Source organism: Bos indicus, chromosome 28 (genome assembly GCF_029378745.1).
Source record: "Bos indicus isolate NIAB-ARS_2022 breed Sahiwal x Tharparkar chromosome 28, NIAB-ARS_B.indTharparkar_mat_pri_1.0, whole genome shotgun sequence".
Classification (NCBI taxonomy): Eukaryota; Metazoa; Chordata; class Mammalia; order Artiodactyla; family Bovidae; genus Bos; species Bos indicus.
The window spans coordinates 11469895-11541983 of record NC_091787.1 but is presented as its reverse complement, the minus strand read 5'-3'; positions in this window follow the sequence as shown (position 1 = coordinate 11541983).

Sequence of the window (72089 nt, the reverse complement as noted above, 5' to 3'; positions counted from 1 at the left end):
ACAAAAATCAAAAAAATGATAAATTTAGCTTCATCAAAATTAAAATCTCTGGTTTTGAAAGATGCTGTTAGGCAAATGAATAGCAAAATGCTTACTGAGGGAATATATTTGCAAAATGTGTATTTTATAACATACTTGTATTGGAAATATTTAAAAACCCTTACTAATCAATATGAGATAAAGAACTCACTTTAAAAAATGAAAGAAAGAGTTGATCAAACATTTCATTAAAGCAGAAGTATAAATAGCCAATAAGCATAGGAAAAGATTCTAAGCATATTAGTCAACAGAAAAATGCAAACTAGAACAATATTATGACAATAGTCATCAGAACAACAAAAATTAAGACTAACAAGACCATGTCCTGGCAAAAATGTGGAGCAATGTGGTACATTATACATGGTTACTGGGAGTGCAAAATTGTACAAACACTTTGTAAAATCTTCAGCAATTTCTTAGAAAGCAAGATATGCACTTACCACTCTGACAATCACATTCCTAGGTATAAAATGTGATACTACTTCAAATAAAAAATTAACTACTGATAAATGCAAAACCATGAATGATTCTCTAATGACTAATGCTAAATGAAAGAAACCAGAAGCAAAACGATACATTATGTATGAGTCCATTTATATGACTTCCTGGAACAGGCAAAATCAAAGCTACAGAAAACAAACTAGTTGTTTTTGGAAGAGACGATTAATTGCCAAATGCCATGAGAGAATTTAAGGAGCTTAAGAAACAGTCTGTAGCTTATTTTGGCAGTAACATGGCTCTATGTATTTACCCAAATTCATAGAACTGTGTGCTTTAAAATAGGGAATTTCACTGTATTTAAATTGAACCTAAGTATAACTCAGTTTTAAAAAATCTACCCTTTTGGGCTTCCCTGGTGGTCCATTGGTTAAGAATCTGCTTGCCAATCCAGGGGATATGGGTTCAATCACTAGTTCGGGAAGATTTCAAATGCTGCAGAGCAACTAAGTCTACAAGCCACAACTACTGAGCCCATGTGCTGCAACTACTGAAGCCCATGTGCCTAGACCCCATGCTCTGCAACAAGAGAAGCCACCACAATCAGAAGCCCGTGCACTGCAACAAAGATTAGCCCGACTGGTAGCAACTAGAGAAAACCTGTGTGCAGCAATGAAGACCCAGTGCAGCCAAAAATAAATAAATAAATCTAAAAAAAAAAAAAAAAAAAAGCCCCCCTTTTATTCTACTGGTCTGTCTACTTGCAACCAACAGTAGCCAAAACCTGGAAGCCACTGTCATTACTGCTACCTTGAATTTATCTGGTGATGGCTTTGGGATACGAGGGTAGGGGATGAGGGTCAGTAGTGCAACTCAAAACAGTGTGATCTATGTTGAATAACTGTCGCTTTGAGAGCTTTAAAATTAAAGGCTTTGAGGGCTTTTAATTAAAATTACAGTCCAAGAATCTCTGTACTTAGATTGTAACTCTCTTTAAGAGAAGAACTCGTTTTTGTTTGCGTGTTTTATCCTTTTTTTTTTTTTTGGTCTTTCTAAAAATATTCCTATGGATTCATAGAGTAGCATGTGCTTAACAAATATTTAATTAAATGAATGGAGGAGCATTGTGAATGAATGCATTTAAGAATTATAATCAAGACTGTTAGAAATGAATGTTTCAACAGACAGGTATGGTCTACAAGAGAAAGTTGATTTGAATACTTTAGTGACTGCGTTTCAGTAGTTTTGCTGGGATAGAGAGAGATGCAATTCCACACTCTACTGCAGATTATTTGCAAATGTCTGAAGATGTTTTAGGTTGTAATAATGATTAAGGAGTACCACTGACATTCAATGACTGTGGGCCAGATATCATGTTTTCCTGCAGTGTTTGTGACAGTTCTGTGTAATTAAATATCACGCTGTGTCTTACTTGACTTCAGAATGTCATGTAGGTGAAGCACCTCTTTATAATTATTTTAGCTTAGAGATGATTTCATTTTATACACAAACAGAAAAGCTTTCTGCATAGTTTTAGCCACCATAAGCTTTCCAAGAATGCAAACACCATGTAAGTAGAGAGAAAGTGTAATTTGTTGCATTGGAATTTTACTGAAAAGTATTCACTACTTCAAAAAATATTTTAATGCCATGAATGTTGAGATGCAGTTAAAGTGTCTATGTAAGAATGCATTCATGGTTATTGTATTTACAGTGATACGTTCTGTAAGTGTGAGCATCTGTGATCTTCATCATAATTTCTTGTGGAGTCTTGTCCAACATGTACGTATCAAAATACAATCCTTTTATAAATTATTTTTTCTATTTTCCTTTATACTGTAATTTGGGCTTAAGATAACATATGTAGACAAGCTTAACTTTATACATTTTCTCTTGACCTAAATCTGATGTTGTAGTTGTTGTCGAAGTTGTGTCCAGCTCTTTGAGAACGCATGGACAATAGCTCATTAGGTTCCTCTGTCCATGGGATTTCCCAGGCAAGAATACTGGAGTGGGTTGCCAGTTCCTTCTCCAAGGGATCTTCCTGAACCATGGATCAAACCTGTGTCGGCTGCCGTAGCAGGTAAATCTGATGTAACTGAGAGCAAGCTGTGGGTAATCATTGAGTTATTTAATATTTCTCTTTCCTGTATACGTATAGCACAAGTCCAGTCATCCCACATTTATTATTTTAGTTTTAATATGCTTTAACATATTTTCCCACTTTTATGGTGATATAATTGACAAATACAACTGTGAGGTATGTAAACTATATACATGATGATTTGATATATGTATACATTGTGAAAAGGACCCCTCCCCATCAAGTTAATTAACAAATCCATGACCTTACATATTTCCTTTTTCTGTGTGAGAATATTTAAGTTCTATTCTCTTAACAAATTTCACTTATACAATATAATATTAGCAGCTATAGTCTCCAATTATACACTAGATTTCTGACCTTATCCATATTGTAACTGAAAGTTTGTGCTTTTATCTCTTATTTTAATTTTTAATTTGAAATAGTCTCCATCCACATCAAGCATGTTATTTGTGGTATTTAACTGTAAAAATGGTAAATAGCTTTTATTTCCAATATTCTGGGAGGTGGGTCATAGAGGATCCTGCTGTGAGGTATGTCAGAGAGTGTTTTGCCTATGTTCTCCTCTAGGAGTTTTATAGTTTCTGGTCTTACGTTGAGATCTTTAATCCATTTTGAGTTTATTTTTGTGTATGGTGTTAGAAAGTGTTCTAGTTTCATTCTTTTACAAGTGGTTAACCAGATTTCCCAGCACCACTTGTTAAAGAGATTGTCTTTAATCCATTGTATATTCTTGCCTCCTTTGTCAAAGATAAGGTGTCCATATGTGTGTGGACTTATCTCTGGGCTTTCTATTTTGTTCCATTGATCTATATTTCTGTCTTTGTGCCAGTACCATACTGTCTTGATAACTGTGGCTTTGTAGTAGAGCCTGAAGTCAGGTAGGTTGATTCCTCCAATTCCATTCTTCTTTCTCAAGATCACTTTGGCTATTCGAGGTTTTTTGTATTTCCATACAAATTGTGAAATTATTTGTTCTAGCTCTGTGAAGAATACTGTTGGTAGCTTGATAGGGATTGCATGAATCTATAAAAGCAAAAATAAACAAATGGGACCTAATTAACCTTAAAAGCTTCTGCACATCAAAGGAAACTATTAGCAAGGTGAAAAGACAGCCTTCAGAATGGGAGAAAATAATAGCAAATGAAGCAACTGACAAACAACTAATCCCAAAATATACAAGCAACTCCTACAGCTCAACTCCAGAAAAATTAACAACCCAATCAAAAAATGGGCCAAAGAACTAAATAGACATTTCTCCAAAGAAGATATACAGATGGCTAACAAACACATGAAAAGATGCTCAACATCACTCATTATCAGAAAAATGCACATCAAAACCACTATGAGGTACCATTTCACACCAGTCAGAATGGCTGCGATCCAAAAGTCTACAAATAATAAATGCTGGAGAGTGTGTGGAGAAAAGGGAACCCTCTTACACTGTTGGTGGGAATGCAAACTAGTACAGCCACTATGGAGAACAGTGTGGAGATTCCTTAAAAAACTGGAACTAGAACTGCCTTATGATCCAGCAATCCCACTGCTGGGCATACACACTGAGGAAACCAGAAGGGAAAGAGACACGTGTACCCCAATGTTCATCACAGCACTGTTTATAATAGCCAGGACATGGAAGCAACCTAGATGTCCATCAGCAGATGAATGGATAAGAAAGCTATGGTACATATACACAATGGAGTATTACTCAGTCATTAAAAAGAATACATTTGAATCAGTTCTAATGAGGTGGATGAAACTGGAGCCTATTATACAGAGTGAAGTAAGCCAGAAAGAAAAACACCAATACAGTATACTAATGCATATATATGGAATTTAGAAAGATGGTAACAATAACCCTGTGTACAAGACAGCAAAAGAGACACTGATGTATAGAACAGTCTTATGGACTCTGTGGGAGAGGGAGAGGGTGGGAAGATTTGGGAGAATGGCATTGAAACATGTAAAATATCATGTATGAAACGAGATGCCAGTCCAGGTTCGATGCACGATACTGGATGCTTGGGGCTAGAGCACTGGGACGACCCAGAGGGATGGTATGGGGAGGGAGGAGGGAGGAGGGTTCAGGATGGGGAACACATGTATACCTGTGGTGGATTCATTTTGATATTTGGCAAAACTAATACAATTATGTAAAGTTTAAAAATAAAATAAAAATTTAAAAAAATGGTAAATAGCAAGAAGAGCACTTTTCTAAAGAAATTAAGCCACACTTTTCAAGTAATTATGATTTATAATTCAGATGACATTAAATATATTATAATATTTAATGTCTATAATTCAACAGTAGGAAAGGCTTCTGAGTCAGGTAATATAAGAAAGAAAAATGATGATAAAGGAAAAATATGAAAAAAAGATTTAGCGTAGAAGAAATCAAGCAGATTAGCTATTGATCTAGTATAGTGTTAATAGAACATAATGAATAATAGAGGAATAAAGCAATATGTGAGTGCAAAGTTGCTTCAGTCATGTCTGACTCTTTGTGACCCTGTTTGTATAGCCTGCTAAGGGTCCTCAGTCCATGGGATTCCCGAGGCAAGGGCACTGGAGTGGGTTGCCATGTACTCCTCCAGAGGATCTTCCTCATCCTGGGATTAAACCTGCATCTCGGGAGGCGGTCCTAAGATGGCAGAGGAATAAGACAGGGAGACCACTTTCTCCCCCAGAAATTCATCAAAAGAACATTTTAACGCTGAGTAAATTCCCCCAAAACAACTTCTGAATGCTGGCAGAAGACATCAGGCACCCAGAAAAGCAGCTCATTGTCTTTGAAAGGAGGTAGGAAAAAATATAAAAGACAAAAAAGAAAGACAAAAGAAGTAGGGATGGAGCTCTGTCCTGGGAAGGGAGTCTTAAAAAGAGAGAAGTTTACAAACACCAGGAAACACTCTCACTGCTGAGTCTGTGGCGAGCCTTGGAAGCACAGAGGGCAACATAACAGGGAGGAAAAATAAATAAATAATTAAAACCCACATATTACAAGCCCAACAGTAACTCCCCCAGTGGAGAAGCAGCACAGATGCCTGCAACCGCCATTAGCAAGCGGGGGCTGGGCAGGGAGGCGCGGGCTGCACTGCTTAGAGTAAGGATCTGGCCTGAATGCCCCGAGCGCAATCTGAGAGAACTAACTTGGGCTAGCAAACCAGACTGTGGAATAACTACCACGCGAAAAGCCAGCCCTAACCTAAGACAGAGGAGATGATGGCACCCCACTCCAGTACTCTTGCCTGGAAAATCCCATGGACCGAGGAGCCTGGTGGGCTGCAGTCCATGGGGTCGCTAAGAGTCGGAGACGACTGAGCGACTTCACTTTCACTTTTCATTTCCACGCATTGGAGAAGGAAATGGCAACCCACTCCAGTGTTCTTGCCTGGAGAATCCCAGGGACAGAGGAGCCTGGTGGGCTGCCGTCTACGGGGTTGCACAGAGTCAGACACGACTGAAGCGACTTAGCAGCAGCAACCTAAGACACCACCAGGCCCGCACACAGAACAAAGGACTGAACAGAGATAGCCAGCTGCAGACCATCCCCCTCCGGTGACAGGCAGCCAGAGCCAGAAGGGGGCAATCGCAGCCCCAGAGAGGCATTGTCTACCAAACTGCAAGCAGGCTTCAGGCTTCTTTGCTAACTAAGACTTCTTGGAGTTCTGGATGGTCAACATCCACCTGAGAAGGTGTGCTGGCTTTGCACCCAGAAAACTGAGCAGCAGGGACGGGGAAGGCAATAAGTTGCAGCGACCGCACTCGCCAAACACCCCATCACCTGAGCTGCTCGGACCTGGGAAGGGCACCAAATGCAGGCCCAACCGAGTCTGTGCCTCTGAGGACTATCCGAGTGCCTGAACCTGAGCGTCTTAGACCTGGGAGGTGCATGCAGCCCAGGGCCAGCCTTGGATGGTTCCTGGTGGAGCAACCTAGAGCCTGAGCAGTGTGGGCAGGGAGAGTACATGCGCCGTGAGCGGGGGCAGGCCCAGTGTGGCTGAGGAACTGCGAGCACACGCCAGTGTTATTTGTTTGCAGCGCCCCTCCCTCCCTACAGCATGACTGAACAAGTGAGCCTTAAAAAAGTGTCCACTCCCCCCGCTTTGTGTCAGGGTGGAAATTAGACACTGAAGAGACCAGCAAACAAAAGAAGCTAAAACAGAGGGAACCGCCTTGGAAGTGACAGGTACAACAGATTAAAACTCTGTCGTTAGTACCGACTGCATAGGAAGGGGCCTATAGATCTTGAGAAATATAAGCCGGACCAAGGAACTATCCAAAAATGAACTGACCCCACACTGCCTACAACAACACCAAAGAAAGTCCTAGATATATTTACTATTTTTACGATCATTTTTTTTTTTAATTTTAAGTCCTCTATTACTCCTTTAATTTTCACTTTTATAACCTACTATTACTTTGCAAAAAAAAAAAAAAAAAAAGACCCTATTTTTTTAAAAGCAAACTTCATATATATATATATTTAATAAATTTTGTGACTTTGTGTTTTTTTTTTTTTTCCTCTTTTTTCCTTCTTTTCTTTAACAGTGTATTTTTGAAATTCCAAACTCTACTCTAGATTTTTAATCTTTGCTTTTTGGTATTTGTTATCAATTTTGTGTACATTTAAGAACCCAATCTTCAGTACCCATTTTTACTTGGGAGCGAGATTACTGGCTTGACTGCTCTCTCCCACTTTGGACTCTCCTTTTTCTCCACTAGGTCGCTTGTGTCTCCTCCCTACCCCCTCTCTTCTCTACCCAAATCTGTGAATTTCTGTGTGTCCCAGATGGTGGAGAACACTTAGGGAACTGATTACTGGCTGGATCTGTCTCCCTCCTTTTGATTCCCCCCTTTTATCCTCCTGGCCATCTCTGTCTACTTCCTCCCTCTTCTCTTCTCTGTATAACTCCATAAACATCTCTGAGTGGTCCAGTTGTGGAGTGCACATAAGGAAGTGATTACTGGCTAGCTTGCTCCCTACTCTTTTGATTCCACCTGATCTCATTCGGGTCACCTCTAACTCCCTCCTCCCTCTTCTCTTCTCCATGTAACTCTGTGAACCTCTCTGGGTGTCCCTTACTGTGGAGAAACTTTTCATCTTTAACCTAGATATTTTACCAACAGTGCTGTATAGAAGGAGAAGTCTTGAGACTACTGTAAAAATAAGACTGAAAACCAGAAGCAGGAGGCTTAAGTCCAAACCCTGAGAACACCAGAGAACTCCTGACTCCAGGGAAAGGAGCTCATCAAACGCCTCCATACCTACACTGAAACCAAACACCACCCAAGAGCCAACAAGTTCCAGAGCAAGACATACCACACAAATTCTCTAGCAATACAGGAACACAGCCCTGAGCTCCAATATATAGGCTGCCCAAAGTTACTCCAAACCCATTGACATCTCATAACTCATTACTGGACACTTCATTGCACTCCAGAGAGAAGAAATCCAGCTCCACCCACCAGAACACCAACACAAGCTTCCCTAACCAAGAAACCTTGACAAGCCCACCCACAGTGAGGAAACTCCACAATAAAGAGAACTCCACAACTGCCAGAATACAGAAAGGTCACTCCAAACTCAGCAATATAAACGAGATGAAGAGACAGAGGAATACCCAGCAGGTAAAGAAACAGGATAAATGCCCACCAAACCAAACAAAAGAGGAAGAGATAGGGATTCTACCTGATAAAGAATTCCTAATAATGATAGTGAAAATGATCCAAAATCTTGAAATCAAAATGGAATCACAGATAAATAGCCTGGACACAAAGATTGAGAAGATGCAGGAAAGGTTAACAAGTAACTAGAAAATAAAAAAAAGAGTCAATATATAATGAATAATGCAATAAATGAGATCAAAAACACTCTGGAGGCAACAAATAGTAGGTTAACAGAGGCAGAAGATAGGATTAGTGAATTAGAAGATCAGATCAGATCAGATCAGATGTCTGACTCTTTGCCACCCCATGAATCTCAGCACGCCAGGTCTCCCTGTTCGTCACCAACTCACGGAGTTCACTGAGACTCACGTCCATCGAGTCAGTGATGCCATCCAGCCATCTCATCCTCTGTCATCCCCTTCTCCTCCTGCCCCCAATCGCTCCCAGCATCAGAGTCTTTTCCAATGAGTCAACTCTTCGCATGAGGTGGCCAAAGTACTGGAGTTTCAGCTTTAGCATCATTCCTTCCAAAGAAATCCCAGGGCTGATCTCCTTCAGAATGGACTGGGTGGATCTCCTTGCAGTCCAGGGGACTCTCAAGAGTCTTCTCCAACACCACAGTTCAAAAGCATCAATTCTTCGGCGCTCAGCCTTCTTCACAGTCCAACTCTCACATCCATACATGATCACAGGAAAAACCATAGCCTTGACTAGACTAACTTTTGTTGGCAAAGTAATGTCTCTGCTTTTGAATATGCTATCTAGGTTGGTCATAACTTTCCTTCCAAGGAGTAAGCGTCTTTTAATTTCATGGCTACAGTCACCATCTGTAGTGATTTTGGAGCCCCCCAAAATAAAGTCTGACACTGTATCCACTGTTTCCCCATCTATTTCCCATGAAGTGATGGGAACGGATGCCATGATCTTCATTTTCTGAATGTTGAGCTTTAAGCCAACTTTTTCACTCTCCACTTTCACTTTCATCAAGAGGTTTTTTAATTCCTCTTCACTTTCTGCCATAAGGGTGGTGTCATCTGCATATCTGAGGTTATTGATATTTCTCCCGGCAATCTTGATTTCAGCTTGTGTTTCTTCCAGTCCAGCGTTTCTCATGATGTACTCTGCATAAAAGTTAAATAAACAGGGTGACAATATACAGCCTTGACAAACACCTTTTCCTATTTGGAACCAGTCTGTTGTTCCATGTCCAGTTCTAACTGTTGCTTCCTGACCTGCATACAAATTTCTCAGGAGGCAGGTCAGGAGGTCTGGTATTCCCATCTCTTTCAGAATTTTCCACAGTTTATTGTGATCCACACAGTCAAAGGCTTTGGCATAGTCAATAAAGCAGAAATAGATGTTTTTCTGGAACTCTCTTGCTTTTTCGATTATCCAGCAGATGTTGGCAATTTGATCTCTGGTTCCTCTGCCTTTTCTAAAACGAGCTTGAACACCACGAAGTACACAGTTCACATATTGCTGAAGCTTGGCTTGGAGAATTTTGAGCATTACTTTACTAGCGTATGATATGAGTGCAATTGTGCAGTAGTTTGAGCATTCTTTGGCATTGCCTTTCTTTGGGATTGGAATGAAAACTGACATTTTCCAGTCCTGTGGCCACTGCTGAGTTTTCCAAATTTGCTGGCATATTGAGTGCAGCACTTTCACAGTATCATCTTTCAGGATTTGAAATAGCTCAATTGGAATTCCATCACCTCCACTAGCTTTGTTCGTAGTGATGCTTTCTAAGGCCCACTTGACTTCACATTCCAGGATGTCTGGCTCTAGGTCAGTGATCACACCATCGTGATTTTCTGGGTCATGAAGATCTTTTTTGTACAGTTTCTGTGTATTCTTGCCATCTCTTCTTAATAGCTTCTGCTTCTGTTAGGTCCATACCATTTCTGTCCTTTATTGAGCCCATCTTTGCATGAAATGTTCCTTTGGTATCTCTGATTTTTTGAAGAGATCCCTAGTCTTTCCCATTCTGTCGTTTTCCTCTATTTCTTTGCATTGATCACTGAAGAAGGCTTTCTTATCTCTTCTTGCTATTCTTTGGAACTCTGCATTCAGATGTTTATATCTTTCCTTTTCTCCTTTTCTTTTTGCTTCTCTTCCTTTCACAGCTATTTGTAAGGCCTCCCCAGACACCCATTTTGCTTTTTTGCATTTCTTTTCCATGGGGATGGTCTTGATCCCTGTCTCCTGTACAATGTCACGAACCTCATTCCATAGTTCATCAGGCACTCTATCTGTCAGATCTAGGCCCTTAAATCTATTTCTTACTCCCACTGTATAATCATAAGAGCTTTGATTTAGGTCATACCTGAATGGTCTAGTGGTTTTCCCTACTTTCTTCAATTTAAGTCTGAATTTGGCAATAAGGAGTTCATGGTCTGAGCCACAGTCAGCTCCTGGTCTTGTTTTTGCTGACTGTATAGAGCTTGTCCATCTTTGGTTGCAAAGAATATAATCAATCTGATTTCAGTGTTGACCATCTGATGATTGATGTCCATGTATAGAGTCTTCTCTTGTGTTGTTGGAAGAGGGTGTTTGCTATGACCAGTCCATTTTCTTGGCAAAACTCTATTAGTCTTTGCCCTGCTTCATTTCGTATTCCATGGCCAATATTGCCTGTAACTCCAGGTGTTTCTTGACTTCCTACTTTTGCATTCCAGTCCCCTATAATGAAAAGGACATTTTTTGGGTGTTAGTTCTAAAAGGTCTTGTAGATCTTCATAGAACTGTTCAACTTCAGTTCTTCAGTGTTACTGGTATGGCATAGACTTGGATTACTGTGATGTTCAATGGTTTGCCTTGGAAATGAACAGAGATCATTCTGTCGTTTTTGAGATTGCATCTAAGTACTGCCTTTCGGACTCTTTTGTTGACCATGATGGCCACTCCATTTCTTCTGAGGGATTCCTGCCTGCAGTAGTAGATATAATGGTCATCTGAGTTAAATTCACCCATTCCAGTCCATTTTAGTTCACTGATTCCTAGAATGTCGACATTCATTCTTGCCATCTCTTGTTTGACCACTTCCAATTTGCCTTGAATCATGGACCTGACATTCCAGGTTCCTATGCAATATTGCTCTACAGCATCCGACCTTGCTTCTATCACCAGTCACATCCACAGCTGGATTCTTTTTGCTTTGGCTGCATCCCTTCATTCTTTCTGAAATTATTTCTCCACTGATCTCCAGTAGCATATTGGGCACCTACTGACCTGGGGAGTTTCTCTTTCAGTATCCTATCATTTTGCCTTTTCCTACTGTTCATGGGGTTCTCAAGGCAAGAATACTGACGTGGTTTGCCATTCCCTTCTCCAGTGAACCACATTCTGTCAGGTCTCTCCACCATGACCCCCCTGTCTTGGGTTGCCCCACGGGCATGGCTTAGTTTCATTGTTGCTGCTGCCTGCGCTTTGGCGCTCCCGTCACAGCCGCCTGAGGTCAGGGGCAGTGATGAGAGGAGTTACCTCGGTCCGAGGTCAGGGGCGGTGGCCGGGAGGAGATACCCCATGCCCCAAGCCCGAGGCCGGGACGGCAGTCTTGAGGACCAACCCCAGGTCCAAGGAGCTGTGGCTGCGTGGGCGCAGGAGGGCCTAGAGGAGCTATCCCATGTTGAAGGTCAAGAAGGGCGGCGTTGAGGAGATACCCCTCGTCCAAGGTAAGGAGCAATGGCTGGGCTTTGCTGGAGCAGCCGTGAAGAGATACCCCAATCCCAAGGTAAGAGAAACCCAAGTAAGACAGTAGGTGTTGCAAGTGGGCATCAGAGGGCAAACACACTGCAACCATACTCACAGAAAACTAGTCAATCTAATCACACTAGGACCACAGCCTTGTCTAACTCAATGAATTAGAAGATAGAATGGTAAAAATAATAAATGAATCAGAGAGGAAAAAAGAAAAACGAATTAAAAGAAATGAGGACAATCAGAGACCCCAGGACAATACTGAACACTACAACATTCAAATCATAGGAGTCCCAGAAGAAGAAGAGAAAAAGAAAGACCATGAGAAAATACTTGAGGAGATAATAGTTGAAAACTTCCCCCCAAAATGGGGAAGGAAATAATCACCCAAGTCCAAGAAACCCAGAGAGTCCCAAACAGGATAAACCCAAGGCAAAACACCCCAAAACACATATTAATCAAATTAACAAAGATCAAACACAAAGAACAAATATTAAAAGCAGCAAGGGAAAAATGACAAATATCACACAAGGGAATTCCCATAAGGGTAACAGCTGATCTTTCAATAGAAACTCTTCAAGCCAGGAGGGAATGGCAAAACATACTTAAAGTGATGAAAGAAAATAACCTACAGCCCAGATTATTGCACCCAGCAAGGATCTCATTCAAATATGAAGGAGAAATCAAAAGCTTTACAGACAAGCAAAAGCTGAAAGAATTCAGCACCACCAAACCAGCTCTCCAATAAATGCTAAAGGATCTTCTCTAGGGAAACACAAAAAGAGTGTATAAACTCAAACCCAAAACAATAAAGCAAATGGCAACGGGATCATACTTATCAATAATTACCTTAAACGTAAATGGGTTGAATGCCCCAACCAAAAGACAAAGACAGGCTGAATGGATACAAAACAAGACCCCTATATATGTTGTCTACAAGAGACCCACCTCAAAACAGGGGACACATACAGACTGAAAGTGAAGGGCTGGAAAAAGATTTTCCATGCAAATAGAGACCAAAAGAAAGCAGGAGTAGCAATACTCATATCAGATAAAATAGACTTTAAATCAAAGGCCGTGAAAAGAGACCGAGAAGGACACTACATAATGATCAAAGGATCAATCCAAGAAGAAGATATAACAATTATAAATATATATGCACCCAACATAGGAGCACCGCAATATGTAAGACAAATGCTAACAAGTATGAAAGGGGAAATTAACAACACAATAATAGTGGGAGATTTTAATACCCACTCACACCTATGGATAGATCAACTAAACAGAAAATTAACAAGGAAACACAAACTTTAAACGATACAATAGACCAGTTGGACCTAATTGATATCTATAGGACATTTCACCCCAAAACAATGAATTTCACCTTTTTCTCAAGTGCACACGGAACCTTCTCCAGGATAGATCACATCCTGGGCCATAAATCTAGTCTTGGTAAATTCAAAAAAACTGAAAGCATTCCAAGCATCTTTTCTGACCACAATGCAGTAAGATTAGATCCCAATGACAGGAGAAAAACTATTAAAACTTCCAACATATGGAGGCTGAACAACACGCTGCTGAATAACCAACAAATCACAGAAGAAATAAAAAAAAAAGAAATCAAAATATGCATAGAAACGAGTGAAAATGAAAACACAACAACCCAAAACCTGTGGGACACTGTAAAAGCAGTGCTAAGGGGAAAGTTCATAGCAATACAGGCATACCTCAAGAAACAAGAAAAAAGTCAAATAAATAACCTAACTCTACACCTAAAGCAACTAGAACAGGAAGAAATGAAGAACCCCAGGGTTAGTAGAAGGAAAGAAATCTTAAAAATCATGGCAGAAATAAATGCAAAAGAAACAAAAGAGACCATAGCAAAAATCAACAAAGCCAAAAGCTGGTTCTTTGAAAGGATAAATAAAATTGACAAACCATTAGCCAGACTCATCAAGAAACAAAGGGGGAAAAATCAAATCAATAAAATTAAAAATGAAAATGGAGAGATCACAACAGACAACACAGAAATACAAAGGATCATAAGAGACTACTATCAGGAATTACATGCCAATAAAATGGACAACGTGGAAGAAATGGACAAATACTTAGAAAAGTACAACTTTCCAAAACTGGGCCAGGAAGAAATAGAAAATCTTAACAGACCCATCAGAAGCACGGAAATTGAAACTGTAATCAGAAATCTTCCAGCAAACAAAAGCCCAGGTCCAGACGGCTTTACAGCTGAATTCTACCAAAAATTTAGAGAAGAGCTAACACCTATCCTACTCAAACTCTTCCATAAAATTGCAGAAGAAGGTAAACTTCCAAACTCATTCTATGAGGCCACCATCACCCTTATAACAAAACCTGAAAAAGATGCCACAAAAAAAAAAAAGAAAACTACAGGCCAATATCACTGATGAACATAGATGGAAAAATCCTTAACAAAATTCTAGCAATCAGAATCCAACAACACATTAAAAAGATCATACACCATGATCAAGTGGGCTTTATCCCAGGGATGCAAAGATTCTTCACTATCTGTGAATCAATCAATGTAATATACCACATTAACAAATTGAAAAATAAAAGCCATATGATTATCTCAATAGATGCAGAGAAAGCCTTTGAAAAAATTAACATCCATCTATGATAAAAACTCTCCAGAAAGCAGAAATAGAAGGAACATACCTCGACATAATAAAAGCTATATATGACAAACCACAGCAAACATTATCCTCAATGGTGAAAAATTGAAAGCATTTCCCCTAAAGTCAGGAACAAGACAAGGGTACCCACTCTCACCATTAATATTCAATATAGTTTTGGAAGTTTTGGCCACAGCAATAAGAGCAGAAAAAGAAATAAAAGGAATCCAAATTGGAAAAGAAGTAAAACTCTCACTGTTTGTAGATGACATGATCCTCTACATAGAAAACCCTAAAGACTCAACCAGAAAATTACTAGAGCTAATCAACGAATATAGTAAAGTTGCAGGATATAAAATCAAAACACAGAAATCCCTTGCATTCCTATACACTAATAATGAGAAAATAGAAAGAGAAATTAAGGAAACAATTCCATTCACCATTGCAATGAAAAGAATAAAATACTTAGGAATATATCTACCTAAAGAAACAAAAGACCTATATATAGAAACTATGAAACACTGGTGAAAGAAATCAAAGAGGACACTAATAGATGGAGAAATATACCATGTTCATGGATAAGAAGAATCAATATAGTGTAAATGAGTATACTACCCAAAGCAATTTATAGATTCAATGCAATCCCTATTAAGCTACCAACAGTATTCTTCACAGAGCTAGAACAAATAATTTCACAATTTGTATGGAAATACAAAAAACCTCGAAGCCAAAGCTATCTTGAGAAAGAAGAATGGAACTGGAGGAATCAACATGCCTGACTTCAGGCTCTACTACAAAGCCATAGACATCAGGACAGTATGGTACTGGCACAAAGACAGAAATATAGATCAATGGAACAAAATAGAAAGTCCAGAGATAAATCCACACACCTAGGGACATCTTATTTTTGACAAAGTAGGCAAGAATATACAATAGATTAAAGACAATCTCTTTAACAAGTGGTGCTGGGAAATTTGGTCAACCACTTGTAAAAGACTGAAACTAGAACACTTTCTAACACCATACACAAAAATAAACTCAAAATGGATTAAAGATCTCAACATAAGACCAGAAACTATAAAACTCCTAGAGGAGAACATAAGCAAAACACTCTCCGCCATACATCACAGCAGGATCCTCTATGACCCACCTCCCAGAATATTGGAAATAAAAGCAAAAATAAACAAATGGGACCTAATTAACCTTAAAAGCTTTACACCATAAAGGGAACTATCAGCAAGGTAAAATACAGCATTCAGAATGGGAGAAAATAATAGCAAATGAAGCAACTGACAAACAACTAATCTCAAAAATATACAAGCAACTCCTACAGCTCAACTCCAGAAAAATAAATGACCCAATCAAAAAATGGGCCAAAGAACTAAATAGACATTTCTCCAAAGAAGACATACAGATGGCTAACAAACACATGAAAAGATGCTCAACATCACTCATTATCAGAGAAATGCACATCAAAACCACAATGAGGTATCATTTCACGCCAGTCAGAATGGCTGTGATCCAAAAGTCTACAAGCAATAAATGCTGGAAAGGGTGTGGAGAAAAGGGAACTCTCTTACACTGTTGGTGGGAATGCAAACTAGTACAGCCACTATGGAGAACAGTGTGGAGATTCCTTAAAAAACTGGAAATAGAACTGCCTTATGACCCAGCAATCCCATTGCTGGGCATACACACCGAGGAAACCAGAATTGAAAGAGACACATGTACACCAATGTTCATCGCAGCACTGTTTATAATACCCAGGACATGGAAGCATCCTAGATGTCCATCAGCAGACAAATGGATAAGAAAGCTGTGGTATTTATACACAATGGAGTATTACGCAGCCATTAAAAAGAATACATTTGAATCAGTTCTAATGAGGTGGATGAAACTGGAGCCTATTATACAGAGTGAAGTAAGCCAGAAAGAAAAACACCAATACAGTATGCTGTTGCTGCTGCTAAGTCGCTTCAGTCATGTCCGACTCTGTGCGACCCCATAGACGGCAGCCCACCAGGCTCCCCCGTCCCTGGGATTCTCCAGGCAAGAATACTGGAGTGGGTTGCCATTTCCTTCTCCAATGCATGAAAGTGAAAAGTGAAAGTGAAGTCGCTCAGTCTTGTCTGACTCCTAGCGAGCCCATGGACTGCAGCCTACCAGGCTCCTCCGTCCATGGGATTTTCTAGGCAAGAGTACTGGAGTGGGGTGCCATCGCCTTCTAATGCATATATATGGAATTTAGAAAGATGGTAATGATAACCCTGTATGTGAGACAGCAAAAGAGACACAGATGTATAGAACAGTCTTTTGGACTCTGTGGGAGAGGGAAAAAGTGGGATGATTTGGGAGAATGGCATTGAAACTTGCATAATATCATATATGAAACAAATCGCCAGTCCAGGTTCAATACATGATAGTGGATGCTTGGGGCTCGTCCACTGAGACAACCCAGAGGGATGGTACGGGGAAGGAGGAGGGAGGGGGGTTCAGGATGGGGAACACGTGTATGCCTGTGGTGGATTCATGTTGATGTATGGCAAAACCAATACAATATTGTAAAGTAGTTAACCTCCAATTAAAATAAATAAATGTATATTAAAACAAAAACAAAAACAAAAAAAAACCCTGCATCTCTTATGTCTCCTACATTGGCAGGTGGGTTCCTTACCACTAGCACCACTTGGGAAGCCCTAGTAGAGAACCACCTAAGATAAATTTCAAACTTTCAACTAAATAAAAGTCCTTCTTTAGATAATTTTTTCTTTGTTTTTTAAAATCATTTTGCTATCTGTTGTGGACTAAACTGTTTGTCTTCAGAATTATTTTTTGAAATCCTAACCTCAAATGTGATTGTATTTGAGGATAGGGCTTTTAGGAGATAATTAAGTTTAAATGAGCTTATAAGAATGATGTCCTTATCCCATTGGGCTGGTATCCTTTTAAGAAGACTCAGAGACTCCAAGTCTCTCCCTGTCTGCCCACACAGAGAAAATGCCATGTGAGATAACAGCAGGAAGGCAACTGTCAGTAAGCGATAAAGAGTGTCCTCATTAGGAAACAAACTCTTTAGCATCTTGATCTTGGACTTCAAAAGTGCAGAAGTCTGAGAAAATAAATTTTTGTTGCTTACACCACCCTGTCAATGGTATTTTGCTAAGGCATCCCTAGCAGACCAATATACTACCTATTGTTCCCACTAACCATTTTTAACTTATAGGACAGAGCTTACTGTCCCTTTTACTTAGTCATATATTCCCAGACATATTCTCTATATTAGATATTATTTAAGTTACTAGGGGTATAGCAGTGTACTATACCTATAAAAATTTCAACCTCATAGAACTTACACTCTAGTAGGAAAGAGAAAAGAAAATAGATCAATAATTTCACAATTACAGAATCAATTAATTGCTAAGACAATCATGACAAACAGCAAGATGGAAGTAATGGTAGGGATTGGTACTCTGAAGAGTCAGAGAGTCCTTTCTGAGAAGACAACTGGATAGAAACATGAATGAAGGGAGCAAGATGACCATGTGACTGTGGAGTGGAAGAGGATACATAGCAAGTGCAAAAGCCTCAAGGCAGTAATAGGCTTGGCATAGCAGAAGAATCATCCAAAGGCTGGAGTCTTGACCTCTATGAGCAAGTGAGAGAGTAAGAAGGGAGAGTTTCAGGCTTTGGTAAGAACTTCGAGGAGAGTGTTGGAAGATGCATGAGTATGGTCTGTTAGAATTTTAAAGGGATATTTGGACAACGATTTGAATAATTGAATTTAAGGAGAATGAAGGAAAAAACAGGCTATTATTAATAAGAAACACTCACCTTTAAGTTTTCATTCTTAATTTTTCAACAGTACCCTGTGACAGCTAGCTTGTCAAAGGTTGCAGTTGAAGAATAAGAAGAAATAAGAAGAAAAACAGACAGCATGGATTAATTCTCAAGTTAATATAAACTCTTTTCCAGGAGTTGGATGAAATGAATTGTCCCATAGACAATTTTACTTCAATCCCTCGAAGATTTAGGGAGGCCAGCCTCAAAAGAATGATGAAATTATATCTGTATTCTGCTAAGGTACTGTGATTATAAAATCAGTAGTTGTATGTATCCATTTAAAAAATACAGCTGCATATTTCAATAGACTTTGGTTATTCATGGGAAAAAGTTATATAAGTTTATTAGCAATTTTTACAGTCATATGAAATGCAATCAACTGACTTAGGCTAATATCAAATAAATTTAATCTTGGAAAACAAATGAAATAGCATCCTGTTTTACAAACAACTAGGAAGAAATAGTATCTTTCATATGCCATATAGTAAACATTAAATTTTTATGTGCATGTGTTGTATGTGTGTATATGTGTGTGATTTTAAAGGAATTTCCTTCATATACTGAAAAGAAATATTTGCATTCATGTGATCTGGAATATTGGAGAAGGAAATAGCAAACCACTCCAGTATTCTTGCGAGGAAAATCAGATGAACAGAGGAACCTGGCAGGCTATAGTCCATAGGGTTATACATGACTGAAAGACTAAACAAAAACAACAACCTAGAATATATACTACTGAAGTAACTGTTAGTCAATTAAATGTCATGAATCATAGTCATTTTTATGGCTGTATTGTATTCAACTGCTAGAAAATTGTGTCTAAATGACACAATAATGTCAATATTTCCAAAATCAAGTCCATTGCTATTCCTTAAAAAACTGTTCATTAATTGCCTTGATAGCTCATATTTTGACAGGCCAAAAATTATGAGAAATATAGTATTTTATTAATAATAATAGTCAATATTCTTTCTGGCTTGGCCTGAATCTACCAAATTTTCCTGAATTATATTCAACCTCTAAGCATTGTTCACATGTACTACAATATGTAAGTATGTTTCTTTCCTCTTTTCCTACCATCATTACTCACACGCACCACTCTTGTTTCTGATGTAAAACTCTTCATTATCCAATAGGTTTCAACAGTGTTTGCGTTAGAAACTTCTATCCATCAAAACCTTATGAGACTTTAACTCATGGTCTCTCCATGTTGTCCCAGTTCCCAGTTGGAAACTTAAAAACACTGATGTTTGGACCCTTTTCTTCCAGAGGCTTTCTCTGTTTTGAGAAAACTGGGCTACTGGAGTCTCTAAATATTTAATATCCACTATGTTGTGTGTGGGTATGGGTGTGTGCTCAATAGTGTCCCACTCTTTGAGACCACAAGGACTAGCCTACCAGGCTCCTCTGTCTATGGAATTTTCCAGGCAAGAATACTATAGAGGGTTGCCATTTCCTACTCCAAGAGATTCCTGACCCAAAAGCTGCATCTCTGGTGTCTCCTGCATTGGCAGGTGGATTCCTTACCACTAGTGCTACCTTGGAAGCCCTCTGTTGTATCCAAATGTAAACTATTCTGTCTTTATCTTTAAACATGATGGGCCGAGCTTCTGCACATCAATTCTGCTAGAATGAATTTCTTACTGGGAAAATATTCAGTCTTCATATCTCTGAATGAGTCAAAATGATTCAAATATAACTCAGAATCAGTCAAAATGGTTGAACCTCAAACATGCATATCATCCCAAATTATAAATCGAAGAATCAAGGGTACCTAGACTCTTTGTGATCCTATGAACTACAGCATTCCAGGCTTCCCTGTCCTTCACCAACTCCTGGAATTTGTTCAAACTCATGTCCATGGAGTTGATGATACCATCCAACCATCTCATCCTCTGTCTTCCCCTTCTCCTCCCACCTTCAATCCTTCCCAGTATCAGGATCTTTTCCAGTGAGTCAGTTCTTTGCATCAGGTGGCCAAATTATTGGAGCTTCAGCTTCAGCATCAGTCTACCAGTGAATATTCAGGACTGATTTCCTTTAAGATGGACTGGTTTGATCTCCTTGAAGTCCAAGGGACTCTCAAGAGTCTTCTCCAACACCACAGTTCAAAAGCATCAGTTCTTCAGCAATTAGCCTTCCTTATAGTCAACTGTCATATCTATACATGACTCCTGGAAAAACCATAGCTTTGACTTGAAAGACCTTTGTCAGCAATGTCTTTGTTTTTTAATATGCTGTCTAGATTGGTCCAGGCTTTTCTTCCAAGAAACAAGTGTCTTTTAATTTCATGGCTGCAGTCACCATCTGCAGTGATTTTGGAGCCCCCCAAAATAAAGTCTGACACTGTTTCCATTGTTTTCCCATCTATTTGCCATGAAGTGATGGGACCGGATCCATGATCTTCATTTTCTAAATGTTGAGCTTTAAGCCAGCTTTTTTCCACTCTCCTCTTAAACTTTCATCAAAAGATTCTTTAGCTCTTCTTTGCTTTCTGCCATAAGGGTGCAAGGTGCCAGTATACTGCCTTGATGTACTCCTTTCCTGATTTGGAACCAGTCTGTTGTTCCATGTCCAGTTCTAACTGTTGTTTCTTGACCTGCATACAGATTTATCATGAGGCTGGTAAGATGGTCTGGTATTCCCATCTCTTTAAGAATTTTCCACAGTTTTTTGTGATCCACACAGTCAAAGGCTTTGGCATAGTCAATAAAGCAGAAGTAGATGTTTTTCTGGAACTCCCTTGCTTTTTCAATGATCCAACGGATGTTGACAATTTGATCTCTGGTTCCTTTGTCTTTTCTAAATCCAACTTGAATATCTGGAATTTCACAGTTCATGTACTGTTGAAGCCTGGCTTGGAGAATTTTGAGCATTACTTTGCTAGTGTGTGAGATAAGTGCAACTGTGCAGTAGTCTGAACATTCTTTGGTATTGCCTTTCTTTGGGATTGGAATGAAAACTGACCTTTTCCAGTCCTGTGGCCACTGCTGAGTTTTCCAAATTTTCTGGCATACTGAGTGCAGCACTCTCACAGGATCATCTTTTAGGATTTGAAATAACTCAACTGGAATTCCATGACCTCCACTAGCTTTGCTTCTAGTGATGCTTCCTAAGGCCCACGTGCCTTTACAAGGTAAAATGGTTTACCTAGGTAAACCCCATAAATGAGAGGATTATGGAGGCTGCTATGACAAAGTCCTGACGAATAAGACATGAAAGTCAGCCTAAGGAGGAGATTCTGGAAACATGTACTTTTTCTAAAGTGAAACAATATAACAATAGCTAACATTCTCTGGGTTTATCACATATGAGTATAATTTGTGGAACTGTTACAGCCATCTATTACCACAAGGGCACCCTCCCTCTCTTCCCCGAAAATGGCAGTGAAGAGAAATGGAAAGTACCTGTGACAGTAATGAGCAAGCTGGGTATTGAAGCTCAGAGCTATTATTGCTTTTAGTTCTCCCAATGCTACCATGAAATGGGAATATATATTATTAATAAGAGAAGCAGGTAACATACTAAAAAAGCTATTTTTATTCATTAATATTTGTTTAAAAAGTCATTAATTGAGCATAAGCTCTATGGTACAACAGCTAGTCTCAAAGAGCTTTGGGTATGGTGAAAGCAAAAAAGTGAAAATTAGTCACACAGTTGTGTCTGACTCTGCGATTCCATGGACTTCAGCCTGTCCCACTCCTTTGTCTATGGAATTCTTCAGGTGAGAGTACTGGAATAGGTTGCCATTTCCTTCTCCAGGGTATATTCCCAACCCGGGGATTGAATCCAGATCTCTGGCATTGCAGGCAGATTCTTTACCAACTGAGCCACCAGGAAAGCCTAAGTGAAAGACATTCAGTAGTATCCCACTCTTAACCCCAAGGACTATACAGTTCATGGAATTCTCCAAGCCAGAATACTGGAGTGGGTAGCCTTTCCCTTCTCCAGGAGATCTTCCCAACCCAGGGATCAAACCCAGGTCTCTGGCTTGCAGGCAGATTCTTTACCAGCTGATCCACAAGGGAAGCCCAAGAATACTGGAGTGAGTAGCCTGTCCCTTCTCCAGTGGATCTTTCTAACCCAGGAATCAAACTGGATTCTCCTGCATTGTAGGTGGATTCTTTACCAACAGAGCTATCAGGGAAGCCTTGGGTATGGTAGAATGTGTTAATATGTATCTTAAAGAAACTGAGTGGCTAAGAAATCAAGGATTTAAACAATTATAGTTGCAATTGCCTGCTTACAGACAAATCTAATCAGAATTGAAGAAAATTTTAATATAAATATATTTTCTATCCCAGATGGAAAGAATCTAATATTTGCATGTAATTTATTTAGCTCTCTGTCTTCCATATTGGTTTCTACAAATTCCAATTTTTTGAATCTATTTTGTTATTTTTTACATTTCCAGTAGTTCCCCAATGAACTTATCAATAGTAGACATTAATAAACATTTGATGAATGAGGAGTGTATAAAATTCTGGAATGTGAATTAGTAAAAAGAAAATAAAACATAACTACTAAAACTTAATTCAATACTTGAATTGGAGAAAAATAGATTATTTCTATTTACTTATTAACAAGGAGTTTATGTGATCAGGATGAAATATACATTATACTCTTTTGAGCTTCTTTTTTAAAGCCATATTTTAATTTCATTACCAAAACTTTTTAAAGATAATTTATCTATAAACGAAGTAGGAGCTTTCCTATTTGCAACAAAACCAATATTTCATATCTATTCTTACATTGTCCTAATGATATGCTTTTTAAAACCCACATTTGACTGGTAAAATTTGTCATCCTATGATTTTATTTCATAAAATGAGCTTACTAAAAATTTAATGGTACATAATTTATATCAAAATTCTTTTGCAAATATATATATAGTTGAAATATTTTTTAATTTTGCAGATGATGGTGATTTGCAAATTTCAATTAGTAAGCTCAGAGTAAGATATCCCTTGATAGTTAAGTCAAATTTCAGTGGTAATATTCTACCTGGCATCTATGCAGAGATTCTTGGCATTGATATAAAATCTGCCATTGCAATCTAGACATTCTTCCTTTGTTTTCTCTGAGAATTGGCTCTGTTCTTATTTTCTGCCATCATTCCAATGAGACATTTGGAGAAATTGCCAGATGGCTCATCCTGTGAAGAACTCTATGTAATCAGGAAGAATTTTGAAATAAAGCAAGCCTTGGCAGAAACCAGTTAGCAGAACTTATTATTATTGCTGTTGTTTGACGATCTGTTGTCCTTTTCTGAAGGCGAAAATGCAATAGCTGAAAATCCAGAGTTCCACAGAATTAGATGCCATAACTTTTATTTTATTTTATGGGAAACTTTACTAATTAACTTATATAAACAAGTTAGCACATAGATAACAGAAATAGCATAGATAGCAAAGAAGAAGGCTTTCAAATTATCTCTAAGTTCAGTACTTTATTTATGAAGGAAATAGATCATCAAAAAATCTGATAATTGAATAGTCACCACAATTTTTGTGTCATTCTATATCATTGCATCATTTTGTATGTAAGGACCTAATTTCACCTAATTATTTACCATATCAAATACAAACTCTGAAACTTGAGCTGTTTCTTTTTTATATTCATTCTGTTTCAACTCATAACACACCCTTATCTCTTCTCTCAGTTCAATATATCTTCTTTTCCCCCATTACCATGCTATTTTGCTTACCTGAAACATATTTTCTACTTAATGCCTGAATCCTATGTGTATTTCATAATTAACTTTTCCATTAAGTCTTTAAAACACACAGCCACCAAAAATGACTATGTTTTACCTCAGAATTCCTTACATAGTTGTGTATATACTGTACAACATTTGCTAGTATTCTAACTTAAAACCACCCTCAACAATTTTTACAATCTAAATTGGAAAAGAATTTCATAAACAACAGATATATGTATATGTATAACTAATTACTTTGCTGTACACCTGAAACTAACACAATATTGTTAATCAACTATACTCCAATGTAAAATAAAAGTTAAAATTAAACAACTTTTAAGTGGAGAAGAGTTTTCATACCTGCCTCCACAAAGGGAAGGGAGATTGGATATTTATGGAATAAGCAAGATATTCTTAAGTGGAAAAGATGATTGGGGGGATGGATTAGTCTTCTACACAGATGTTTCTCAGTTCCATGCCTCTGCATTTTCAGGATGAATTCTCTTAGCATTATCTGAGGGTGGAGTTTTCAAGCTCTTGAAGTCAAAAGGCTATTAGATCAGTTGGTAAAGAATCTTCCTGCAATGCAGGAGACCTGGGTTTGATTCCTGGGTCGGGAAGATCCCCTGGAGAAGGAAATGGCAATCCACTCCAGTATTCTTGCCTAGAGAATCCCATGGACAGAGGAGCCTGCTGGGCTAAAGTCCATGGGGTCACAAGAGTTGGACACAACTTAGCAACTAAACCACCACCACCACCATACAAGTCCCCACATCCAAAGGCAAAGGAGAATCCCACAAGACAGTAGGAGGGGCAAAATCACATTTAGAATCAAGCCCCTTACCCACCAGAGACGCTCAGAGTGCTCCAACAAACCTTGTGTGCACCAGGACCCAGAGACCGCACAGAGACTGAGCCAGAACTGTGTTTGAGTGTCTCCCGTGAAGGTACGGGTCAGCAGTGGCCTGCCGCAGGGGAACAGACACTGAGTGCATCAGACCTGTGTATGCCATAATTCCTCTTGGAAGATGTCGCCATTAACTCCACCAGCCAGCTGCCAGAACTGACACAGGACTGGGGAAACAGACTCTTGGAGGGCACAATCAGAACCTTGTGTACTCCAGGACCCAGGAGAAAGGAGCATTGACCACAAAAGTGACTGACCCAGACTTGCCCATGAGTGTCCAGGAGTCTCTGGAAGAGGAGTGGGTTGATGGTGGCCTGCTGCAGGGCTGGGGGCACTGAGTGCAGAAGTGCACGCATGGAACCTTTTGAAGGAGGTCACAATTATCTTCATTACCTTCACCATAGTTAGGCCTTGGGTCAACCAACAGAGAGGGACAAAGCCCCACCCATCAACAGAAAATTGGATTAAAGATTTACTGAGCATGGCCACGCCCATCAGAATAAGACCCAGTTTCTCCTATCAGGAAGATTCCATAAGCCTCTTATCCTTCTCCATCAGAGGACAGGCAGAATGAAAGCCACAATCACAGAAAACTAACCAAACTGATCACATGGAACACAGCCTTGTCTAACTCAATGAAACTGTGAGCCATGCTGTGTAGGGACACCCAAAACAGATGGGTGATGGTGAAGCGTTCTAACAAAACATGATCCACTGGAGAAGGGAATGGCATACCACTTCAGAATTCTTGCCTTGAGAACCCCATGAACAGCATGGAAAGGCAAAATGTTAGAACACTGAAAGATGAACTCCCCTGGTCAGTAGGTGCCCAATATGCCACTGGAGATCAGTGGAGAGAAAACTCCAGAAAGAATGAAGAGACGGAGCTAAAGCAAAAACAACACCCAGTTGTGGATGTGACTGGTGATAGAAGTAAAGTCCAATGCTGTTAAGAGCAATACACCATAGGAACCTGGAATGTTAGGTCCATGAATCAAGGTAAATTAGAATGGTCAAACAGGAGATGGCAAGAGTGAATGTGACATTTTAGGATCAGTGAAATAAAGGGACTGGAATGGGTGAATTTAACTCAGATGACCATTATATCAACACTGTGGGAAAGAATCCCTTAGAAGAAATGGAGTAGCATTCACAGTAAACAAAATAGTCTGACATGCAGTACTTGGATGCAATCTGAAAAACAACAGAATGATTGATCTCTGTTCATTTCCAAGGCAAACCATACAAAATCACAGTAATCCAAGTCTATGCCCCGACCAGTAATCCTGAAGAAGTTGAAGTTGAACGACTCTGTGAAGACCTACAAGATCTTCCAGAACTAACACTCAAGAAAGATGTCCTTTTCATTATAGGGGACTGGAATGCAAAAGTAGGAAGTGAAGAGATACGTGTTGCTGCTGCTGCTGCTGCTAAGCCACTTCAGTTGTGTCTGACTCTGTGTGACCCCATAGACAGCAGCCCACCAGGCTCCCCCATCCCTGGGATTCTCCAGGCAAGACCACTGGAGTGGGTTGCCATTTCCTTCTTCAATGCATGAAAGTGAAAAGTGAAAGTGAAGTCGCTCAGTCGTGTCTGACTCTTCGAGACCCCATAGACTGCAGCCTACCAGGCTCCTCCGTCCATGGGATTTTCCAGGCAAGAGTACTGGAGTGAGTTGCCATTGCCTTCTCCAAGAGATACCTGTAGTCACAGGCAAATTTGCCCTTATATTACAAAATGAAGCAGGGAAAAGGCTGATAAGAGTATTGCCAAGAGAATGCACTAGTCATAGCAAGTACCCTCTTCCAACAACACAAGAGAAGACACTGCACATGGATGTCACCATATGGTCAATACCAAAATGAGATTGATTATGTTCTTTGCAGCCAAAGATGGAGAAGCACTATAAAGACAGCAAAAACAAGACTAGGAGCTGACTGTGGTTTAGATCATGAACTCCTTATTGCCAAATTCAGACTTAAGTTGAAGCAAGTACGGAAAGCTACTAGGTCACTCAGATAAGACCTAAATCAAATCCCTTATGATTATACAGCAGAATTGACAAATAGATTCAAGGGATTAGATCTGATAGACAGAGTGCCTGAGGAACTATGGACAGAGGTTTGTGACATTGTACAGGAGGAAGTGATCAAAACCATCCCCAAGAAAAAGTAATACAAAAAAGCGAAATGGTTGTCTGAGGAGGCCTTACAAATAGCCATGAAAAGAAAAGAAGCTAAAGGCAAAGGAGAAAAGGAAAGATAAATCCATTTGAATGCAGAGTTCCAAAGAACAGTAAGGAGAGATAAGAAAGCCTTCCTCAGTGATCAATGCAAAGAAATAGAGGAAAACAATAAAATGGGAAGGACTAGAGATCTCTTCAAGAAAATCAGAGATACCAAGGGAACATTTCATGCAAAGATGGGCATAATAAAGGACAGAAATGGTATGGACCTTACAGAAGCAGAAGATATTAAGAAGAGGTGGCAAGAGTACACAGAAGAACTGTACAAAAAAGATCTTAATGACCCAGATAACCATGATGGTGTGGTCACTCACCTAGAGCCAGACATCCTGGTATGTGAAGTCAAGGGGGCCTTAAGAAGGATCACTGTGAGCAAGGCTAGTGGAGGAGATGGAATTCCAGTTGAGCTATTTCAAATCCTAAAATATGTTACTGTGAAAGTACTGCACTCAATATCCCAGCAAATTTGGAAGACTCAGAAGGGGCCACAGGACTGGAAAAGGTCAGTTTTCATTCCAATCCCAAAGAAAGGCAATGCCAATTAATGTCCAAACTACCACACAATTGCACTCATTCTCACCTTAGCAAAGTAACGCTCAAAATTCTTCAAGCCAGGCTTCAACAGTATGTGAACCATGAACTTCCAGATGTTTAAGCTAGATTTAGAAAAGGCAGAGGAACCAGAGATCACACTGCCAGCATATGTTGGATCATAAAAAAAGCAAGAAAGTTCCAGAAAAACATCTACTTCTGCTTTATTGACTATGCCAAAGCCTTTCACTGTGTGGATCACAAGAAAACCATGGAAAAATATTCAAGAGATGGAAATATCTGACCAACTGACCAGCCTCCTAAGAAATCTGTATGCAGGTCAAGAAACAACAGTTAGAACTGGACATGAAACTACAGACTGGTATCTTGGTGAAAGTGAACGAGGAAAGTGAAAAAATTGGCTTAAAACTCAACATTCAGAAAATGAAGATCATGGCATCCAGTCTCATCACTTCATGGCAAATAGATGGGGAAACAGTGACAGACTTTTTCTTTTTGTTCTCCAAAATCACTGCAGATGGTAACTACAGCCATGAAACTAAAAGACTCTTGCTCCTTGGAAGAAAAGCTGTGACCAACCAGTCAGCATATTAAAAAGTGGAGACATTACTTTGCCAACAAGGTACTTCTAGTCAAAGCTATGGTTTTTTCAATAGTCATGTATGGATGTGAGAGTTGGACTTTAAAGAAATCTGAGTGCCAAAAAATTGATGCTCTTGAACTGTGGTATTGGAAAAGACTCTTGAGAATCCCTTGGGCTGCAAGGAGATCCAACTAATCAACTCTAAAGGAAATCAGTCCTGAATATTCATTGGAAGGACTGATCCTGAAGCTGAAGCTCCAATACTTTGGCCACCTGATGCGAAGAACTGACTCATTGGAGAAGACCCTGACAATGGTGAAGATTGAAGGCGGGAGGGGAAGGGGACAACAGAGGATATGATGGTTGGATGGCATCTCTGGCTGGATGGTCATGAGTTTGAGTAAGGTCTGGGATTTGATGATGGACAGGGAAAATCAGCATGCTGCAGGCCATGGGGTCCCAAAGAGTCAGATAAGCCTGAGAAAATGAAGTGAACTGAACTGACACAGATCCAGTTTTAGCACTGGAGGTCCAGACCAGACCACGGGCAGTTTTCAGTGAGTAAGAGCTGACTCCAAGTTTCTGGCAGTGTGAAACTAAGTTATACAATTAAAGAGGGGGATGAAAAGAAAGGGAAAATATACTAATGTGAAATTAATCAATGAAGGCTACTAAGAAGCAAATGGATTTTAACAAGCTGATCCCTTGTCTCTTTTTCTATAAGACAAGTTCAAGAATTTCTATTAGTTGTCACCTTATGCTAACTCCATGGGTCAAAGTTTAGCTGGAAGAGGAGAGGAAAATTACTTCCTTCCTTATGATACCTACTAAAAAGATGTCTTTGAAGAAAATAAAACATTTTGCTTTTTGTTACTTTGTTTTCATTTTTTGTTCTTGAAAAACCTTTAAATCCTTGAACTGATTAATTTTAATATTAGAGATTAGACCATTACAAGAAAAAAAAATTTTTAAATGTCATAAAATTATATGAAAAAATAATTAAAAATATAAAGATTTCTTTGGCATATCATTTCTTTAGAAATTATACCAGTTTTTTGTCTTTTTGTCTTTTTTTTTTTTTACCAAAAATGCATACAGTTTTGGCAAGTATGGAGTATATATTTATACTTTGGCAAGTATAAAGTACATATTATACAAATATAAAGTATATATTAGCGATGTTCACTATGTCTTGATTTTCAACTATGTGAACCACTTATTTAATGCATTAAATTGCTGTCATTCTTTTGAAATACACTCCTTGCCAGACCAGAGATCTTGAGTAAGCTCATCTACAAAACCACTATTAACAGAAATAACTGCATGCTTAATCTTTGAAGTGAAATTCAGAAAAATGTACTGAGCATTATAAACTGTAGTTTTATTTTTAATATTTTATTTGATTCATCTAGACTTCTTAAATTCAGTTTTTTCCTGTGATAATTTATTTTTATCAAAGATTTAGCAAATATTTTGTTTATATGAAGGTAAGTATTTTGTATGTTTTTATCTATTTTGCATAAAACAGGATACAGTAAATATAATCTATCAAAATGATATTTGTACTTTCTTTCCTATAAATATGCATTTCTTTGAATGATGCATTCTGATTAAAAAACAAATCAGGCATATTTTTATTTCTAATTGTTGAGTTTTACTTTATCATATAGCAGAAAGAAAAGAGAATTCTTTATAGCACAAATCACATAAATGTATAAGCATCATGTTAAAATAGAATTCAACATATTTTTACATATTCAATACAATACATATCTGTATTGTATTGAATCATTTGAAAATATCTACAGTTGGCAAATCTAGAATTTGCATCATATCTGAGTTTTGAACAAAATTAATACCAACTTGTTTAATTTATTATCTTTAGATGAAATATCCCTTATAGTTATTTTGAGAAAAATTATTTTCCAAAATGGGTACACATTTGCTGAGTTGCCTTAATTTGCTAGGTACAAGTTGCATTTTGCTGGACTATATTATAGCAGATTATTAGGTATTATTATCATTGCATTAGAGGTCTAAAATATAGAGTATGTCTTCAAATTATTATCTGCCATTTATACATTTATTTCTTGCTTACTTTTTCACTCAGTCATGTCCGACTGTTTGCAACTCTTTGGACTATAGCTCCACCAGGCTCTGATACATTTATTAACTAAGTGAATATGTGTTAACAACTTTATATGGACATAAGATTCCTCATACTATGCCTTCAAGAAATTTGCACCATATTGAAGTCAGTAAAACTTGTGTCAATAACATGATGCTATCTAATTTTGAAAATTCTTTTTTTGATATATATAAACCCAAATGAAACTGTGACCAAATCCAAGCCATGGTTGCTAAGTATCAGCAATATACTGAGGATTATAAATGTTCTAAGAATCCAAATAATAGATTTTCCAATGAAACCTGTAGTTAGTGAATCCATTTTAATGCAAGTAAGAATGAGCTGAACTTTAAAAATCTTTCTGGAAAACATATTCTCCTTTCTTTCTTCAGTGATCCCTGCCTGTCATTTCCCTTCCTTTTCTTAATCTCCCTTACCCAATAAATTCAACTTATCCATATTCATCTGAAAACAGTCCTTCAGCTCAATTAGAAACTTTAGTAGTATTTTATTCATTGTATTCTATCATCAGTAATCATGAATATTTAATTGTATAAGTTGTCATTCAGTCTTTAATAGTTTCCACCCATAATTAATTCTAGCTGAAGACATTGCCCATCTTAAGTCTCATTCTTTGTTGGGCTCATCCACAAATCCATCCATTGTTGTTGTTATTATAGGATTAGTAGTGAAGTTGTGTCTAATTCTGCCAACCCATAGACTGTATCCTGCCAGGCTCCTCTGTCCATGGGATTTCCCAGGCAAGAATACTGGAGTGAGTTGCCATTTCCTTCTCCATGGGATCTTCCTGACCCAGGGATCAAACCTGCTTCTCCTGCATTGGCAGGTGGATTCTTTACCACTGAGCCACCAGGGAAGCCTGGCAAAGTGTTACTGAATGCAAGTTCATGTGCCTCATCCACATTGAGGCCAAAGAAGCTGAAATGCTGGCGTTTGGAGGAGGGAAAGGTTTATTGCTGGGCCATGCAAGGAGAATGGGTGACTCCTGATCAAAAAAAACACACAAAAAACCCAAAAACCAGAACTCTCCGAAGGGTTTTAAAAAATCATTCTTAAAGGCCAGGTGAGGGAGGTACATCCCAGGGTAAGTGATAGCTCAGGCATAATTCTGTGATTGGTTGATGTTGAGTTAACAGGGCAGGATCAGGAATATAGCTTTATCAACACTTAGGCACCAGAAAGTCTGGAGATTAGGTGCTTGTGATCATCAAGTAGTTAATTTCTTCCATTCGTTAGTGGATTTTAGCATCTGAAAAACTCAGGAAATATGCATGAGAATTTGTGATCTGAGTACTTCAGAGAGGAGTTACAGGGTAGGATATGGGAGAGACATCTGTCACTAGAAGGGCCCTATACTTCTCAGTTACACAACCAAAAAGTCCTCTTTTATATTTTGGCAAATATTGGTAGTTTTTCATCAAAACTAATTTCCATGTCTTTCTGCACACATATCTAAACCACATTTCCCAATCTCCCTATAGTTAGGTATGGCCGTATCAGTAATTTCTAAACAATACATTTTGAGTGAACTGAATTCTGCTACTCCCAAGTTTGTTCCATAACCTTTACAACACACAATTCTTCATGGTTTTCTTTTCTCAATCACATTGAAGTGTAAACAACACATGAGTGACCACACCACACACATGTGGAAAATAGAGTTCCTGTCAATCTGAAACTATACTGATCTGTTATATAATAAAGAAAAGAATCTGATATTATATGGAGCTGTTGTTTGTAGACTACCATGGTTAGATTATAGAGGATCAGAATTTGCCACCCAAAAATATGTCTCTTTGGGGTATAATTCTTTTAAGCTGATTATTTTCTAAGAAACAGCAGACAGGCAAAAAACTCTGAAAACCAAGTCAGAGTTGCTCTTTCATAGTAAACATTTACATCTGTAAGGGAACCATCCATTAGGGTGTCTTCCTTACGTACCAAGAAGAGGAAGACCCATTATCAGTGAAGAAATCCATGACTGAAATCTATGTGAAACATTACTGTTGTTTATTGTGCTTTTCTTGGTAATTTTCTATAACTGACTCTCCCCACCTCTAACACTCTTCTGTCTTTTGCTGAGGATGATATTTAAGGTGAAAATTCTACCATTTTAGTGAGTTACTCAGTTTTCCTTGATTTTTCCTATGTATTTGTCATTGTTGTTTAGTCACTAAGTTGTGTTCAACTTTTGGGGACTGTAGCCCTCAAGGCTCCTCTGTCTATGAGATTTTCCCAGGCAAGAATAATAGAGTGGGTTGCCATTTCTTCCTCCAAATGATCTTCCTGGCCCAGAACCTGTGTCCCTTGCATTGACAGGTGGATTATTTATTGCTGAGCCATCAGGGAAGCCCCTCTCCTATGTATACATGTTATTCAAATTTTGTTTAGTTTTCTCCTGTTAACTTGCTTCATATCAGTTTTATTCTTTGTCCAGCCAGAAGACCCCAGAAGGGCAGAGGAAAGTGTCTTCCAAAATAAAAAGATTTATACCATAACTTTCCATTCTATTACATAATCTGAACTCCCATCGTTTGCTTCTACTACATATCGTAGTTTATGTGTTAATACAGTCTGACCTAACCTAGCAAATATACAAATGGCCCCTAAAATTGGTGTAATCTTAACTATTATTGTTGATATCTTTGGTGATACCTTTAGGATCTTTGAATTACTTCTCTAGGCATTGAGTTAAAGCATTTTCTAGGTTTTCTTACTGAATTCCAAATTCTAAAAGCTGAAGGCTACAGTTAGGATTTCAGATGATGCTCTTGTGACCAGGGTCCCTGATTTTTTGGAGATACATAAAGCCCAGTCTGTCATTTGAAACTGAACTACATAAAGGAGGACACAGCATGGAGCCTCCATTTTCTTTTGTCATGAATCATGGCCAGGGCAGAATTGTTTTAGTTTTGGCAGGTGGTTTCCTAAGTCAGTGTTTTCCTGATCATAGCAGAGTCACTGCAAATGTGCAGATACAGCTTTTCATCTACAGCCTCTTCAGTTAGGTAGGAAAATCAGCTTCTTTGAAATCCCTGCTGTATGGTATATTTTAACAATGAGATTTAGCTTAGAATCTGTTTTCAGTCCTCTCTATCCCTTCATGTTCTAATTGATCTCTTTCTGCCCAGTACAGCAGATTCCCTATCTACAAATAAGAGCTCTCACCAATTAAGTGACTGCTATTCAACTCTGTCTCTTCCATAATCTCCAACACCATCTATATCTTCTCTGCTGACTCTATTCCCAAGGTACTGTCATTAAAAATCACAATAGACAGTGTTGGAAATGAATCAGAATTGGCTGAGAGGGGAATTACCAGTGCAGATTTTGATAATGAAGCCAATCTTTATTGAATCCATGTTTTGCTCTATTTTGTCCAAAATGTAATTTTACTTCAACATTTCATATCTATTTCCTATTCACTAGTTTATCTTTATGAAGGTCATAGCCTTTTAGAACCAGTTAATTATGCTCTGACTCTTAATTTATTTTAATCCAACAGAGCCATTTGTTTTCATAAGACAGATGTAGTTCAAAGAGCAATTATTACCAAAAAAAAGGAAAAGAAAATAATTTAACCTGGATATTTTAATTTATGATTTTATTTTAAAAATTAACAAATGTTACTGAGATAATTGACAATTAAAAATCAACCAGTTAAATGTCTATTTTGATGAGTATTTGTAATGAATTTTCCCACATAACTACCATCACAATCAAGATTTAGAACATTTTCATCACCTAAGAGTGAATTCTACTCACCCACTGGCCAAGACAAAAATAGATCAGCTTTCTGCCACCAGTTAGTTAAGTCCATTGTAAAGTTTCATACAAATTTAATCATTCATTTTACTTATTATTTTTCTATTTTTTGAGTTCTTCTCTGGTCTCTATTTTTTCTCTCCTTTGCCTATTTTCATTTAATTTCTCTCCTATTTCTAATTTCCTACAGTGAAAACTTAGATTATTGAGACCTTTATTCTTTGAAACCTTTAATCTTTTCTAGCATAAGAATATGATGCCACAAATTTCCATATAAGCACTTATTTGGTTGCATCCCACAAATTTTAATGTGCTTTGTTTTCATTATCTTTCCATTCTTATATTTTCCAATATCTTGTGATTTATTCTTTGACACATAGGCTATTTAATAGAAATGAGTTTTTTGCTCCCCTGGTGGCTCAGTGGTAAACAGTCCACTTGCCAATGCATGAAATATGAGTTTGATCCCTGATCCAGGAGGATCCCACATGCCATGGAGCAACTCAGCCTGTGCATCACAGCGATTGAGTCTGTGCTCCAGAGCTCAGGAACCACAACTACTAAGCCCATGTGCTGCAGCTACTGAAGTCCCTGCACCCTAGAGCCAGTGCTCTGCCACAAAAAAAGCCACTGCAAAGAGATGCCCATGCACTACAACTACAGAGTAGCCCCTTCTTGCTGCAACTTAGAAGAAAGCCTGTGCAGCAACAAAGACCCAGCACAGCGAAAAATAATAAATAAATAAAGTTATAAAAATAGATAAAATGTGAGCAAGATGAGACTTAAGAAGAAATGAGTTTTTAAATTCCTGATTACCTGTGGAATTTTTCTAGAAACCTTTCTGCTATGGTTTACAACTTAATTCTCTTGGGATGAGAGAGCTACTCCAAATGATTTTCATATTTTTAAGTTTACTGAGTGTATTTCATGGCATAGTATATAAACTTCCCATATAAATATGAAAAGAACAGGATACATTCTGTACATTTTGTGGTTATTGGGTCAAGTGCTCTAACAGGTGGGTTAGAAAAGTTGGTTTATAGTATTTTTTGAGTTTTCTATATACTTTATTGATTTTTCAATCTAATTGTTCAACCAATTACTGCAAAATAAGTGGTGGTATATCCAAACATATTTATCAGTTGACCTATTTCCCCTAGTAGGTTGGTCAGGTTTTCCTCTATATTTTTTGAAGTCCAATTGATAGGGGTGTTCATATTTAGAATTTTTGTCTCTGATGAATTTATCCTATATTATTAGGAAATATCCTTCTTTATTCTAGTAATATTGCTTCCTTTGACATTTACATTAACTGATATGTGTATAGCCATTCCAACTTTCTTTTGACCATCATTTACTTATTATGTCTTCTTTCATCTTATGTATTTTAATTTATACATAAAATGGGAAAGTAAATTGGTTGTAAATAGTATAGAGTTGGATCTTTCTTGCTCATCCAGTCTCACTATATCTTCCTTTTACTTCACTTATTAGATAATTTTCACTAATGTAATTATTAATTTTATTTAAATCTACTATCTTGCTAATTTCTTTCTTTTTTCCTGTATTTGTTCTTTGCTATTTATTTCCTTTTGTTTTGCATTTATTTGAATTAAATAACATTTTTATGATTTGCTTTTTCTTTTCTATTGTCTTATATGCCATAATTTTTGTTTTATTATTCTTAGCACTTTCTTTAGGGTTTAGAATACACTTTTAGTGTATTATACTAAACTTTTAGTTTATCACACTGTCTCTTTAGATTGCACTATACCAGTTCACACCATATATGAAAATCCTAAACTCTATGTTTTATTTTCTTCTTCCTGCCCCTTTTTCTATTATCATTAAATATTATGGTCCAATATGTGGTTCAGATGGTAAAGAATCTCTCTGCGATGCAGTAGACCTGGGTTCGATCACTGGGTTGAGAAGATCCTTGGAGGAGGGCATGGCAACCCACTCCAGTATTCTTGCCTGGAGAATCCCCATGGCAGAGGAGCCTGGCAGGCTACAGTCCATGGGTGCAAAGAATCAGACATGACTGAGCAACTAAGTACAGCACAGCCCTCATGTTATAAAATCCACTGCACTATTATTTTTCAGTTTGTCAATTCTCTTTTAAATAAATGTTTGAAATGCAGAAATTACGTTTGCCTACATATTTATGTAGATCCACATGAAGAACTACTTTTAACATTTCTTACAGTGCAAGTTTACTGGTAACAGATATCTTACTTTGCTTGCCTGAAAAAAATTATTATTTTTATTTCATTTTTGAATGACTTTTTTTAATCAGATATAGAATTCAGAGGATTTTTTCCAGGAAATTTGTTGTAATGTATTTTGGTCTTGTCAACTGAAACCAAATACACAATATGAGAGTTGTGAGTTAATTTTTACTGGGGACGAAGTGAAGACTGTACCCCAGGAGAAGCATTTTACATAGTCTGAGAAGCTTCTCCAGAGAGGTAGTGGGGAAAGGTCTGTACATATGTGGTTTTGGTGAAGGTGGAGTTCACACAGTTAAGCAAACATTTTCGCAGAAGGTTGTTGCTAGTCTTGTGACGGTTACTGCTAGTCACAAGGAGCAGATGCCACCTTGAAGGATTTTAGTGCTTTTCTAGATAACAGAAGATGCAAAATTGAGCTCATAAGATCTCCTGAAAATATTGAACTGTCTGAAGACCTATTCTGCCAGTTTTTCCCACAGCACAGTGCCTCATTCCTCATCTCCAGCCTGAACTCCTTCAGGCAGAGTTGAAGGACAACAGGTGCAGCAGCTCATGATTTAATCCTTGCAGAGGTATATGGGCAAGTGCCCTTGCAAGTGCCAGTTTTTAGTTGGGCAGTCTTATTTATTTTTGTCGCTGTTTTTATCTTGTTTTGAGTTTGTTGAGCTTCTTAAATATGTTTGTTAATAGTTTACATAAAATTTTGGAAAATTACTAGCCATTATTTCTTTAAGTATATTACACCACACTTTTTTTCTCCTAATATTAGAATTACTTGCATATTTTGCCACTTAATATTGTCTCAAATGTTGCAGAAGTGCTGTGTCTCTTTGCAGATTTTTTTCTCTATTTTAGTTCAGAAAAGTATTATTTCTATGACTTCAAGTCATTTTTTCCTGCATTGTCTAATATGTTATTAATTTAATTAATTTTTAAAATGTATATTGTGTTATTCTACTATAGTTATTTAATTTACAATATTTTTAATTTCTCTTCTCCTCCATTATCTTTGGTGTTCCTAAATCTATTTCTATTGGCTCAGTTTTCTTTTGATTTACATCACATTTTAATGTTTCTCTTTCTCCTACATGTTTAATAATGTCTCCTTTCTGGCTGATACAAACTTAAATATGCTCCAATACTATTTTACAGAAACTTGATATTTAATTTTTCCCTCCTGGTCTTGTGGCAGTTTATTCTATGCTTGTGGGTACAGTATGCAGGGAAACATAAAATGGGATTCCTGCGAAGATTCCAATATACCTTTCTGTCAATGGATTTTTTTTCCCTGTACTTTATCCTGCCTTGTATAGCTAACTTAAACTTCCTGAAAGGTAACTCTGCCTCTTCAAAACATTATCATCAGGATTTGTTGTGCCTATGCACATCCTCACCCTAACCTCCCAAACTCCATTACATTCAAGGATTTGCTTCTATATAGAAAAACATACATTATCTTGTTGTATATATATAAACAACAAGGTTATCATTGTTGTTTAGTCCCTAAGTCATATTCGACTCTTTTTGTGACTCTATGGACTGCAGCCCAATAGACTCCTCTGTCCATGGGATTTTCCCAGGAAAGAATACTGGAGTGGGTTGCCATTTCCTTCTCTGGGGGATCTTCCTGACCCAGGTATTGAAGCCACCTCTCCTGCATTGGCAGGTGGATTCTTTACCACTGAGCAACTAGGTAAGCCCACAGTGATAATAGGCTCATGTGATTTACTTACCTTCTCTCTGGGGTACAGTAGTCTACTTGCTGTTGTGCAATACATATTCTATGTATTTATTAGTTTTCTAGTTGTTTATCATGGAAAGGAAATTCTGAAATCTGAAACTTCTTCATAGTTGACAATTTTGTCAAATTTTAGCTTACCTTAGTAAACTAAAGACATTTAATTTACCTTGATTTTTCCATTAGAAAAATTATGAGGAGAAAAATAATAATTTATGAAAAATATGGGATTACATAAAAGCCATTTTATATTAGTAATATAGAGTTTAGTAGGATCAAAAAATAACTAGAAATATTCTGTGTTGTATCTTAGCTTTTTTTGCTGTTCAGTCACTAAGTCATGGTAGACTCATTTTGTGACCCATGGACTACAATATGCCAGGCTCCTCCATCCTCCACTGTCTCCTGGAATTTGCTCAAATTCATGTCTATTGAGTCAGTGATGCTATCTAACCATCTGATCCTCTGCTGCTTATTTATTTACTGTCAGTCTTTCTCAGGATCAGAGTCTTTTACAATGAGTCAGCTATTCACACCAGGTGGCCAAGGTATTGGAGCTTCAACTGCAACATCAGTCCTTTCAACGGATATTCAGGGTTGATTTCCTTTAAGATTGACTGTATTGATCTCCCTGCAGTTCAAGACACACTCTAGAGTCTTCTCCAGCATCACAATTCAAAAGCATCAATTCTTCAGTGCTCAGCCTTCTTTATGGTCTGTCTCACATCTGTACATGACTACTGGAAAAACCATAGCTTTAACTATGTGAACCTTTGTCCACAAAGTGATGTCTCTGTTTTTTAATATACTCTCTAGGTTTCTAGGTTTCTTTTATTTTCATGGCTGTAGTCACTGTCCTCAGTGATTTTGTAGACCAAGAAAAGAAAATATGTCACTGATTCCACTTTTGTCCCTTCTATTTGCCAGGAAGTGATGGGAGCAGATGTCATGATCTTAGACATTTTATGCAGAGATTCCAGCCAGCTTTTCCACTCTTTCTTTCACCCTCATCAGGGTTTTAATTTCTCTTCACTTTCTGCCTTTACAGTGGTATCATCTGCATATCTGAGGTTGTTGATATTTCTCCTGACAACCTTGATTGCAACTTGGAATTCCTCCAGCCTTGCATTTTGCATAATGTTAACTGCATAGAAGTTAAATAAGCAGGGTAACATCATACAGCCTTGTCATTCTCTTTTCCCAATTTTGAACCAATCCATTGTTCCCTGTCCAGTTCTAACTGTTGCTTACTGACTTGCACACAGGTTTTTCAGGAGACAGGTATGGTGGTTTGTTACTCCCATCTCTTTAAGAATTTTCTACAGTTTGTTATGGTTCACACAGTCAAAGGTTTTCACATTGTCAATTAAGTAGAAGTTGATGCTTTTCTGGAATTCCCTTGCTTTCTCCATGATCCAGCAAATGTTGGCAATTCAATTTCCGGTCCCTCTGCCTTTTCTAAACCCAGCTTGTACATCTAAAAGTTCTCAGTTCACATACTGCTGAAGCCTAGCTTGAAGGATTTTTAGCATTACCTTACTGGCATGTGAAATGAGTGCATTTGCACAGTAGTTTGAACATGGTTAGCATTGTCCTTCTTTGGAACTGGAATGAAAACTGACCTTTTCCAGTCCTGTGACCACTGCTGAGTTTTCCAAATTTGCTGACATATTGAGTGCAGCACTTTTATAGCATCATCTTTTAGGATTTGAAATGGCTCAGCTGGAATTCCATCACCTCCACTAGCTCTATTTATAGTAATGTTTCCTAAGGCCCACTTGAGTTCACATTCCAATATGTCTGCTCTAGGTGAGTTATCACACCGTCATGCTTATCCAGGTCATTAAGGTCTTTTTTTGGTATAGTTCTGTGTATTTGTGTCACCTGTTCTTAATCTCTTCTGCTTCTGTTAAGTCCTTACTATTTCTGTCCTTTATCATGCCCATCCTTACATGAAATTTTCCATTGATACCTCCAATTTTTGTGAAGAGATCTCTAGTCTTTCCCATTCTATTGTTGTCCTCTATTTTTTCACATTATTCATTTTAAAAGGGCTTCTACTCTCTCCTTGCTATTATCTGGAACTCTGCATTTAGTTGGATATATCTGTCCTTTCTCCTTTGCTTTTACTTCTCTTCTTTCCTCAGCTCTCTGTAAAGTCTCCTCAGACAACCACTTTGACTTCTTGTATTTCTTTTTCTTTGGGATGGTTTTGGTCCCTGCCACCTGCACAATATTATGAACCTCCATCCATAGTTCTTTGGGCACTCTGTCTACCATATCTAATCCCTTGAATCTATTTGTTACCTCCACTGTATAATAGTAAGGGTTTTGATTTAGGTCATACCTAAATGGCCTAGTAGTTTTCCCTGCTTTCTTCAATTTAACCCTGATTTTGCTATAGGTCACTGATGATCTGAATCTCAGTCAGCTCCTGGTCTTGTTTTTGCTGACTGTATAAAGCTTCTGTCTCTTTAGCTGCAAATAATATAAGCAATCTGATTTTGGTATTAACGATCTGGTGATGTTCATGTGTGTAGTATTTCCCTGGGTTTTGGAAACAGGTTTACTGTGATCAACATGTTCTCTTGACAAACTCTGTTAGCCTTTGCCTTGCTTCATTTTGTACTCCAAGGCCAAACTTGCCTGTTATTAATGTTATCCCTTGACTTCCTAGTTTTGCATTCCTATGATGAAAAGGATTTTCTTCTTTTTTTTTTTTTTCTTTTCTTTTTTTAGTGTTAGTTCTAGAAGATCTTGTAGATCTTCATAGAACCATTCATCTTCTTCAGATGAGTGATTGGGGCATAGACTTGGATTACTATGATGTGAATGGTTTGCCTTGGAAACAAACTGAGATCATTCTGTCATTCTTGAAGTTGCACCCAAGTATTGCATTTCAAACTCTTTTGTTGACTACAAGGGCTACTCCATTTCTTCTTAAGTATTCTTGCTCACAGTGGTAGATATAATGATCATCTGAACTAAATTCACCCATTCCCATTCATTTTAGTTCACTAATCCCCAAGATGTTGATATTTAATCTTGCCATCTCCTGCTTGACCATGTCTAATTTACCTTGATTCATGGGCCTAACATCCCAGGTTCCTATGCAATATTGTTCTTTATAGCATCGAACTTTACCACCAGACACATCTGTACCTGAGTGTTGATTCCTCTTTGGCCCAACTACTTCAATCTTTCTGGAGCTATTAGTAATTATGCTCTGTTCTTCCCCAGTAGCATATTGGACACCTTCTTCCCTGGGGGGATCATCTTCCAGTGTCATATCTTTTTGCCTTTTCATACAGTTAATTGGGTTCTTGCAGCAAGAATAAAAACAGAATGGGTTGCCATTTCCTCTTCCAGTGGACCATGTTGTGTCATAACTCCTCACTATAACTCATACATTTTGGGTGGCTCTGCATGGCATGGCCCATAGCTTCACAGAGTTATGCAGGCTCCTTTACTCCAACAACACTGTGATTCATGAAGGGGTGTTACATCTTCTGTGCATCTAATTAGGCTCCTTGAGCTAGTCAACTTTTGTGGCAGAATACCATGACTGTCGTTATTTACTAATTTTAAAAAGCCTCTGGGGACTTCCTTGGAAGTCCATTGGTTAAAACTTTGCCTTCCAGTGCAAGGGATATGGATTCAATTCCTGGTTGGGAAGCAAAAATCCATCAGGCCTTGTGGCAAAAAAAGCAAAACATAAAACAGAAATAATATATTACCAAATTCAATAGATTCTTAAAACAATAGTCCACATCAAAAAGTCTTTTAAAAAATAAATAAAAATTTAAAATAAACTAACTTTAAAATAAATACAAGATGGATGATACATGAAGTTATTAATTTTATGTAAATGAATTTTTATATAATATGCTTATTGATGTTATTCTGCATGTAATTTATACTTACAAGTTATCCTTCTAAGACTTCATTGAGTACTTGTATAATCCTTATACAGTAAAACAGCAAAGTTATATTACCACCTAAACTTTCCTCAAATATTTGTTATTAGATTTGGAAAATATCAATTTGAGACTTCTTTATTCTTATGACATTAATGCCTACTTCTCAAGAATTTTAGAGGATGCCTAGAATTAAAAGACTAGAATAAGTTTTGGTATCATCTACTCAGAACTTCCCAAATGCACAGTAAAGAACCCGCCTGCCAATGTAGGAGACATAAGAGATGCAGATTCAATCCCTAAGTTGGAACATCCCATGGAGGAGGGCATGGAAATTGATTCCAATATACTTGCCTGAAGAATCTCAAGGACAGAGTATCCTGGTGGGCTATAGTCCATAGGTTCACAGATAGTCGGACATGACTATAGTGACTCAACACACAGGCATGCCCACATCATCGACCCAAAGTCTCTCCTATTACAGAATACACGCACACACATATATACATACACTGATATTAAAGTAGCTGCTCGTTATGACTTAAACACCAGTACTCAGCTACAAAACTTAAGGCACATTAAATTGCCTTTAAGTGAATAAGTGAGTAGTTATCAGAGAATTTAAGGGAGAATTAATTTTGATGATTTCCTTATTAGAGAATTGGTCCTAAAAAATCAGTTTGCCACTGAGCAGTCTGATTATGTAGATAGGCCTTGTGGAGTACCTCATGTGATTTTAAGTGAAGTGTGGCTCAACTGTGTTAAACAGCCAGTGAACATTTAAAAATAATTTTGGGAGCAATTTTTCAGAAATTTAAAATGTACTTTTCGGATACACTATTTAATACAATAACTGTGTCATCTCAGTTCACTAGGGATATGAATCACTCCTATCGCCCATATGTTCATTTGCTGTGTACTAAATTATCCCAAACTTTATGGCTTAAAGTAAATAAATCTACAGTTTGGTTAATTTCATCAAGGAATACATAGGTAAAGATGTTTTATTTACCTATGGACAAACTGTAGGTTAGAACAACATGACAGCTGAAGGCAGGAATCAGTTGAAAAATTCTCGCATCGTATATCTGGTGGCAATGTCTGGCTATCAGAGGGGATCTCTCTGGAGCTGTCTGAGAAAACACCTTTAAAATGTCTTTCTATCTGGCTATTTGGCTTTCTCACATGTTGGCTGAGTTATAAGAGTGAAGTTTCCAAGAAAAGTATAGTGTGTGTCATTTTTTTTTTAGTTTTATTTTATTTTTAAACTTTACAATATTGTATTAGTTTTGCCAAATATCGAAATGAATCCGCCACAGGTATACCCGCGCTCCCCATCCTAAACCCTCCTCCCTCCTCCCTCCCCTACCCTTCCTCTGGGTCGTCCCAGTGCACCAGCCCCAAGCATCCAGTACCGTGCATCGAACCTGGACTGGCAACTCGTTTCATACATGATATTATACATGTTTCAATGCTATTCTCCCAAATCTCCCCACCCTCTCCCTCTCCCACAGAGTCCATAAGACTGATCTATACATCAGTGTCTCTTTTGCAGTCTCGTACACAGGGTTATTGTTACCATCTTTCTAAATTCCATATATATGCGTTAGTATACTGTATTGGTGTTTTTCCTTCTGGCTTACTTCACTCTGTATAATAGGTTCCAGTTTCTTCCATCTCATTAGAACTGATTCAAATGTATTCTTTTTAATGGCGGAGTAATACTCCATTGTGTATATGTACCACAGCTTTCTTATCCATTCATCTGCTGATGGGCATCTAGGTTGCTTCCATGTCCTGGCTATTATAAACAGTGCTGCAATGAACATTGGGGTACACGTGTCTCTTTCCCTTCTGGTTTCCTCAGTGTGTATGCCCAGCAGTGGGATTGCTGGATCATAAGGCAGTTCTAGTTCCAGTTTTTTAAGGAATCTCCACACTGTTCTCCATAGTGGCTGTACTAGTTTGCATTCCCACCAACAGTGTAAGAGGGTTCCCTTTTCTCCACACCCTCTCCAGCATTTATTATTTGTAGACTTTTGGATCGCAGCCATTCTGACTGGTGTGAAATGGTACCTCATAGTGGTTTTGATTTACATTTCTCTGATAATGAGTGATGTTGAGCATCTTTTCATGTGTTTGTTAGCCATCTGCATGTCTTCTTTGGAGAAATGTCTGTTTAGTTCTTTGGCCCATTTTTTGATTGGGTCATTTATTTTTCTGGAGTTGAGCTGTAGTTTTATGACCAATTTAAATGTTTACACTCATATAACATCACATCTACTGTACTCTACTGATCAAATAGTCATGAAAGTGAACTCTGTTTCAAGATGAAGTAACTTACATATTCTTACTTAAAGAGTAAAATCAGTTTCACATTTCAAGAAGTATGTGTGTGTATGTATAATATAATGAATGTTTTTGGAAAATAATTTGCTCTCTAGACACAATTCACATCCCTGTCACATGCAAAACAAACAAAACAAAACAAAACAAAAAAAAGCAATCAAAATAAGTGAAAAGTATTCAAATTCCTTAGTTTCTTCGTATCATTTATGGCATTATGTAAAAGTTCAGGTTCTTGTCATCTACATCAAATTCATGTGCAAATGAGGTTCATTGGGCATGGTTGATCAGACAGAATTTTGAAGACAAATTCTCTTTATTTAATAATTGTGAATTAAATGTAGATGTTATCCAACATGAAATGGTGGAATAGGCATAGAGAAACTACTAGAGACACTTATCTTTAATAATACTGTAGGAAACTGAGTGGAGAACAAACAGCAATTATTGGTCCCTAGCAATTCTGAAATCCAGCCAAGCACTCATTGCCCTTTTCTTGATTAGGGTTCATGCCTAGAAGTGGTTCTTCATGACCTTCAACTGACATCTGGGTTCTTGGTCTAACCTTCCGAGTCATTCTTTCTTTCCCATACCACATATTTGCAGGGGAGTACTTTGAGGTTCCAAAGTCATTTTTTCATTCTGCACTGACACTCTTTCTTTCAGCCCAAGCTGGCATAATTAATTAAAAAAATAAGAGCATTATGGAAATCAATGGACATTTGCTTCAGTTAAAAAAAAAAAAAAACATGTAGGATTATATATATGTATATAATTTTTAAATTATATAAAGCCCCATTACTTAGCAAAGAAGATCTAGAGAGCTCACCTTTCAGGTTTTTAGAAGGCCTTTGTCTATCTCAAAATGCATAGTCCTTGTAAATATTTTATTAAATTTGTCAGTTTTTTTTTAATGTAATTATGTGTTCTTATTTTATTAATGTAATCTTTCAGTTCATTTCTAGCAGAGAGAAATATAACTGATTCTTGTCTAATCATCTTATACTTGCAATCCTGCTCAGTTCACTTACAGGAGCTGTTTTTAGACTTTAGGACATAATCGTGTCTTCTGCAACTAGAAGCTGTATGTATAGTTATACATGTTTTGTAAGTATTCTTAGAGGTAGTTTCAATATCTCATCATAAAATATGGTTTTAGTTGTAGTGTTTTATAAGGCTAAATAAATTTTCTCCTAGTCCTAATTTTCTCATAGTTTTCATCTGAAATGGACTTTGAATTTGCTAAAGCTTTTTCCTCCACATATTTGTTGATTTTTATTTTAACCTTTATTCTTTCAGTACGATGAATGCCAATGATTCTGAATGTCCAATGTTAAACTTTCATTTATGGGAATAAGCAAACTTGATCTTAACATAATATCATCACTGTGGGTATGTGCACACTCAGTTGCTCATTTGTGACTGACTCTTTGCAACCCCATGGACTGTAGCCAGCCAGGCTCCTTTGTTCATGGGATTTCCCAGGCAAGAATACTGAAATGGGTTGTCATTTCCTTCTCCGTGGGATCTTCCCAAACCAGGGATTGAACCCGTGTCTCTTGCAAACCATTTCCTCTTCCTCTATTTTCTAAAATAATTTGTTTATATTTGGTATTATGTCTTATATAAATAGTTGAGTGAATTCATCATTGAAGCCATCTGGTCCTCTTGTTTACTTTTGGGAAGGATTTAATTATTAATTAAGTGTTTCTAATTTATATAAATCTATTTATATTCTTCATTTCTATTTCACCTTAAATCAGCTTTTGTAGTTTCTGTCTTCCAATAAATTAGTTCATTCTACTTAACTTGTCAAAATTAATTTCATTAAGATTTTTATAATATTTCTTATTTTACATTTAATATCTATATTATCTACAGACATATCCCTTCTTTCATTCCTAATATTGAGAGGTATGTAACTTCCTACTTTGTTCAGGATCCGGAGTTTATTAATTTTACTAATCTTTAGGAAATATAAAGCTTTTGGCTTCATTGATATTCTCTATGTCAATTTCTGTTTCATTAATTCACTCATTTCTATCATTTTCTTTCTTCTATTATTTTTCATTTGATATACACTATTTTTTTCACTTTCTCATGGTGGAAACACAAATTATTGATTTGTAGACTTTTTTACTCTAGTCAAATATAAATATTTAAAGTTGCAAAATTTCTTCTAAGCTCTGATTTAACTGTATCTCATGTCTTTGATATGTTGTGTTATTGTTTCCAAATTTAGTTCAAATTATTTTCTAAGTATGCTTGTGTTTTGTTCTCTGACAATAAACTATTTAGATTGCATTCTTTTTTCTTCCAGTTTTACTGAATTATGATTGACATGGAGCACTGTACAAGTTTAAGGTGTTCAGCATAATGATTTCACTTACCTACATCATAAAATGATTACCATAATGAATTTAGTTAATATGGATCATTTCATATAGATAAAAAGGAAAATAAAATGAAATATTTGTTCTTGTGATGAGAACTCAGGATTTATTGTTTTAACAGTTTTATATATAACATACTTTTACTGCAGAGTCATGTCTGACTGCAACCCCATGAACTATACAGTCCATGGAATTCTCCAGGCCAGAATACTGGAGTGGGTAGCCATTCCCTTCTCCAGGGGATCTTCCCAACCCAGAGATCAAACCCAGGTCTCCCGCATTGCAGGCAGATTCTTCACCTTTACCAGCTGAGCTACCACGAAGTCCAAGAATACAGTAGTGAGTAGCCTATCCCTTCTGCAGCAGATCTTCCCAACCCAGGAATTGAACCAGGGTCTCCTGCATTGCAGGCAGATTCTTTACCAGCTGACCCTACCAGGGAAGCCCATAGATAACACAAAGCAGTGTTAATTATATTAATCATGATGTGCATTTATCTTTATTATTTATCTTACAATTGGAAGATTTTGCATTCTTGAATCTCCACGTATGTCAGGAATTTTTAGATTCTTTTATCTTACTGATTTTTTTAAAACTATGACTTGGAAAACATACTATTTGCATTTTAAATCTTGTATTTATTTATTTATTCATGTGTTATTGCCCAGAGTGTGGTCTTTTTTGTGTGTGAATGTTTTACACGCATCTGAAAAGAATGTGTATTCTGATGTCATTGGGCAGAGTGTCCTATTAATATCAATTTTTAGTAGTATTGTTAAATTTTTCTATTAGCTTTAAATTTCACTTTAGTTATACCATCAAATACTAATAGAAGAGTATTAGAATATTCACATGTAATTTTGGGCTTGTACATTTTTTTTTTCTTCAGTTCTTGTTGTAATAAGTGTTTTACATTTTAATTATTATGTTCATGCATACATATTTAAAATAAATTTGTGTTCAGGATGAATCAAGCTTTTATTATTAGGAAACATCCATTTATATATCTGGCAATACTACTTGATTAAAGACCATTTTGTCTGAAGTTAATATTGTCCTAGGATTTTTTTTAATGTTATTGCTTATTCCCTCATTTTAGTTTTAACCTCTCTTTATATTAAAGTAAGTAACTTGGAGACAACATATGACTGTTTCTTGGATTGTATCTTGTGTCTTTATCCAGTCTAATTTCTCAACATTTTTTTTGGTGTTAAGACATTTACATATAATAAAATTATCAATGTTATAGGCTTTAATTTTGCATTTGTTTTTCCTAAAAATTAAACAAAAGTCTTTCAGTTCAGTTCAGTCACTCAGTCATGTCCGACATTTTGCAACCCCATGGACTGCAGCATTCTAGACTTCCCTGTCCATCATTAACACCCAGAGCTTACTGAAACTCATGTCCATAGAGTGGGTGCACCCATCCAACCATGTCATCCTCTGTTGTCCCTGTCTTCTCCTGCTTCAATCTTCCCAGGCCTCAGGGTCTTATCAAATGAGTCAGTTCTTTGCATCACATGGTCAAAGTTTTGGAGTTTCAGCTTCAGCATCAGTCCTTTCAATGAATATTCAGGACTGATTTCCTTTAGGATTGACTGATTGGATCTCTTTGCAGTCCAAGAGATTCTCAAGAGTCTTCTCCAACACCACAGTTCAAAAGCATCAATTCTTAGGCACTCAGCTTTCTTTATAGTCCAAATCTCACATCCATACATGACTACTGAAAAAACCATAGCTTTGACTAGATGGACATTTGCTGGCAAACTAATGTCTCTGCTTTTAACATGCTGTCTAGGTTGGGCATATCTTTTCTTCCAAGGAGCAAGTGTCTTTTAATTTCATTGCTGCGGTCACAATCTGTAGTGACTTTGGAGACCAAAAAAAAAATAATCTCTCATTGTTTCCCCATCTGTTTGCCATGAAACAATAGGACCAGATGCCATGTTCCTAGTTTTCTGAATGTTGAGTTTTATGCCAACTTTTTCACTCTCCTCTTTCACTTTCATCAAGAGGCTCTTTAGTTCTTCTTCACGTGCTGCCATAAAGGTGGTGTCATCTGCATATCTGAGGTTATTGATATTTCTCCCAGCAATCTTGATTCCAGCTTGTGCTTCATCCAGCCTAGCGTTTTTCATGATGTACTTTGCATAGAAGTTAAATAAGCAGGGTGACAATATACAGCCTTGATGTACTCCTTTTCCTATATGGAACCAGTCTGTTGTTCCATGTCCGGTTCTAACTATTGCTTCCTGACCTGCATATAGGTTTCTCAAGAGGTAAGTCAGGTGGTCTGCTATTCCCATCTCTTTCAGAATCTTCTACAGTTTATTGTGATGCACAAAGTCAAAGGCTTTGGTGTAGTCAATAAAACAAAAATAGATATTTTTATGGAACTCTCTTCCTGTTTTGCGGAGAAGGCAATGGCACCCCACTCCAGTACTCTTGCCTGGAAAATCCCATGGACGGAGGAGCCTGGTAGGCTGCAGTCCATGGGGTCGCGAAGAGTTGGACACGACTGAGCGACTTCACTTTCACTTTTCACTTTCACGCATTGGAAAAGGAAATGGCAACCCACTCCAGTGTTCTTGCCTGGAGAATCCCAGGGATGGGGGAGCCAGGTGAGCTGCCGTCTCTGGGGTCGCACAGAGTCGGACACGACTGAAGTGACTTAGCAGTCTTGCTATTTTGATGATCCTTTGGACGTTGGCACTTTATCTCTGGTTCCTCTGTCTTTTCTAAATCCAGCTTGAACATCTGGGAGTTCACAGTTCAAGCCTGTTGAAGCCTGGCTTGAAAAATTTTGAGCATTACTTTGCTAGCATGTGAGATGATTGCAATTGTGCGGTAGTTTGAGCATTCTTTTGCATTGCCTTTCTTTGGGATTGGAATGAAAACTGACTTTTCCAGTCCTGTGACCACTGCTGAGTTATCCAAACTTGCTAGCATATTAAGTGCAGCACTCTCACAGCAGCATCTTTTAGGATTTGAAATAGCTCAGCTGGAATTCCATCACCTCCACTAGCTTTTTCTTAGTGATGCTTCCTAAGGCCCACTTGACATTGCATTCCAGAATGTCTGGCCCTAGGTGTGTGATCACACCACCATGGTTATCTAGGTCATGAAGATCTTTTTTGTATAGTTCTTCTGCATATTCTTGCCACCTCTTCTTAATATCTCTGCTTCTGTTAGGTCCATACCATTTCTGTCCTTTATTGTGCCCATCTTTGCATGAAATAATCCCTTGGTATCTCACATTTTCTTGAAGAGATTTCTAGTCTTTCTCATTCTACTATTTTTCTCTGTTGCTTTGCATTGTTCACTGGGAAGGCTTTCTTATCTCTCCTTGCTATTATTTGGAAATCTGCATTCAATTGGGTATATTATTCCTTTTCTCCTTTGCCTTTAGCTTCTCTTCTTTTCTCAGCTATTGTAATGTCTCCTCAGACAACCATTTGCATATTTGCATTTCTTTTTCCTGTGGAAGGTATTGATCACTGTCTCTTGTACGATGTCAGGAACCTCTGTCCATAGTTATTCAGGCACTGTGTCTATCAGATCTAATTCTTTGAATCTATTTGTAACTTCCACTGTATAATCCTAAGGTATTTGTTTTAGGTCATACCTGAATCATCTACTTTGTTCAATTTAATTCTGAATTCTGTATTAAGGAGTTCATGATAAGCCACAATCAGATCCCTGTCTTGTTGTTGATGATGGTACAGAGCTTCTCTATATTTGGCTGCAAATAATATAATCAATCTGATTTCAGTATTGACCATCCTGTTATGTTCATGTGTAGAGTCTTCTCTTGTGTTGTTGGAAGAGTGTGGTTGCTATGACTAGTGCATTCTCTTAGCAATACTCTGTTAGCCTTTGACCTGCTTTATTTTGTACTCAAAGGCCAAATTTGTCTGTTACTCCAGAAATGTCTTCACTTCCTACTTTTGCATTCCAGTCCCCTATATTGAAGATGACATCTTTTTTGAGTGTTAGTTTTAAAAGGTCTTGTAGGTCTTCATAAACTGTTCATCTTCAGCTTCTGCTACATGACTTGTTGGGCATAGACTTGGAATACTGATAGAATGTGGTTCACTGGAGAAGAGAGTGGCAAAGCACTTCAGTATTCTTGCCTTGAGAACCCCATGAACAGTATGAACAGGCAAAATGATAGGATACTGAAAGAGGAACTCCCCGGTTTGGTAGGTGCCCAATATGCTACTGGAGATCAGTGGAGAAATAATTTCAGAAAGAATGAAGGGATGAAGCCAAAGAGAAAACAATACCCAGCTGTGGATGTGACTGGTAATAGAAGCAACGTCCAATGCAGTAAAAGAAATATTGCCTGGAACCTGGAATGTCAGGTCCATGAATCAAGGCAAATTGGAAGTGGTCAAACAGGAGATGGCAAGAGTGAAAGTCGACATTCTAGGAATCAGTGAACTAAAATGGACTGGAATGGGTGAATTTAACTCAGATGACCATTATATTTACTACTGTGGGCAAGAATCTCTTAGAAGAAATGGAGTAGCCATCATGGTCAACAAAAAGAGTCCAAAATGCAGTACTTGGATGCAATCTCAAAAACAAAAGAATGAACCCTGTTCGTTGTCAAGGCAAACCATTCAACATCACAGTAATCCAAGCCTATGCCCCAACCAGTAACACTGAAGAAGCTGAAGTTGAATGGTTCTATGAAGACCTACAAGACCTTTTAGAACTAACACCCCAAAAAGATGTCCTTTTCATTATAGGGGACTGGAAAGCAAAAGTAGGAAGTCAAAAAAAACCTGGAGTAACAGGAAAATTTGGCCTTGGAGTACAGAATGAAGGAAGGCAAAGGCTAATAGAGTTTTGCCAAGAGAATGCACTGGTCATAGCAAACACCCTCTTCCAACAACACAAAAGAAGACTATACACATGGACATCACCAGATGGTCAACACCGAAATCAGATTGATTATATTCTTAGCAGCCAAAGATGGAGAAGCTCTATGCAGTCAGGAAAAAACAAGACTGGTAGCTGACTGTGGCTCAGATCATGAACTCCTTTTTGCCAAATTCAGACTTAAACCACTAGACCATTCAGGTATGACCTAATTCAAATCTCTTATGATTACACAGTGGAAGTGAGAAATAGATTTAAGGGACTAGATCCAATACACAGGGTGCCTGATGAACTATGGACGGAGGTTTGTGACATTGTATAATAGACAGTGTGGAAAAGACTCTTGAGAGTCCCTTGGACTGCAAGGAGATCCAACCAGTCCATTCTGAAGGAGATCAGCCCTGGGATTTCTTTGGAGGGAATGATGCTAAAGCTGAAACTCCAGTACTTTGGCCACCTGATGTGAAGACTTGACTCATTGGAAAAGACTCTGATGCTGGGAGGGGCAGGAGGAAAAGGGGACGACAGAGGATGAGATGGCTGGATGGCATCACTGACTCAATGGACGAGAGTCTTGGTGAACTCCGGGAGTTGGTGATGGATAGGGAGGCCTGGTATGCTGCGATTCATGGGGTCTGAAAGAGTTGGACACGACTGAGTGATTGAACTGAACTGAATTGAACTGATCAAAACATTACCAACGGAAAAGAAATGCAGGGTGCCTGAAGAACTATGGACGGAGGTTTGTGACATTGTACAGGAGACAGGGATCAAGACCACCCTCATGGAAAAGAAATGAAAATGGTAAATGGCTATCTGAGGAGGTCTTACAAATAGCTGTGAAAAGAAGAGAATTGAAAAGCAAAGGAGAAAAGGAAAGATAAGCATCTGAATGCAGAGTTCCAAAGAACAGCAAGGAGAGAAAAGAAAGCCTTCCTCAGTGATCAATGCAAAGAAATAGAGGAAAACAACAGAATGGGAAAGACTAGGGATCTCTTCAAGAAAATCAGAGATACCGAGGGAACATTTTATGCAAGGATGGGCTCAATAAAGGACAGAAATGGTATGGACCTAACAGAAGCAGAAGATATTAATAAGAGATGGCAAGAATACATAGGAGAACTGTGCAAAAAAGAGCTTCACAACCCAGATAATCATGATGGTGTGATCACTCACCTAGAGCCAGACATCCTGGAATGTGAAGTCAAGTGGGCCTTAGAAAGCATCACTACGAACAAAGCTAGTGGAGGTGATGGAATTCCAGTTGAGCTATTTCAAATGCTGAAAGATGATGCTGTGAAAGTGCTGCACTCAATATGCCAGCAAATTTGGAAAACTCAGCAGTGGCCACAGGACTGGAAAAGGTCAGTTTTCATTCCAACCCCAAAGAAAGGCAATGCTAAAGAATGCTCAAACTACCACACAATTGCACTCATCTCACAGACTAGTAAAGTAATGCTCAAAGTTCTCCAAGCCAGGCTTCAACAATACTTGAACAGTGAACTTCCAGATTTCAAGCTGGTTTTATAAAAAGCAAAGCAACCAGAGATCAAATTGCCAACATCTGCTGGATCATTGAAAAACCAAGAGAGTTCCAGAAAAACATCTATTTCTGCTTTATTGACTATGCCAAATCCTTTGACTGTGTGGATCACAATAAGCTGTGGAAGATTCTGAAAGAGATGGGAATACCAGACCACCTGACCTGCCTCTTGAGAAATCTCTATGCAGGTCAGGAAGCAACAGTTAGAACTGGACACAGAACAACAGACTGTTTCCATATAGGAAAAGGAGTACGTCTAGGCTGTATATTGTCACCCTGCTTATTTGCAGAGTACATTATGAGAAACGCTGGGCTGGAAGAAGCACAAGCTGGAATCAAGATTGTCGGGAGAAATATCAATAACCTCAGAAATGCATTATGGCAGAAAGTGAAGAGGAACTAAAAAGCCTCTTGATGAAAGTGAAACAGGAGAGTGAAAAAGTTGGCTTAAAGCTCAACATTCAGAAAACGAAGATCATGGCATCTGGTCCCATCACTTCCTGGGAAATAGATGGGGAAACAGTGGAAACAGTGTCAGACTTTATTTTTTGGGGCTCCAAAGTCACTGCAAATGGTAACTGCAGCCATGAAATTAAAAGACGCTTACTCCTTGGAAAGACAGTTATGACCAACCTAGATAGCATATTCAAAAGCAGAGACAATACTTTGCCAGCAAAGGTCCGTATAGTCAAGGCTACGGTTTCCAGTGGTCATGTATGGATGTGAGAGTTGGACTGTGAAGAAAGCTGAGTGCCAAGGAATTGATGCTTTTGAACTGTGGTGTTGGAGAAGACTCTTGAGAGTCCTTTGGACTGCAAGGAGGTCCAACCAGTCCATCCTAAAGGAGATCAGTGCTGGGTATTCATTGGAATAACTGATGCTAAAGCTGAAACTCCAATACTTCGGCCACCTGATGCGAAGAGTTGACTCGTTGGAAAAAGACTCTGATGCTGGGGGGTGGGGGGGAGGGTGGTGGATTGGGAGCAGGAGAAGAAGGGACAGCAGACGATAAGATGTCTGGATGGCATCACCGACTCAATGGACATGAGTCTGAGTGAACTCTCAGAGTTAGTAATGGACAGGGAGGCCTGGCGTGCTGTGATTCATGGGATTGCAAAGAGTTGGACACGACTGAGCGAGTGAACTGAAGCGAACTGTGATATTGAATGGTTTGCCTTGGAAACAAACATAGATTGTTCTGTCATTTTTGAAATTGCATCCAAGTACTGCTTTTGGACTGTTTTGTTGACTATGATGGCTACTCCATTTCTTCTAAGGAATTCCTGCCCACAGTAGTAGATATAATGGTCATCTGTGTTGAATTCACCCATTCCAGTCCATTTATTTCACTGATTCCTAAAATGTCAATGTTCGCTCTTGCCATCTCCTGTTTGACCACTTCTAATTTGCCCTGATTCATGGTCCTAACATTCCAGGTTCCTATGCAATATTGCTTTTTACAGCATTGGACTTTACATCCATCAACAGTCACATTCACAACTTGTAACTGCTTTTCCTCTGCTTCATCTCTTCATTCTTTCTGGAGTTATTTCTCTACTGATCTCCAGTAGCATATTGGACACCTACAGACCTGGGGAGTTCATCTTTCAGTGTTCTATTGTTTTGTCTTTTCATGCTGTTCATGGGGTTCTCAAGGCAAGAATACTGAAGTGGTTTTCCATTCCCTTCTCCAGTGGATCACGTTTCGTCAGAACTCTTCACCCTAAACAGTGACCCATCTGTTTAAGGTGGCCCTACAGGGCATGGCTCATAGTTTCATTGAGTTAGACAAGGCTTTGTTCCATGTGATCAGAGTACTTAGTTTTCTGTGATTGTGATTTTAATTCTGTCTGCCTTCTGATGGAGAAGGATAAGAGGCTTTTGGAAGCTTCCTGATGGGAGAGACTAACTGAGGGGGAAACTGGGTCTTGTTCTGATGGATGGGCCAATGATCAGTGAATGTTTAATCCAATTTTCTGTTGATGGACAGGGCTGTGTTCCTTCCCTGTTGTTTGACCTGAGGCCAATCTATGGTGGAGGTAATGAAGATAATTGTGACCTCCTTCAAAAGGTCCCATGCAGGCACTCCTGCACTCAGTGCCCCTGACCCTGCAGCACGCCACCGTTGACCCACGCTTCTGCCAGAGATTCCTGGGCCCTCATGGTCAAGTTTGGTCAGTCTCTGGTGGGGTCACTGCTCCTTTCTCCTGGGTCCTGGAGTAGACAAGGTTCTGTTTGTGCCCTCCAAGAGTCTATTTCCCCAGTCCTGTGTCAGTTCTGGCGGCTCTCTGGTGGGGTTATTGGTGACCTCCTACAAGAGGGCATGTGCCATACCCAGGTCTGCTGCACCCAGAGCCCGTGCCCCTGTGGCAGGCCACTGCTGATCCATACCTTCACGAGAGATACTCAAACACAGTTTTTGCTCAGTCTCTGTGAAGTCTCTGGGTCCTGGTGCACACAAGTTTTGTTGGAGCACTCTGAGTGTCTCTGATGGATAAGAGGTTTGAATTTAAATGTGATTTTGCCCCTCCTACTGTCTTGCTGGGGCCTTTCCTTGGCCCGTGGTCCTGGGGTATCTTTTTTTGGTGGGATCCAGCATTCTCCAGTCGATGGTTGTTCAACAGTGAGTTGTAGACCTTTAGTGAAGTGAAAAAAAACCTTTAAAATGTTCTAATTGTGTAGTTTTTCATTCTCCTCTAATATCTTTTTATATTTTGTTGACGTTTTAGTTTAATTGAATTTATAATCAATTATTATTTATCTCTCCTACTGGCTTATTGTTTATGACATTTGTTTGAAAATTTCAGTCATTACTCTACAGCAGTGGTTGGCAACTCTGGCCTTGAAAAGGCAGTGTTATTTGTAGATTAAGTTTAAATGGAACAGAGCCAAATATATAAATTTACATACTGTCTCTGTAGTTGCCTAAGGATGCTTTTGTATTACTCTGCCAGATTTGAGTAGATAAGACAGAAAATGATTGGCCTGCAAGCCTAAAATATTTAATATTTAACTTCTAAGGTAAACTTTGCAGACTTCTTCATAAAGAAGTCTACTTCCCTGTAACATCATGGCAATTCAAATATAACATAACAAGGTTTCACCTGTACACACTCCACCTCATCCTTTGTGCTGTTTTGTCAAATATCTTCTTTCCACATGTGTTAAAATTTTAGAGTGTATTTTCATTGAAATTATTTTTCTTGAAACAGTAAATGCTTCATTAAGGAATTTTAGAAAATGAGAAAAAAGTCATTTTCATTTATCCAAACGTTTTTATTTCCAGCATTTTTTTATTTCTTTATGTAGATCCAAATTTCTGCTTGTCATTAGTTTCTATTTCCCTAAAGACATTCCTGTTTACTTTCCTGTTGTTCAGATCTACTACAGACTCTTTCTCTAAACGTTTGCTGATTACAAATGCTTTATTTGCCTTTATTTTTGAAGCATATGTCAATATACAGTATTCAGATAACAAGGCTTTTTCTTCCAGCACTTTAAAAATATTGCCCTATAATATTCTAACTTGCATTGCTTTTTGTAAGAAGATTGTGATATTCTTATACTTTATTCTCTATGTATTGTTTCTTTATTCTCTGACTATTTTTCAGTTGTTTTTACACAATTTGATTATGATATACCTTGGTCTGTTTTTATTTATTTTAATCTGTTTTGTGGTCAATGAATTGTGGTTTTCTGGTTTTCATCAAATTTGGTAAAAATTGTTAATATTTCTTTGAATATATTTTTGTTTTACTTCACTCTGATTCAAATTGCACAAACATTTAAATGCCTGATATGGGATTTTTGATAACAATTAATTTTTTCATTTGTTTTACTCTTCATAATTCAATATGGATATTTTCCACTCAAATATTGTCAAGAACAGTTATTTTCTTTTCTTATGCAATTGTCTAATTTGCCATTAACTTCATTAAGAACAGTTTTCATTTGAGAGATTGTATTTGTAATTAGTCATAGGATTTTAAAAAATGTTCTATTTGCCTTTTCAGTACAGTTGACCCTTGAACAACACAGTTTTGAACTGCACAAGTCCACTTATACTCAGAGTTTTTTAAGTTATCAATATTACACAATCGGTGGTTGGTTGAATGTACAGATGTAGAGACATAAATACAGAGGAACTGCATATACTGATGGCTGAGTATAAGTTATACGTGCCTTTTCAAATGCTCTGTAGGTTGGTGCTCCTAATCCCTAAATTGTTCAAAGATCAACTGTATATTAATTTTTTCTCTAAGTCCCAGTGCATCGTTATACTAGTTCTTTTAGAGTTGTTGTTTGCCAATCCATCAACTCTATCCTCTCTGCATCTGTTTCTATTTGCTGATTTGTCTTGGTCCAGCTTACATGTTCCTGCTTCCTTTCATGCCTAGTAATTTTGATTAAATACTGAACAATGTGATTGTAACTTTGAGTGCTTGAATCTTGCTGTGTTCTTTTAAGGAATATTGGATATGTTTTTTCAGGAAGCTAATAAACTTATGAATCAACTCAGTAACTTTAATGAGTTTTTTTTAAGCTTTGTTAAAGTAGGTTTAAAGTAACCTTTTCTACTCTATGACTAGTCTAGCCCTCTTGCTTAGGAATGAGCTATCTAGATCCCCTGTTGTAAAGCCTGGATATTTCATGATGTTTCTCCTGTCTAGTTTATTGAAACTCTATAAACCAATCTCTCTGGCCTGGAAAGCTCTTGGAATTTTTCATTTTACAGGTCCTCAGAAATATTTTTCTTGGTGTTGCATTTCACCCAACATATGTGCAGATAGTTCTTTAGTAACAGATTCAAAGGGACAATTATGCAGATATATGGAGATATTTCTCGGAGTAACTCCCTCCTCATCCATATTCTTGCTGATAAATTCCAACTGACTCATCCTCTGTAAACTCGAATCTGTTTTATTCACTCATGCAATACCAAATGGTCTCTTCTCCCCATTCTACTGTCTAGAATGTACTTCCAGTAAAGAAAAGCCAAGTGTATCATAAGTATCACCTCATTTGATTCCATTTTATCCTGGAATCATAGCCCTATGCTGCATGAAGTCTAATACCTGAAAATGGCTGTTTCATATACAGTGCACAGTTTTCTAGTTTTCTACAATGAAAAGACAGTAACATGGCCAGCAGTAGAAATTATACTTCACTGATTTCTATTCATATCATTACTGTTTTCTTCTTTCTAGACTAAAAAAAAAAAGATGTTATTTTTACAAACTGTTGAGTAAATCTAGTTTGATTTTAAACTTCCTTTTTATAAAAATTATTATATTTATGGGAAATTTCCCTTAATTCTTTTTGTTTAATTTGCAAATTATATTATTTCATATTTTCATTATCATATTAATTCAAACTATTTGAAAATTTATCCTCTCAAGCTCAAATTATTTTACATTTGTTATTTAATTTCCATATATTAGGGCATATTTCTAGTTACTTTTTCATTATTGATTTCTACTTTAAATCCTGTGAAGTCAGAGGAAATACTTGAAATTAATTCAATCTCTACTAATTATTTATCCTTGCTTTGGAGTCCAAGCTGTGGTCCATTTTTATGAATGCACCACATGCCCTTGAAAAAATATGTATTCTACAGTGTTTGATGGATGTACATTCTAAAAATGTCAATTATATCAAATTTGTTGACTCATTATAAATCTCCCATATTCTGATGATTTTTTATCTTCTTGTGATCTCAGTAACTAAGAGATTGGTTTAGAAAGCTTTAAGCATGATTGGAGATTTGTCTATTTCTCCTTTCATTCTGTTGAATATTGCTTCAAGTAGTTTTAAAGTACACCACTGTGTTAATAATTTAAGATTGTTATTTTAACTATATTGATTTGTCTTTAAAATTTTTACTATAACATTTTAATAGAAGTATAGTTGATTTACAATGTTGCATTAATTACTATTCTACAGCAAAGTGATCCATATATATATTTATTTTTTTTAATGTCTTTTCCCATTGTGATTTATTATAGGCTATTGAATATAGCTCTCTCTGCTATACAGTAGGACTTTTTTTTTTTTTTTATCAGTTCTATATATATAATCTGCATCTGCTAACCCCAAAGTCTCAATGCCCTCCCCCTTGGCAACCACGTGTTGGCAACCAGTCTGTTCTCTATGTCCATGACTGACTCTGTCTCATAAATATGCTCATTTGAATCACAGTTTAGATTCCACATACAGATGATATAGTAGAGCTTTTTTCTTTCTCTTTCTGACTTACTTCAGTTAGTATGATAATCTCTGTGTGTTCTTAGTTGCTCAGTTGAGTCTGAGTCTTTGTGACCCTTTGAACTGTAGCACACCAGGCTCCTCTGTCCATGAGATTTTTTCAGACAAGAATATTGGAGTGGGTTGCCATTTCCTCCTCCAGGGGATCTTCCTAACCCAGGAATCAAACCCACATTTCCTGTGTCTCCTACATTGAAGGCAGGTTCTTTGCCTGCTGAGCCATTGGGGAAGCCCATTAGGTCCATTCCATTCTGTTATATGGCTGAGTGATATTCCATTGTACAAATGTACCACATCTTCCTTATCCATCATCTGCCAATGGGCATTTAGGTTGTCTCCATGTCTTGGCTACTGTGAATAGTGCTGCTGTGAACATAAGGATACTTGTATCTCTTTGAATTAAGAGTCTTGTCTGGATATATGCCCAGGAGTGGGGTTGCTGGATCATATGGCAACTCTAGTTTTAGTTTTCTGAGGAACCTCCATACTATTTTCTATAGTGGCTGCACCAACTCACATCCCCAACAACACTGCAAGTTTCCCTTTTCTCCACATCCTCTCCAAAATTTGTTATTTGTAGACTTTTTAATATTGACCATTCTGACCAGTGCGAGCTGGTACCTCACTATAGTTTTGATTTGTATTTCTCTGATAATTAATGATGTTCAGCACATTTTTATGTGTCTATTGGCTATCTCTAGTGTGGTATCTTTTTATATAGACAAAATTATAGTGAGTGAAAGAAGCCAGTGGCAAATATTATTCATTTATATACTTGACAAAATTTTAGAAATGGAGGACAGACTAGTGATTGCTAAGGAAAGTATAGGGAGGAGTGGAAGTTGATATAACTATAAAAATATAAAAAATGAAGGATATTGTGCTATAATTTTGTAAGATGTTACCATTGGGGGAACTGAGTAAAGCATGTCTAAGATCTCTCTTTATTATTTCTTGCAATTGTATGTAAACTTAGTACAATTTGGAGAAGGCAATGGCATCCCACTCCAGTACTCCTGCTTGGAAAATCCCATGGATGGAGGAGCGTGGTAGGCTGCAGTCCATGGGGTCGCTGAGGGTCAGACACAACTGAGCAACTTCACTTTCACTTTTCACTTTCATGCATTGGAGAAGAAAATGGCAACCCAGTCCAGTGTTCTTGCCTGGAGAATCCCAGGGACGGGGGAGCCTGGTGGGCTGCCGTCTATGGGGTCACGCAGAGTCGGACACGACTGAAGCAACTTAGCAGTAGCAGTAGCAGTAGCAGTTAGCACAGTTATCTCAAAATAATAACTTTAACTAAAAGATTACTCTTAACATTTAAAATAATAACATTTCTTAATATTTAAAAAATTCTATCAGTTCAGTTCCTTTCAGTTGCTCATTCGTGTTTGACTCCTTGCAATCCCATGGACTGTAGTACACCAGGCTTCTATATTTATATATTTTTGCCTTTTATTTTATCAGGCAGAATTTTTTTTTAATTGCATCATAGTTTTTATACTTACATTGATTTTTTTTGAGGTAACAATTCATAGTTCTTCCTTTTGTGACTTTTTAATATTTAAGAGTAGGAATTATTCCAAAAAATGAAATGAATTATTCTTCTATTCCCTGTTTTTTAATTCTATCTGTTGTGAACTAAAAGTAATGTATATGATTACTAGAGATGTGGCGTTGGTCATAAGGAACACAGAAATTTGACATTTGTCATTTAAAACATATTTTTATGTTATTTCCTACAGACTCTCTAATACAAAAAACAAATTAGATGTTATTTAGGCACTAGGGGAAGAAAAGCAAACAATTGCTTTTTCACATTTTATAGGAGTAGTTCACACTGCCTAGAGTTCATAAAAATCCTTTTCCTCATATCCTGGGCACATGATTAGATTACATTTTCAGCATCCTTTATAGTTAGTTAGGCCTTGTCATTTGGTCAAGTCAGCTGAATGGAATGAGGGCCAACAAAAGTCAAATTTATCATTTCAAGGTGTACCTCCCTCCCCCCTCCCCCAATATCTGGCATGATACAGAAGATCAGTGAAGGATACAAAAGCTCTAATCATTGACAGGGTCCCAGAATGGAAAGAGGCCAAGTAGCTGAGCAACCAGAAGAAAGGGAAATTACAAATATCAGCTGAAAATTATTGTTTTATGCTGCTCATATGTTTAAAGCTTTTTTTCAGCAGTCAGTTTTACACTACTACTACTACATCATAATTTTCTTTAACTTTATAAGAAACAAATTTTTTTCTCCCAAAGTGGCCAAGTCACCTTGCTTTTGTACCAACAACATATGCTATTTTGAGTTGTTCCATATTCTTGTCAACACTTAGCATTATTATTCTTTTCAATTTTTGCATTTCTAATGGGTGTGTGGTTATATGTCATTATTCCTTTTAAATTTATACTACTTTAATATGTAATTATTTTATATTTAATTATATATTTTTTCATGTGCCTCTTTGACATTCACATACCATTTTTTTGAAGCATCTATTCATGTTTTTTCTCTGATTTTATTAGGGTGCTTCAAGTACAATTGAGATGTAAGAATATTTTTAGTATATTTAAAATATAAATACATTATATATATATATATATAAATTTTCAGATCTGTGATCTGTATCTTCATTTCTTCATTTTTCAAAATTTTTAAATTTTAAAACATTTTCAGCTGCACTGGGGCATATGGGATCTTAGTTCCCTGACCAGGGAGTGAACCCACACCCCCTGCATTAGAAGCATAGAGTCTTAACCACTGTACCATCAGGGAAATCCCTGTAACTTCATTTTTTTTTTAAGTGTTTATTTTAACCAAATTTCCAATTTTAAATGAGATCCTTATGAATATTTCTTTTATAATTCTAGAATTTGTTTCTATCAAAGATATCTTTGTCTAATTCAAAATCATTGAGACTTTTCTCCTATGTCACCTTTAAAGGTTTTATAGTTTTAATGCTTAAATTTGGTTATATGATCTATATTAATTAGTTTCTCTATTTGGTAGGAGTTTGTTTCTTTGCATAGGGAAATCCAAGTGTCTTACCTCCACTATTGAAAGGTTCCTTTGTTTCTTACTGAAATGACATTGGTATCTATTTTCTGTACTTTCTGTTTGGTTCCATTTATTTATGTATTCTTTGCTTATCCTTTTGCCAATATTGCACTATACTGATTATCATTGTTTCATAATATGTTTGAAATTGGTACTTTAAAAGTACTCAGCTTTATCTTCCTTTTTAAAATTGCTTTGGTCACTCTAATCTATGACAATTAAGTTATTTTCCACTTTAAGAGCATAACTGAATTGGAATTTCATTGAATCTATAGAACATTTGGGGGATAAATTACACTTTAAACATCTCAAAAAATCTTCCGAGTAATGAGCATGAGATATGTCTTCATTAATTTAAGTCTTTTAAATTTCTCTGAACATTGTTTTATGTTTTTCAATGCATTCATCTTTGATGTTGATTTAAAAGGTAGTGTAAATGGTATTTACTTTAAATTGAATTTTATTTCTAATTTTTAATATGATGGTTATATTAAAAAATGGCTTTGTATATTAAAACTGTATCTTGAGCAGCCCATATTATTCCTAGTACCTCTTTTGAGGATTCCTTATTTTCTACAGAGATGATAATTTCTTCTATAAGTAAACATTAATCTCTCTCTTTTTTTCTGTCTATATAATTTCATTCTTTTTCTTCTTGTATTCAAATAGTTAGAAATCTTTGCCCATTGTTAAATGGAAGCAGCAAGAGAGAATATTCTTACCTTTTCCTAATTCTGAGGGAAATGTATTTAGCTTTTTTCCCCCCCCATTTTAGAGTGTTCATTCTAAATCCAGTAGAATATTAGCTGCATGTTCTCCATAAATTCCCTTTACCAGTTTGAAAAAGCTCTGTTTCTCTTATTTTCTATGAGAATTTTATAATGAATTCCTGTTGAATTTGTTTCTTTTCCATCTGTTAATAAGATGAATTAAATTATTATGTTTCTGGGCAAGGATGGAAACTCACTGGTCATAATATATCTATCCCTTATATACAATGTAACAATAAAATTTAATTCAAATAATTTTATGTTTTTGGCATTTTTATGAAAATATTTAAAAAATTTAAAATAATAGTTAATTTCTGCATGCCTAAAGCATTTCAATAATTTACAGAATCAGTAGGGAGACAAAAACATGGGCAAGTCAGTCAGTCAGTTCAGTCACTAAGTCATGTCCGGTTCTTTGCGATCCCATGAACTGTGGCAAGCCAGGACTCCCTGTCCATCACCAACTCCCGGAGTCTACCCAAACATCAGGTGGCCGAAGTATGGAGTTTCAGCTTTAGCATCAGTCCTTCCAATGAACACCCAGCACTGATCTCCTTTAGGATGGAATGGTTGGACCTCCTCGCAGTCCAAGGGATGCTCAAGAGTCTTTTCCAACACCACCATTTAAAAGCAGCAATTCTTCTGTGCTCAGCTTTCTTTATAGTCCAACTCTAACATCCATACATGACGACTGGAAAAAACATAGCCTTGACTAGACATCTTTGTTGACAAAGTAATGTCTCTGCTTTTTAATATGCTGTCTAAGTTGGTCATAACTTTCCTCCCAAGAAGTAAGCGTCTTTTAATTTTAGGGCTGCAGTCACCATCTGCCGTGTTTTTGGAGCCCAGAAAAATAAAGTCAGCCACTGTTTTCACTGTTTTCCCATCTATTTGCCATTAAGTGATAGGACCAGATGCCATGATCTTCGTTTTCTGAATGTTGAGCTTTAAGCCAACTTTTTCACTCTCCTCTTTCATTTTCATCAAGAGGCTCTTTAGTTCTTCTTCACTTTCTGCCATAAGGGTAGTGTCATCTGCATATCTGAGGTTATTGATGTTTCTCCCGGCAATCTTGATTCCAGCTTGTGCTTCATCCAGCCCAGCATTTCTCATGATATACTCTGCATGCAAGTTAAATAAGCAGGGTGACAATATACAGCCTTGATGTACTCCTTTTCCTATTTGGAACCAGTCTGTTGTTCCATGCACAGTTCTAACTGTTGATTCCTGACCTGCATAAAGGTTTCTCAAGAGGCAGGTCAGGAGATCTGTTATTCCCATCTCTTTCAGAATTTTCCACAGTTTATTGTGATCCATACAGTGAAAGGCTTTGGCATAGTCAATAAAGTAGAAATAGATTTTTTTCTGGAACTCTTGCTTTTTTGATGATCCAGTGAATGTTGGCAATTTGCTCTCTGGTTCCTCTGCCTTGTCTAAAACCAATTTGAACATCTGGAAGTTCATGGTTCACATATTGCTGAAGTCTGGCTTTGAGAATTTTGAGCATTACTTTACTAGTGTGTGAGATGAGTGCAATTGTGCAGTAGTTTGAGCATTCCTTGGCATTGCTTTTCTTTGGGATTGGAATGAAAACTGACCTTTTCCAATCCTTGGCCACTGCTGAGTTTTCCACATTTGCTGACATATTGAGTGCTGCACTTTCACAGCATCATCTTTCAGGATTTGAAATAGCTCAACTGGAATTCCATCACCTCCACTAGCTTTGTTCATAGTGATGCTTTCTAAGATCCTCTTGACTTCACATTCCAGGATGTCTGGCTTTAGGTGAGTTATCACACCATCGTGATTATCTGGGTTGTGAAGATCTTTTTTGTATAGTTTTTCTGTGGTCATGTATGGATGTGAGAGTTGGACTGTGAAGAAGGCTGAGCACCGAAGAATTGATGCTTTTGAACTGTGGTGTTGGAGAAGACTCTTGAAAGTCCCTTGGACTGCAAGGAGATCCAACCAGTCCATTCTGAAGGAGATCAGTCCTGGGATTTCTTTGGAAGGCATGATGCTAAAGCTGCAACTCCAGTACTTTGGCCACCTCATGCGAAGAGTTGACTTATTGGAAAAGATTCTGGTGCTGGGAGGGATTGGGGGCAGGAGGAGAAGGGGATGACAGAGGATGAGATGGCGGGATGGCATCACTGACTCGATGGACGTGAGTCTGAGTGAACTCCGGGCGTTGGTGATGGACAGGGAGGCCTGGCGTGCTGCGATTCATGGTGTCGCAAAGAGTCAGACACGACTGAGCAACTGATCTGATCTGATCTGTGTTCTTGCCACCTCTTCTTAATATCTTCTGCTGAATTAGAACTCAAATTTTAAAGCATTAACAATAATTTCAACCACAATAACAATAATAAGGATAACACTTTGTCCTTCCCTGTAAAAGACACCATGAGAATGAGAGGCATCTCTAGTTCTTCTGAAAGACAGTTTTATGTACTTTTATAACTGCAATTTTTCATTTCTGTTGCCAGTGCCAGAGAAGTTTGATTTGTAATCCATGAGGCAAAACAATGGTCATAAAGTTTGGTCCAAGCTATGTGATTACAGGATATGATTAAAGAATTTGTCTAATATAGATTTACAGAGGTGGCTTTATATTAATTAAAGGAAATAGTGTCTTTAGTTTCTCTTAGAAGATATCTTCCTACATGTAATATCCATCATCTTCTGCAATACCCTCTGCTATGAAGAATATTTTTGTTTTTTTAATAAGGTAATGAAAGCATGAAATTAAAAGTTACAGCACATTACCTTTTGGCATATCTTTAAAATTGCATTTACAACATTGTACTTACAAATCGCTAAATTTATATAACATTCTTATGTGATTGCCATCTGTTGAGAATAGGGAACATATTCTTTTGTCTTTGTATTTCTAGTACCAGGCACAGGGATTGAAAAATATTTTATATTAACAAAGCATGTGAAGTGAATTACCTTATTCAAGCTGACTGCTTAAGGCCAACAGTAGAATTCTTATGCAGGGAGATTATTTCTAAATATTTAAGTACTGCTGCTGCTGCTGCTGCTAAGTCACTTCAGTCGTGTCCAACTCTGTGTGACCCCATAAATGGCAGCCCACCTGGCTCCCCCATCCCTGGGATTCTCCAGGCAAGAACACTGGACTGGGTTGCCATTTCCTTCTCCAATGCATGAAAGTGAAAAGTGAAAGTGAAGCTGCTCAGTTGTGTCTGACTCCTAGCGACCCCATGGACTGCAGCCTACCAGGCTCCTCCGCCCATGGGATTTTCCAGGCAAGAGTACTGGAGTGGGGAGCCATTGCCTTCTCCATTTTAGTGCTACTATAAGTCAACTACAGGGCTTCCCAGGTGTTGCTAGTTGTAAAGAACCTGTCTGCCAATGCTGGAAGCACAAGAGACAGAGGTTTGATTTCTGGGTCCGGAAGATCCCCAAGAGGAGGCATGTCAACTCACTCCAGTATTCTTGCCTGGAGAATCCCATGGACAGAAGAGCCTGGTGGGATACAGTCCATCAGATCTCAAAGAGTTGAACATGACTGAAGTAACTTAGTGGTAAGTTAACTAACTTTTTACTTGAAAGAAAAACCCTCTTGTTATGCTCTCCAGATATTAAATTATGCTTTAAGAAAACTAGATGAATTTTTAGAAGAGGATATTTTAATTTCATGTTGTGATGTATCTCTGCTTAAATTTATTTTGTAAACGAGGTGTAGGTATTTAAATGATTGGAAAAGTGTATTTGAAATACTTTGCTTGACTATTTTAATCTCCTAAAATTAAAAGGAAATGCAAATGATCTTCTCAAAGATCCTGTCGCCGCCAGGCCGGGTGACCTGAGCCTTGGTGATCTCATCTGCCATCTCTGCCAGCCAGGGAGATCATTTATGAAGATGACTAGTGTCTTGCTTTCCATGACATTTTCCCTGAAACACCAACACATTTTCTGGTGATACCTAAGAAACATATATCCCAGATTTCTGCAGCAGAAGATGATGATGAAAGTCTTCTTGGGCATTTGATGATTGTTGGCAAGAAATGTGCTGCTGATATGGGCCTGAAGAAGGGATATCGAATGGTGGTGAATGAAGGTTCATATGGAGGCCAGTCTATCTATCATGTTCATCTCCATGTTCTTGGAGGTCTGCAGATGAACTGGCCCCCTGGTCAAGTGTGCTATAGGGATAATTTTGCCTTCTCTATGCAGTGATCAGGTTTGCAAGTTCCAATATGCTAAACAATTATTATTTTTTGCCTGTGTATGGAGGTATTGCAAAAATAATTTTAAAAACCCATACATAATAAAAGACATTGTTACATGGCCTGAAAAAAAAAAAGGAAATGCAGTGCTATGTACACACACACACGTGTACACACAAATGTATATTTTTCAAGAATATTCAGAATGTCCAAACTACAAGAAAAGAGCTCTCTAGCAATTAGACAAGGCTTTGAAACTGTGAAAAAAATTTTGAGCATTTAATAAAGTATGTAAGCCCTATAACATTTGTTCAGTTCAGTTCAGTCCAGTCATTCAGTCGTGTCCGACTCTTTGTGACCCCATAAATCGCAACACACCAGGCCTCCCTGTCCATTACCAACTCCCGGAGTTCACTCAGACTCACATCCATTGAGTCAGTGATGCCATGCAGCCATCTCATCCTCTGTCGTCCCCTTTTCCTCTTGCCCCCAATCCCTCCCAACATCAGAGTCTTTTCCAATGAGTCAACTCTTCACATCAGGTGGCCAAAGTACTGGAGTTTCAGCTTTAGCATCATTCCCTCCAAAGAAATCCCAGGGCTGATCTTCAGAATGGACTGGTTGGATCTCCTTGCAGTCCAAGGGACTCTCAAGAGTCTTCTCCAACACCACAGTTCAAAACCATCAATTTTTTGGTGCTCAGCTTTCTTCACAGTCCAACTCTCACATCCATACATGACCACTGGAAAAACCATAGCCTTGACTAGACGGACCTTTGTTGGCAACGTAATGTCTCTGCTTTTGAACATGCTATCTAGGTTGGTCATAACTGTCCTTCCAAGGAGTAAGCGTCTTTTAATTTCATGGCTGCAGTGATTTTGGAGCCCCCAAAAATAAAGTCTGACACTATTTCCACTGTTTTCCCATCTATTTCCCATGAGTAGAAATCAATGTAATTAATGTTTCTCTCTTTGTACAGATGAGAATTTAATGTAAGATAGCTTCTCATCTCATCATAGGAAGAGATTTTCATCATTTAAAGAAGATATCAGTTCAATCGCTCAATCTTGATTGACTCTTTGCGACCACATTGACTGAAGCTCGCCAGGCTTCCCTGTCCATCACCAACTTCTGAGCTTTCTCAAACTCATGTCCATTGAGTTGGTGATGCCATCCAACCATCTTATCCTCTGTTGTCCCCTTCTCCTCCCACCTTCAATCTTTCCCAGCATCAGAGTCTTTTCCAATGAGTCAGTTCTTCACATCATGTGGCCAAAGTATTGGAGCTTCAGCATCAGTCCTTCTAATGAATATTCAGGACTGATCTCCTTTAGAATGGACTGGTTGGATATCCATGCAGTCCAAGGGACTCTCAAGAGTCTACTCCAACACCACAGCTCAAAAGCATCAATTCTTCAATGCTCAGCTTTCTTTATAGTCCAACTCTCACATCCATACATATCTACTGGAAAAAACATAGCTTTGATTAGATGGATCTTTGTTGGCAAAGTAATGTCTCCTCTTTTTAATATGCTGTCTAGCTTGGTCATAACTTTTCTTCCAAGGAACAAGAGTCTTTTAATTTCATGGCTGCAGTCATGATCTGTAGTGATTTTGGAGGACAAGAAAATAAAGTTTGTCACTGTTTCAATTATTTCCCCATCTATTTGCCATGAAGTGATGGGACTGGATGCCATAATCTTAGTTTCCTGAATGTTGAGTTTTAAGCCAACTTTTTCACTCGCCTCTTTCACTTTCATCAAGAGGCTCTTTAGTTCTTCACTTTCTGCCATAAGTGTGGTGTCATCATCTGTATATCTGAGGTTATTGATATTTCTCCTGACAGTCTTACTTCCAGCTTGTGCTTCATTCAGTCCAGCATTTCTCATGATATATTCTGCACATAAGTTAAATAAGCAGGGTGACAATATACAACCTTAGTGTACTCTTTTCCAGACTTGGAACCCATCTGTTGTTCCATGTCCAGTTCTGTTGCTTCTTGACCTGCATACAAATTTCACAGGAGGTAGGTCAGGTAGTCTGGTATTCCCATCTCTTGAAGAATTTTCCACAGTTTGTTGTGATCCACAAAGTAAAAGGCTTTGGCCTAGTCAATAAAGCAGAAGTAGATGTTTTTCTGGAACTCTCACTTTTTCAATGATCCAATGGATGGTGGCAATTTGATCTCTGGTTCCTCTGCCTTTTCTAAATCCAGCTTGAACATCTGGAAGTTCACAGTTCACACACTGTTGAAGCCTCATTTGGAGGATTTTGAGCATTACTTTGCTAGCATGTGAGATGACTGCAATTGTGCACTTATTTTGAGCATTTGAGCATTCTTTGGCATTGCCTTTCTTCTGGGATTGTAATAAAAACTGACCTTTTCCAGTCCTGTGGCCACTTCTGCGTTTTCCGAATTTGCTGGCATATTGAGTGCAGCACTTTCACAGCATTATCTTTTAGGATTTGAAATAGCTGGACTGTCACTGGGGAGTGTGCAGTAAATATCATCTCCTTTCATGCTCAGTTTTAATTTTGAATGTTATGTTTTCTATTTTAATCTTAGAAATCAGGGGAAATATCCCATATTTTAGAGCCTAGGAATCTGCAAATATGAAATGTTCTTTTATAGCAATGGAAATCCATGGGAAGTGTTTCATTGACTGCTCATTTTTTTGTTGTTAAAGATTATCAATCTGAAAGACTCAGATTGCTTCTTAAGAATACAGAAGTACGATTTCTTACAGGTTAGACTATCCAAAACTGGGTTGAAGTATCTTTCACTTTAGGAAAGATAGCTTTTCCTAACTTGGAGACCATCAATGGGAGTGAGGTAAATTAGAAAGTGAAGTAGCACTGGCTTAAACATCACATCAATTTGCTAGTAAACCTGGAAGCCTTTGCTCATTTTTATATGTGGCCACTGGATTCACAGCTTGACTGGTTGTACAACATCACTAAACAATTCCACAACAATCCAACTGAGGAAGATAATGTCAGGAAAGGAAGAATGAAGGCTGAGAACCCATAGGAATCAGCGAGAATTATGCAATTTTAAACTATATTCTGGGTTGTTTTCTTTGGGAAAAAAAAAATTTATTTATTTGATTTGATTGCCTAGACCTTGGTGGCAGATGTGGGGTTTTTGATTGTGTCTTGCAGACTTCTCTCTAGTTGTGGCCTGCAAGCTTAGTTGCCTGAGATATGTGGGCAACTAAGTTCCCTCATCAGGGATTGATTCCGCATCCCCTCCATTGGAAGATGGATTTTTAATCACTGGACCATCGGGGAAGTCCCTCTGGATTATTTTCTGACTGGTATTCATTGCAGGTTAAAAATTAAAACCTTAAAGTAACGAAGGAGCCAACTAGAGGCATATAAGTTAGTTTGAAGTTTATATAAGGTAGTTGTCACTATGTACAGCCCAGAAATTTATAGTAGTCTACGTTCTGTCTTCCAGTGTCCTTAGTTCCTATTTCATGAGGTTCTTTTTGCTAAAACTCATTTATTTCATCTACAAAAGCAAAAATCTGCACAAAGTCCTGTAGAAAATCTAAACGTTTTCATATTACGTATTTTGGACTCATTATCACTTCATAGAGTCACATGTAATGTAAACAACATTTATTTTATACTCAGCTTTTGTTTCAAATGTTTCATTTTTCTATTTTGATCTCAGACACCATAGAAAATGTCTCACAGCAATTTAAAGTCTAGAGATCAACAAATAAGAAATTTCTATCTTTTGTAGAAATGGAAATCCATGAAAAGTGTTTTATTGAGTTAATTTCACAACATAATAAATATCTTCTGTCACAAACTATTTTACAAATGAGAAAAAAAAAACACACAAATGTGTGTAGGTTTTTTTCCCTCTAGTTGAGCATTTTCCTCGCTTATAATTTTTCTCCTTTTCTCTTTATTCAATATTTATTTTGCAGGCAGGTTTTGTCTATTATTTATCATGATATGCTAATCATATTTTCTTTAATAATGTCTTAGAGTATTGATTTTTCTCTCTGCTTTTTGTGTATGTGTACTCAGGAAATAACTATTCCTTAGTTTTCCTAAGAATACCTTCTGGGGAAAGCAGCCCAGGAGAAGATTACTATGGCATGTCAAACAATGGAAGTTATTATGGTTTATCAATGCAAAACTGCTTTTTATAATTTCATTCAGATTGAAATGTTCTTATTTATATTGGCATAATTCTCTAATTTTCCACATAGACCTAATTGCAACCCCAGATACACTTTGTTCAAATATCAATTTTTATTTAGCCTGAGGAAATAAAATATTCAAACTCTATAAATCACAGGAGCGCTAGTATGCCATGTTTTAGGAAGGGTATTGGTAAATGGCAATTATAAATTCAAATCTCCATTAGAAAACTTCAA